General features: G+C 50.9%; 1 protein-coding gene across 4 annotated transcripts; it reads right to left on the reverse strand.

The window, feature by feature from the left end:
* Positions 1-18,400: 18,400 nt before the first annotated feature.
* Positions 18,401-43,556, reverse strand: SNX19 (sorting nexin 19). 4 transcript variants are annotated; one of them, XM_009098752.4, is made up of 11 exons: positions 41,379-43,556; positions 40,929-41,067; positions 40,363-40,463; positions 40,095-40,214; positions 39,542-39,669; positions 38,313-38,409; positions 37,888-38,074; positions 35,668-35,797; positions 24,058-24,242; positions 23,265-23,352; positions 18,401-22,510 (listed from the first exon to the last, which is right to left on the reverse strand). In XM_009098752.4, the coding sequence occupies exons 1-11, from the start codon at positions 42,903-42,905 to the stop codon at positions 22,378-22,380; spliced, it is 2,835 nt and encodes a 944-aa protein (XP_009097000.4). In that variant the 5' UTR covers positions 42,906-43,556; the 3' UTR covers positions 18,401-22,377. The 4 variants fall into 4 exon arrangements, with proteins under 4 accessions (XP_009097000.4, XP_050839468.1, XP_050839467.1 ...); XM_050983511.1 differs by lacking the exons at positions 18,401-22,510; positions 23,265-23,352; positions 24,058-24,242 and adding an exon at positions 29,013-29,262; XM_050983510.1 differs by lacking the exons at positions 18,401-22,510; positions 23,265-23,352; positions 24,058-24,242 and adding an exon at positions 29,271-30,341.
* Between the last annotated feature and the right edge of the window lie 26,764 nt (positions 43,557-70,320).

Consider the following 70,320-nt stretch of genomic DNA (forward strand, 5'->3'; position numbering starts at 1 on the left):
TCCACAGAGGCACAGAATCCTGGTGTGAGAAACGACTGCTCACTTCCTAAAATTCCAGCAGTTTATTAAACTTGAACAAAAAAAATACAACAAAAAGACTAAATAAGAAAGAAATGACCGTGCAAGGAGCCCCCCTGACTACCAGCCACGTGCTCTTCTTTAGAATGGATGCTCCACTTTTTATATTTCTAGGCCTTCTTAAAGCCTTGTCCCTTGCCACCCAGTGGTGGAGATAATTTTTAAACTCTTGATTGGAGGTCAGGTGTTGCCATAGGAGCACGTCAAATGCCCTGAGTACCAAGGCCACAAAAACTGATATTACAGTAAAATAACTACACATCTACAGAACTTCTCTTAACACACACATAGAGTTCACCCCTTCACTGTGAGAGCCAGCCATCTCCTTACTCATTTATAACACTGGGAACTTCCCTCGGGATTTCTGGTGCCTCTGGGATGGGGATGGGCCAGGCTGAGATGGCACAGCCACCCCATCAATGTCCCACAGGTGCCCTGAGCCACCCTGGGCATCAGGACTCCCAGGAGGAATCCCCAGCCCTGCCAGCTCTGCTCAGAGCACATCTGCTGAGGCAAAGCCAAAGGTGGTGCCAGGAAATGAGGTTGGCACTAGGGCTGCAAGGACAATAAACAGAGGGGATGGAGTCCCAGGCTGTGCCTGCCATGGGGATGCCTCCTGAGCTGTCTCCATCACCATCCCCAGGGCACAGCGCAGTGTTTCTGGGCAGATTTTTGCTCCTCTGTGTGTGCCAACCCCAAACAGCCAGCTCTGAGTGCTCCACAGGGGAAAGGAAGGCTCTGCTCCTCAGGGGACTCTTGGCTTTTCAGAGCAGCAGCCACTGCAGACAGGGTCCAGCAAACCCAAGGGCTGCACCGTCCTCTCAGCTCATTTACAGCTGACAAGTTCATTACTGGAGAGTCTGGTCCAGCTGAACTCCTCCCTTCCTGTCCTGTTCCTTCCAGAGAGAGGGGCTCTCCCTCTGGAGGAGTCCCTCACCTACAGCAAAGGCTGGAGAGCCCAAGGCTTTGGCATTTGAGGTGGGAACAGGAGCCACCACAGCCTCTCCACGGCTTTTCCTCACCCAGCCTCCAGCAGGAGCCTCCTGGCAGCTCCTTGCAGCCCCAGCTCCCCATCCCAGGCTCACCCCTGGGAGAAATGCTACTCTAAAAACTTAAATACTTATACTACTTCAAAATCTTAGAATCCCTCTAAATCTATCTTAATACTACTTCTAAAAACTTGAAAGGTTTATTAAAACCTTATCAAAAATACTGCAGCAGACTGAATAGAGAAAATATTGCAGGAGCAGAGGATCTTCCCCACCATGTGCTCACCCACACCATGGAGGTTTGGCTTTTAACCCTTTAGCTCCTCCCAAAATCTTGCCCATTGACTCCTCCTTCCCTGCCCCCAGGTGGAATTAATTTCCTTAAAATCTGGATTGGGGGTCAGCTGTTGCCATAGTAACAATGTCCCAAACCCAGGGCACCCCTCACAACAACACAAGGGGGTAAAACTATAAACCTATAAAACTTCTCCTAACATATAACCATTATATATATATATATATATATAAAATATACATATTTGCCTTTTAATTGTGCCATTTGCCTTTCCATTGTGAGAGTCAGCCATGGCATTCCCCATCCATCACACCCTGCTGCCTCCAGGCTCACAGCCCAGCACATTCCTGCCCCACCACCACTCCTGGGCTGCTTTCTCTTCCATTCCTGTTTGCTCTGAGGCTCTGCTGCCTGCACAGAGGACAGGACAGATGGAGAGGCTGCAGCAGCCCAGGGTGCCCTGGGGGACAGTAATTGCAGGATGAGGTAAGGCAGGAGGAAGTGGGTGCTCCGGGCTGGAGGGAAGGACAGCTGTGGCTGTTCCCAGGATCTGGAGGAAGTTAATTGATAAATACCAGAGCTGGACCTGAAGGAAAACTGGGCATTTGCAGCCAAGAAAGCAGAGCTGCTTTAGAAGGAGCCCTGGCCTTTGTTGCACAATGTCCACGGAAAGCACTCACTGTACTCACAGAGCACCAGGAGAGCAGGGGTGAGCAAACTCACACCCCCTCACTCAGTCATGCACAGCCCAAAACACAGCTCAGCTCAGGCCTCCAGCTTCCCACCCCAAAAACACCCCCTGCAGCAGCCAGCACTGCAGCCTGTCCTGCAGCTGCCCCCAGGAGCTGAGGGTGAGAGCTGCAGGGCTGCCCAGGCTCCGAGCATCCTGTGCAGCCAGGGCCCCTAGCTCAGTGCCTGGCAGCCCTTGGAGCCTCAGGCAGGGTCAGCAGCAAGCAGGACCTCGAGCTCTGCTCACAAAACAATGTTAAACACCCAGCCAGCTGTGTGCTAAACAAAACCCACAAACCCTTCAGCTGGGAGCTTCACAACATTCAGCAACACAACCTTGTGCTTTGCTGGACACTTGCAGTTAAAACTCAGTACAAGAAAACTCCAGTTGGTTCTCACCACCCATCAGTTCAGCTAAACCCCCCCCCTTATCACACAAAGAGTGACTCAGATACAGCCAGGACATCCTCTGCTGGCCTGGGGTGGCTCAGGACGCTCTGGTACAGAAAAGACCTGGGAACAGGGAAAAAGAAATGTGCAAGCCCTCAGAAAAATCAGGGTATAACACTCCCATCCTCCTTGCTGCTCCTTAAGCCTTTCATCTCTGAGGTCACTGCAAGTTTCTTGCACAAAAAGGACATCAAACAGGCAAGAGCTGCCTCTCTGAATCCTTCCTGAGAGAGCTCAGCTCCTCCTGAGCCTGATTTATATGACCTCATGCCCTCCCACACCTGTGAGGACAGGTTAATTGGAGCCATAGGGTCAGCCCTCCTTCTCTTCTGCAGGTGGTACAGTTTACTTTGTTAGCCCTCCTCCTCCTCCTCCTCCTCCCTTCCCAAAGGGATGGCCCAAGGACTTTAAAGCCTCTCTGTGACTGATGCTGGAAGATTGGGGAAGTTAAGTTCTGTACTTTTCCACTTTACCTCAAAAGCTCAGTGAGGCTCAGAGAGAGAACTCAGGGAATGACTGAGAGGAGAACCTCTCTGAGCCACACTGGTGCACCTTAACCCAGCCCAGAGCAGCAGGTTAATGCACACAGGTGACTCTGGGCACTTGCAGCTGCAGCAGCAGACCCAGCCCTGCACACACACACAGCCACACGTGCTCAGCCCTGAGTGCAAAGGCTCTGAGCTCCCTCTGTGTTTGCCTTGGCTGCACAGCCTGAGATAGCCAGGCAGAGATAAACAGCAGACAGCTGTGGGAGCCAGAGATGTTTGGTGATGAACAGCTGTGTGAGCTCCTCAGAGAGACCCCCGACCCCTGCCAGCCCCCCAGAGCAGCCTGCTTCCTTCCAGATTCCTGCTTGTCAGGAAAAGGCTGGGACTGAGCAGGGGAGACTGGGACAGTCACAGGTGAGGAGAATCCTTTGTCCAAAGCCATCCCTTGCCCAGCACCTCATGCACAGCCCTGATTCATTGTTTCAACACTTGTGGAATTGAGGAAGGAATAGCAAAAAGCCTGATCTGCCCTGGGGTAGGAGAACCAAACCCTCCCGAACAAGGCAAGTGTTCACTTGGAGCTCCTGGCACATGGGATCTTCTGTCCCAGCAAAGGGATCCAGCAGTGACAGACCTGTCCTGGGAAAAGGGGATTTGGAATAAGAATGGGGCTGATACTTGGGGAAGATGAGAAAAAAAAAAATAGCTTTTCATACCAAGAGGGAACAGAATCATAGAATCCCAGAATGGTTTGGGTTGGAAGGGACCTTAAATCAGAGAATCACCAAATCAGGGAATCACAGAATCACAATCCCAGAATGACCAGGTTGGAAGAGACCCTAAAGATCATCGAGTCCAACCCAGCCCCAACCCCTCACCTAAACCCTGGCACCCAGTGCCACATCCAGGCTTTGTTAAATGGTGACTCCACCACCTCCCTGGGCAGAACATCCCAAAAGCTCATCCAGTTCCATTTGGCACCAAGGGCACCTTCCACTATCCCAGGCTGTCCCCAGCCCCATCCAGCCTGGCCTTGGAGAACACGTTGGCCTTGATGCCTGATGGCTGGAGCTGATCTTGTCCAAAGAGCAGCAGGAAGTTCCCAGTGTGACTTTCCCAGTCAGTTCTGTGGGATTCAGCAGGATTGCTGGATGGGAATTCATCCCCTGCAGCAGCCCAGGTGCCTCAGACACTACTCCAGAGTGTTTTGGTGGAGAAAAGGGGAGAGAAGTGGGAAGTTGCTCACAATGTGACTGTAAAAACAAAGTCTAGGGATCAGTTAATAATGTGAGGCCTGAGAAAACAAACACATCTCCCCACAAAGACCCTGCTTCAAATAAACTGGTGCTGTTGTCATTAAACCCCATCATCTGCATGTCTGTTTTCCACTGGGTCTGGTGTGAATTTAAAGGGACCACAATAGGGGAAATAGCCCCCCAAGACCATCCTTTGGGGCACTTTGGAATCCAGATGTGGCTGACAGAACACCATGGCTTGGACTCATCCCTGCATCCCGTTTGCAGTGGAGCTGAACACACAGAGCTGCAATTCCCTGAGAGTTCATGCAGAAGAGGCATCTCACTGAAGGCATCTCATCTCCAAAATGCTGAAGCCTGAAGATTCTAAGAGGCCAGAAAATGTGAAAATTTTGCTATTCAGGAATCTGAATCTCTCCTCCTTTCCTTACTCAGACCTGAAAAACCAGGTCTAGTCCTAAACCCCCTGAGCTCCGTGGGGGAGTGGAGACCTCCATGGGCTCAGGTTGCCCTTTCATGCCTGACTGGAGCTCATCAAGGCCCAGACTCCAATAATGAACAGGGAGGCTGAGAGCTCCCCCTGACAGCTTAACTGATGGCTGTAATTAGGGACTGGCCCACACAGCTTTTCATTAAAGACTTGTTAGGGCTGCTGTGGACAGAGGTGCTGCACGGCCAGGGAAAGCCACCACAGTCCCCAGGCTGCAGGGACAGGGGAGCAGGATGGCTGGGAGCAGGAAGGGAGCTCAGGAAAAGCCACCAGAGCCCCCAACCTGCAAGGACAGGGGAGCAGGATGGCTGGGAGCAGGAAGGGAGCTCTCTGTGCTCTCCTGGGTTCCCACCTGGCCATCAGTGTGTGACTGCAGTTGCATCCTGGGTGCACCCAAGCACGCCCTGATTTCACTGCACAGTTGTTATTTTTAAACCTCTGCAGTGCCCTGGTTGTTCCCCAGGTGTTGGTGACTGCACTGAGCAGGGTCTGAGCCTGAGTTTGAGGCTGTGCTTCCTCCTCCCCAGTTGTGCTGTGTGCCCCTGGGAGAGCCTGAGCCTCTCTTGCCTTAGCCCAGGGCTCCTGGTTTTGGCTGAGATTCCCTCCCCACCCTCCCTGAGTGCTGAGATGTCCCACCAGTGCTGCTGCCACAGGTGTCTGTACCACTTCCTCTCTTTTCCTTCATGGAAAAATTCAAAATATTTACTTTCAGAGCAAAACCAAAGCAGACTAAGAAATACCCTCCTTTTCTAGGGGGCAGGTAGAACAGAGTCCTCTGGGCTCCCTTCTTCCTAAGCACAGGACCTACTTCTGCATTTCAAACAAGATTTTGGGGTCTGTTTGTTTCATTCTGCAGCTTTAACTTTTCTTACTCCAGGGTAACGTGGGCTCTTCTCGTAGCTGTTTTATGGAAGAACTTGTGATTCTAAATGGCAAAGTGAAGGAAAAGGAAGTAAACTGGTTATTGTGCCAGAAGCACTCCTGGCACTCCTCCCATTTCTGTTTTCCCTTCCATTATAAAGCTGGAATAAATCAAAGTGAGCAATTCACTGGCGAGCTGATGAAAGGGGAGCAGAATCAGCACTCTGGTCCCTTGTACTGATATAAAAAAGGTGTAGTCCCATGCAGGCAACAGTTTGCCTGAATTACAAGTGGTGGGGATGGAGAATAGCCCTGGAGTGTTTATTAGCAGTCATAACCTTAATCAAATAACACTCAAGGATATGTAAAGAAATCTGTTCCACTGCAGCCTCCCAAGCCAAATAAAGGAGTAAATGGGACTTCTATCAAAAATCCCTTTTAAAACTCATGCACGCTGGGTTCTAAAAAAATATCTCCCTATTTCTTGGGGAGCAGCCAAGGCTCCAGAGGAGCTGCCCTCGATCAAACCAGCTGCCCTAGATCAAACCAGTGCCAGGCATTCAGCCTCTGCTGGAAGCAGCTCCAGCCTGGAGAGAGGTGATGCTCCAGGGGAACCTGCCTGCCTGGGACACGTGTGGGAGGAGGAGGAGGAGGATGAAGAGGATGCTCTTCCAAAGCACCAAACCACACTGGATGGGGCTCTGAACAACCTGGCCTAGTGGAAGCTGTGCCTGGCTGTGGCACAGGGATGGAAGAAGATGATTTTTAAGGTGCCTTGCAATCCAGACAGTTCTGGGGTTCCATAACCAGGCACCCCCAGTTCAGAGATCTTCACTTGGCCCAGCAGGAGCCTCACTCACTCCCTCTCCCCCATCCATGGGGCTGCTTCAATCAAGCTTTGCATTTTATGTGGAATTACTTGGGGAAAAAGAAAGGAAAGGAAAGAAAAGAAACAGACTGTGTGTAATAGAGGTGCATGTAAATAATCACTGCCCTAATCCCCTCTGACAATGAAAGATATCCAACCAGAAATTGTTCGAGCCTGTAACTCAACCTGAAATTTAAGCACAAGGAAGTCGTGTCAAAAGGGGACTTGGGTTCCCATAAAAGCCTCTCAACTTCCAGACCCTGGGCCCCTTAGCCAAAAAACAGAACAAACTTCCAGACATAACATCTGAGCAGTGCAGGCCTCTCAAAGGACTGGCTGCAGAGACAACCAGCAGGACAGCAAGGCAGAGGAGGAACCTCCAGCCCAGACCAAGTACCTGCCATGGAGCAGGGGCATGCTCTCCATCAGAGCTGCAGCAGGCACCAGGGCATTGTCCCAGGAGGGCTGGGGAAAGCCCTCTCAGGAAAGGCATTCCAGGCTGGACAAAGCCCTGGGGAAACTCGTGGCTGGAGTCTGTTCTCCTTCTCCCTTGTGCAGCAGCCTTGCAGTTGATGCATGACAGAAGAATCCCAAGTGGTGCAGGAAGAGGAGGCCCTGGCAGAGAGGGGCATTGGTGACCTGGCTGTGGTTTCAGTTCTCTGGCTCCATCACTTCCACCCCACTGAGGACTCCTGGGCTGTCAGGCCCTGCATGGAAACCCTCCTGAGGGTTGTTACCTGCAGATCACCACCTGGAGGGTCCCCCTCCCCAGATGTCGCCTGGGGAGTGGGGGGACCTCCCCTCCTCTCTGTGAGAGACACCTGAGGTGAGCACCTCCCTTGCAGCCAGTGATGCTGTCAAAGAGAAGCATCAAGAGCCAAATGTTGGGCTGCTTTTAAGAGCAGAGGGCCAGCTTTTGGTTTTTCACAAAGGGAGAGAAGCCCTAGGAGGGCACTGTCTTCTCCAGGGCCTGCAGCCAGCCTGTCCCATTCCCTGGGTTCTCACACCTGCCCCATTCCCTGTGTGCTCCCACCATTCCCTGGGTGCTCCCACCATGCCCCATTCCCTGGGTGCTCCCACCCTGCCCCATTCCCTGGGTGCTCCCACCCTGCCCCATTCCCTGTGTGCTCCCACCATTCCCTGGGTGCTCCCACCCTGCCCCATTCCCTGTGTGCTCCCACCCTGCCCCATTCCCTGGGTGCTCCCACCATTCCCTGTGTGCTCCCACCTGCCCCATTCCCTGGGTGCTCCCACCATTCCCTGTGTGCTCCCATCTGCCCCATTCCCTGGGTGCTCCCACCCTGCCTTGCCTGCCCTCCCTCAGCAGCTCCCCATGGACTGCCAGAAACCAACCCAAGTCATCTCTCCAGGTGAGTCCAGGGTGTGTCAGTGTCCCGCTCACTGCAATGTCCCATGGTCCCTCAGAAAGGTCCCTCAGGGGTGCAGGAACCTGTCATTGCTCTGGAGGAGCCCAAAGAAAGAAGAGCTGCCTCCATAGCACACCCAGAAATTCCCTTCAGAGCTGAGCCACAGGTCTAGGGGGTGGTGGGGGTATGGAAACAGCATCACTGAATAACCAGACATGTATAATAACTGAATAACCTGAATAACAAACGTGGTTTGGGTTGGAAGGGACCTCAAAGCCCATCCAGTGCCACCCCTGCCATGGCAGGGACACCTTCCACTATCCCAGGGTGCTCCAAGCCCTGTCCAGCCAGGCCTTGGACACATCTTAGGCTTCAGTGCCCAATGGCTGCAGCTGATCTTGTCCAAACCTGGCCTTGAACACCTCCAGAAGTGGGACAGCCACAACTTCTCTGGGCAGCACCTGCCTCATCGTCCTCACAACAAAGAACTTCCTCCTCATACGTGACTTTGCTAATATGTAACTTGCTCACCTTGGTTAGAAGGTTTAGAAACCTTGGTCAGAAACCTTGGTTTCTCCAATTATTTCAAGTTTTATGGATCCCCTTTATCTCCAGACCCCCACCAAGGCAGCAGCTGTGCTCCCACTGCCCCCTCAGCCCCAGCTGCTCCTGCCTCTGCCCTGCCTGCTCTGCCAGCAGCATCTCCCGATGGAAGAGGAACTTCCAAGGAAAGTGTTTGGAAAACAAGGAGCAGCCCATGTGGAGCAAAGCAGCTCAGCTGCAGGGCTGCACAGCCCCCCTGGGCTGGGAGCAGGGCGGGCTGCCCTTCACCCCTTTCTCCAGACACAGGATTCCCCCGCTGCTGGGTTCCTGTGTTGGGTTCCCCCTGCGGGCGCAGGACCCACCCTGATCCACCCGGGAGCTCCTCTCTGCTGGCTGGGAATTTCCAGCGGGGTGGGTTCTCATCGGAAAGTGCCAATGCACTGAAACCAAAGCCCCGGGTGGGAATGTTCCACTTTCAGGGAATCTTTCATGGGAAACTTCTCCTCAAGCCCAGGCTGGAGCTTTCCCTTGGGATGTGTGAGCAATGTGCGATGTGGGCTCTCCCCACCCCACATCTGTCACCTGGCGGAGCTGGTGCTCCCTGGGCATGGGGACACCCTCACCCCCTCTGTGATTTCTGCAGCCCCAGGAGCCCTTACCGTGATGCTCATGGCTGCACGGATTGATTTTACCCCAGATAAAGGCTGGAACCCCTGGGACACAGACCCTTCACCCCGAGGGCACGGCGTTATCTCAGCTTGGATGTGAAGCCACCCTCGCTGGAGCGTTTCTCCTCTAGATCGCTGCTCCTAAGAACCAGGCAGAGCAGAAAAACCAGGGGCTGCCCTGAAGGAGGGCTGGAAATGGGCTCAGATCTGGGAGAGGCTGCCCTGCAGGAGCTGGGCTGTGTCCAGCGGGGCGCTGAGGTGGCACGGGAGGGCTCCCGAGGGTCCCCTGGCCTTGGGCTGTCCCTGGTCCCTGCCATGGCCGAGCCAACAGCACCATCTGGTGACTCTGCTGGGCTGGGAAAGGGTTTGGGTGAGCCCAGGCTCCCTCTCGTGGATCTGCAGGCAGCGGGTGACCCCAGCCCAGGTGTTCCCCGCGGGTCGGACAGGGCTGGGAGGCACCGGGGCAGTGGGAGGTGTCCCTGCCCATGGCAGGGGTGGGATGAGATGGGCTTTAAGGTGCTTCCCAAATTAAACAATCCTGTCATCCCAGCATCCCTTGAATTGGAGGGTTGGGAGCAGGTGTGAGGGCAAACTGCTCCCCAGAACAAAACGTTTTGGAGAAAGCACTCCTGGGTGTCACTCTGTTTTTTTAAAATTTTCTGAGCCTTCTGATGTTCACATTCTTGTAATGAACTTTCTCACACACTTTCTGTAAAAACCATTGTTGTGCATTCTTTTATGGAAGAAAAATTTGATGGACTGTTGGTTTGTCCAGTGTCATTGGAGAGGTGGCACTGTCACCCTCCATCCACTGTCACTTTTGGAAATCCATAAATGTTAAAGTCAGAAGATAAATGTTCCATTTTTCTTCACCTTGAGAGCAGCAATGTGTGCTCGTGTTCTTCTGTGTCCTAAGTGACACCTGGGCGTGGCAGGACATGGCATGGTCACCCCCAATCCTCCCACAACACCCAGGCCCCACAGGGGACAAGGTGCAAGCAAAGGTTTATCCTTGGGGTGGGCAAGGCTGGGCTGACAGCTCAGAGTGCCCCTGTGAAGCACCACACAGGGATTTAGGAGCTCCCAGCTCCCACTACATTTGTTCCCTAAAAAAATGTGACGAGCTTGGGTCCCTCCTGAGGTGCTCAAAGCCAGGGGAGGTGTCTCCACCTGTCCCTGCAGTGCTGGGGCCTGCATCACAGCTCTTACAGGCAGCTTAACTTAAACTGACACGGTTTTTGGCAGTTTCAGGATGTTTCAGGAGGATGCTCCCTGCAAACACACTTGCAACGCTGCCAGTGCCTGCCAGGCTTCCACACCTGCAGGATCAGAGCTGGCATTGAATGGGTTTGGGACAGTGCTGGGGGGGATGATGAGTGCATGAAGCTGTTCCTCCTCTTTCCCATGTGATTTCTTCCCCTACTGCAACCATTTCTAATTTTGCCTGGTGATGAAATCGGGACCTTGAGAAGTTTTGCCCCAGCAGGACCCAGAGGGCTCAGAGATTGCAAAACCTCCCGGTGCCACCTTATCTGCCAGTGCTTGTGCTGCACTCCAGGCTAAACACAGCTGCTGCCAAGCACCGGGGATGAACTTGCTCTCAAGGACAATGCCAGCCTAAGGAGCTTTTGACAGGGTATTAGGAGCTTTAGATTGGCTTTAGTTCCGTGTTTGCCCCCCCAGAGCAGGAGTGCGAGTGCTGCTCTCACACCCGGATGTTTCAGGGTCCCTGCTGTGTGCTCCTCTCCTTCAGCCACATCTTTTCCTCTCAAGCCACAGCAAAGAAGTGCAGATTTTGCATAAACCCACAGAACCCTCACAGCTGGAAGAGACCTGCTGGATCACAGAGTCCAGCCACCAACCCAGCAACACCGTAATGACCCCAAAGCCAGGTCCCCAAGTGCCAGCTCCAGACACCACCCCCTTCCTGGGCAACCCATTCCAATGCCTGGCTGATTTCTCAGACAAACTTTTTTCAGACATCTGAACCTCCCCTGATGCAACTTTGGGCTGTTTCCTCTGCTCCTTTCACTTGAGACAGAAGAGCCTGAGCACCACCTCACCACAGCCTCCTGTCAGGGAGTTGTAGGGAGAAATGAGCTGTCCCCTGAGCCTCCTCTTCTCCAGACTGAACAAACCCAGTTTCCTCAGCTCCTGCAGAGGTTTCAGTCCTGTTCCCCTCCTTCCCTCCATTCAATCTGATTTTTTCATTCCTAATCATTGTGCTGTGGAACTGTTCTCAGCCTTCCTGCATCCTCTGCCTCCCTGTGCTCCTCTGCAGCTCCATGGAGACACTTTTCCAAGGCTGCCAGGACCTTTCCACTCTGGAGTTCAGCCTTGCCATGTCCCTTGCCACGTGCACTGACCCTCCCAGGGAATATCCTGCCTGATGGCGTGCCAGCCTTGTTGTTGTCCACTATGGATGAGATAATGTCTCTCAGATCTCGATCTCGAGGGCATCCAACCCCTTTCACTTGTGGCTGCATTCCAGTTTCAGGACAGAAATGACCAGGAGAAATATGAGAAGTTAATGACATTCTTGGCTTGGGAATCATCGGCCTGGCGTGGAAAGGAAGGGGATAAAAAGAGATCAGTGTTATTTTCAAGGCCTTGTTTTGTGATGCACTTTGCTACTCACCATTCCAAAGAGGCTTTTGGGCTCCAGGTGAACCCTGCTGGGGAGGGTGGAACAGGTTATTTTTGTTGGTGGAGCACACTGGGACAAGAACAGCCTTTAAAAAAGAATTGTGGGGCATTGTGGCTGTTCCCTGCACGCTGTTTTCCTCGAGACAGAGGAGCCAAGCAGGGACAGGAATGCATCCTGCTTTTCCAGGCAGGTGCTGGCAGGAATATTGCCAGAAAACATTGTGAGTGCCTGCCACACAGGACAGGGGGATTTTCCGATGGTGCCCATGAATCTGGGATAAACCTCTCAGAACATGCAAGGAGGTGTTTAGAGGAGTGTCGAGGGCGGCAGCCAGGAAAGCAGTTTATAGAATTCACTTGCAGGGATGAAAGGAAAAGTTTAATGGTCTTGATAGAGCACTGGAGTCCAGGGCAGCCTTGGTACAACAAAGATAGAGATGAAGTGCAGTGCTGGGAAGCACCCAGCAGCCATGCCAGCAAAGCTCCAGGGTCTGCATCGCTTTGTGACAACAGGAACGATGAGAAGCAATCTCCATCCTCTCAGAGTTAAGTGTTCCAACAGTGACTTCCTCTCCTGGCTGCACCCAGGGGGCAGGGGAGGTGATCTGGGTGAGAAATCAGTGTGCAGTTCGGTGCTGGTGTTTGCAGCACGTGCATGCTGGTGGTGAGGGAGGAATCCAAGACTTTTTGTTGGCCTAATCAGATAAAAATGGTGCTGAAATCCCCACTGGTGCAGGAGCAGGCTCCTGTCACACAGATGAATTCCTCCAGTGGCCCTGACTGTACAGGAGGCAGATAAGCACCAGAGCATCTGCTGAGGAGAGGAGATTACCCAGAGCTAATGCTCTAGAGGTGGCTGCAAACATGAGCACACTGGAGAATACTTTACAGGCAGGGCATTCAGCAGAAATTACATTTCTGCAGTAAACAAGACACAAGAGCTCTTGGCCATGGGAGGGAGGGGAGCTCAGCTCTGTTTGCTGGGCCAGGACTTGTGTCCTGCACCCTGTGCCAGCCAGGCTCAGAGAGGATGAGCCTCTGACATGATGTCACCCCAGCTCAGCTCCTGTGGTTCTTCCACCCCATCCTGTACTGAGGGAGTGCCTGAGACACCCAGACATGGCATCCCTTATCACAGAGCCACAGAAGGGTTTGGGTTGGGAGGGACATAAAAGATGATCTCGTTCCAAAATCCCTGCCATGGGCAGAGACACCTTCCACTAGCCAGGTAAGTGGAATTCTGGTCCTTCCAGTGGAAGTCCACTGGGTTTCTCCAGGGGCTCCTGGCTGCCCTTGGGGCGCTGTGCATGTCTCAGCCTCACAGCAATCAAGTGAAGCTATTAAATATCAATCACTTCCCATGAAGTTGATGTTTTTAATCCCCACGCTGCCTTCTCTTTTCACACACTGCTGACTGGGGCCTCTCCCCACTGTGAGGGCTTTTCCCCCCTTGCCTTATTTCTCCCTCCCACTCTCAGCCAGGAATTAAAAGACATAATAAAGAGCCCTTGAAGCGGATGGGGGGGTGGGAGTGGGGCATAAAAACAAAAAGCAGGTTCCTTGTTGGAGCCAGGGATTCATCTGCCTCTCCCTGTGGAGATGAAGAGGCCCTTTCACCCCAGCAACCAGAAGGTTGAAGCTGGATATGTGCTCAGCAGCAGGGCCTGGGCTGGGAGCTGCCAGCCCGGGCTGTGACGGCGGTGACATTTCTACCTCAGATTAGAGGGCACGGTGCAAAAACCCATTACAGTTGCTGGGGAGACTGTCCCTTCATCAGGCTGCACGCCTGGGAGCGAGCTGGGGGTAGCCATGGAACGGGCCCAGCGTGGCTCCCAGCCCTGTGTGCAGAGGGAGGGAGGTTAATCAGAGCTGCCCAGCCCGCCGTGCCCACCGCGCTGGCCCAGGTGGGAGCCCAGCGCCTCCAATATCCCCCCCCGGTGCCCCCGCTTTGTTCTCCGCTGCTGCCCGGCCAGTTTCATTACAAATATCCTCTTATTATGTGCTCACCGAGGGACAGGGAGGCGGGAGAGGGCCCACACAAAGAGAAAGAAAAGGCTGCTTGCTAGAAAAGCAGTAATTACAGGGCTGGGGGCTCCTGGAGGAGGATTCAGACGGATTCGACATGGCAGAGGTTCACACGTCTGGAGCCTCTGGGGCAAGCTCCTGGTTTGATTTCATTATCAGCAGGCTGGGCTGCAGGGAGGCTTCTGCCCTGAAATGAGTTCCCAAAAAGGGAAAGTTGCTTTTATTTCTTTTATTATTGGCTTTGAAAGCAGTTTTGCTGCTGCCCCTGGAAGCCTCTGCACTTGCTCAGGCACGGGATGGGAGAGCACAAGTGCCACGAGCACCAGTCAGGATGGGAAAATGTCACATTTAGGTAAAGCCTTATAAAACAAGGACCTTGTTATCCTTGTAAAATCATGGCTCAGGCCTGCTACTGCAGCTAAGTAGAAGAGGACTGTGGGAAAGTGACTCAGCTGCATTAGATAGAAAACCAAATTATATAGCCATTCACATTGTGGTGTATGGTGGGTGTTGAATTATGTTTGTTCTGATTTAAAACTTTGTAACTGATCATGGGCTAACTGTGTAAAAAGGCCTGGTTTTTGCAATAAAGCTTCTCTCCTTTGCACCTGCCTGGGGACTCTGTGTCACTACAGACCCTCACCCACAGGAGAACTTCTGACAGGATCCCAGAATGGCTTGGGTAGGGAGGCCCCTCAAAGGCCCCAGTTCCAGCCCCTGCCATGGGCAGGATGGGCAGGGACACCTTCACTACCCCAGGCTGCCTCAAGCTCTGTCCAGCCTGGCCTTGAACTTCCAGGGATGGGAAGTTGTTATATATCTGGTCTGTTATTTAAACGTGGTCACCATCTATTTTAGCAAAAGCTGGTGGACTCAACCCTTCAAACATCTCCTAACCCCAGCCACGTGGAGACTCTGCTCTCACAGATAAATCAAAGCTCTGTCCTTTTATGTCATAGATGGTCACAACACAAAGCAACACTCCATTTCCAGAAGCTTCAAACCTGTTTTTATTACAGCATGCATGCTTTTCCTACATTCATACAAAACTCATCAGTTTACACTTTACTCATTGGTCAGGAAAGACAAACAAAGTGCTCATTGGAACAGACAACTGCAGGGTTCTTATTTCTCTTATTTATCCTTCTTTCTTTCTTGGTTTCTATGTCAATGACCATGGTAGGAAATTCTTTCAGGGTTAAATCCTCTTATCAAACTTCTCTCTGGCTCACAGAAGTCACTGTAAAACCTCTTTCACACTTTTACAAGGGAGGTAAAACAGCATCCAGGTATAAATGGAAGCAGGTGAAGTCTCCCAGAAGCAAACTTGACCTTTATGTACTCACTTGTCACAAGTATTGTGTGATTTTCCCCAGTTCAGGCCAGCTGGGGCAGCTCAGCTCCCAGAGCATGGCAGTGTTGGGGTGTTTGCACAACTCTGGGTCAGGTGAAACCCCATTTTACACCTGGATGGCTCTCATTAACCAGGCCCAGTCCATGCAGGAGCTCTGAGAGAACCCAACCTGTCCCCTCAGAAAGTGTTAGATACCTCTCCCCTTCCCCAATGCCTCCTCATACACTGGACACAAACCTGAAAGGGATCCTGCCTGGGACCACTCTGCACCATTTCTCTGGGAAATGCATCTCAGGAGCAGATTTTCACCTTGCCTGGTGCTTTGCCAACAGCTCTGGGACACCTGCAGGACACTCAGCAGTGGCAGGGCTGATGACGAGACAGAAATCTCAGGGAAGATGTTTCTGCCATTAGAACACACACTTTCAGACAAGTTACCTTGATCCTTTGTGGTTTTATGATGTGCACAGGACAAGGACCAGCACATCAGTCCACTCTGCAGTCCCAGAGGTGAGCACAGTCATTTATTTGATGACAAACAGTACGAGAGCTGCTGTCATGCACAGAGCCCTCAGGAGCAGCAGTCACTTCATTCCCTGGAAGCCCACAAACAGCATCTCCCTCTCTACTTGGGGGTGTCTGAGTCCATCATTCTTGGAACAAAGGCAAACTGAACTCTGGGTTTTGGGTAACCCCAATCTCCTACTAAAAAAAAATCCCAGAATGGTTTGGATTGGAAGGGACATTAAAGCTCATCTTGTCTCTGCCATGGCAGGGACACCTTCCACTGTCCCAGGCTGCTGCAAGCCCTGTGCATCCTGGCCTTGGGCACTGCCAGGGATCCAGGGGCAGCCACAGCTGCTCTGGGCACCCTGTGCCAGTGGCTCACCACCCTCACAGGGAACAATTCCCAATTCCCAATATTTAATCTAATTCTATCCTTCAGTTTAAGGAAGGATAATCATTCCCCCTTATCCTGTCCCTGCACATCCTTGTGCAAAGTCCTTCAGCCTTCCTGGAAGCTCCCTTAGGTGCTGGGAGGTGAATTCTGGAAATGAATCCCAGGTTAATGGTCTGGCTCCTCATAAAGCCAGGCTGACTCCCAAACTCAGACCCCAGCCCAGCACTTGCTTTCCAAACACACTGAATGTGCTTTGCTCCTCTCTCTTAATTCCCTTCATCTTCTCTTTCTCTCTTTATTTACTTCTTAATTTCCATGGGTCTTAATTTCCTGCACCCTGAGCCCTGCTGAGCCCAGGCAGTGCCTACGTGGGGCTGCCCTGCCCAGCCCTTCCCTGCTCAGGGAAGGGTCAGCGAGAGAGGTTGGTGTCAGGAGAAGAAAGGCAGCAGCAGGCAGACACAGAGCCCTCATCAGGGTCTGCCTGGGAGCCTCTCTGAGAAAATGTCAGCTTGGGGAGGCTGGAGCAGCTTTAATCTGCAGTACAAGGGGATTAAGAGAGTCCTTCCCACAGGACAAAAGGGAACAGAGGGAGCGGAAGGAGCGGGACAAGGGGAGAATGAAGGCTGCAAGGGAGGACGGGGGAAAGTTAAAGAGCTCAACTCTAAAGAGCATCGGGGCTTAAAGAGCTCCGGCTCGGAGGGTGAGAAATGTGAAGTGGCCTGCACAGAAAAGGGGCTCTGGCCAATGGCTTGGCTTTGCTTTTTCACACTGAGCACACACACTTCAGGCTGCTTCAGGCCAGGCAACTTGTTATGTTTGGCTTTGTTGATTTTCAGGGGCAAAGGAGTAGGAGGGGGAAGCAGGAGGTGAATGAGGCTCTGCCAGATGCGCCACTCCAGAGGAGCAGTGGGCACTCCGTGTTTCAAACAGTGCTTCAGGGGCTTTGATCCTCACCCCTGCTGTCCCCCCAGGCCTCCTTGTCCTCGAGGGCCAGGGTGGAGTGCAGGGGCCTGGGAACAGGAAGGAAGTACATGGAATTACGGGATGCTGTCCTCAAGTACTGCTTGAGCAACCCTCTCACCTGTCAGCAAGGCTGGGAGAGGAAGAGGGGGATTGAAAGGGTGAGGGAAGAAGGGGACTTTAAATATTTTCAAAAGGAAAAATAAACCCAAAAAACCAATCAGTGCATTAGTTGCAGGAGATGTGAAGGCCAAGGAGCCACCAACACAGACAAGGAGCTCTCAGGGCTGGATCTCAAACCAACGCAGGGCTGCTCTGCCTGATCAGCAGGGTTTGGACATGGCAGATGTTCTTGAAGGCAGGAGGACTGTTCCCCCACCAAGGACATATTTTAGTCTCCCAAAATCTTAGAAGAAATGACAGGAGAGGAAGGTAAGACACCCACAAGTTCTGAGTTTCTCCCACAAACACACTCAGCAGCCTCAGGAACTGGCAGGGGAGAAAAGCAGGTTTCCAGCAGGCACTGAATGAACCAGGGCTGTACCAAGTTCTCTCACCTTCCACGTTACCCACCTTGCCAGCTCCACAGCCTTACAACCAGGAAAGATGCTCCAGGAGAACACCAGGCACGGTCAAACAAATATCTAAAGCAGCTTTTCCCTATTTTAGCAGCTCAGCACAATGGTGGGGCCTGGCTGGTGCTGAGAGGGGAAAAAACCAACTCTGTAACATAATAAGCAAGTTCCAGACAGGAATTAAAGAGTATAGCATATCCAGCGGAGACAGGGGCTGCAGTGGCATTAAGGTAGGAAGAATATAATTACCTGACCTGGCCTGTGGCCAGGATAATGGTATTCATTTATTTCAACAAAGCCAGAAGTGCCAAAACCTGGATTTTCCATTGAACCCCAGCAGATGGCAAATCACAGCACCCTGATTGCATTCCTCCAACTCTGGGCTGGATGGAACAGCGCTCCTGATGAGGGGGAAAATTAACACCCACCTCACGTGGCCATGATGGGAGAGTTCACCCTCAGCTTCATTTGGGAAGCCTGGTGGCATCCCAGTGCCATTCCAGGAGCCCAAGGCAATGCCTGCATCTGGCAGCCCCCAGAACATTCCCAGTGCCCATAGCAGTGAAACCTCGCTCGGGCACAAACTCAGCTCCAGCACAGCCCCGAGTGTGATCTGGTATTAATTATCCTGTTCTGCAGAGATAAATGCTTAATCCTCTGGCTGTTGACACTGGAAATGGCCCAATCTACCCCAGGGTGGATATTATCCCAGGGAACTTGGCTTCAGCCATGATCCCACATCATGTGCTGTACAAATGTTCGCTGGCTTGCAGGGAATGGAGTTCTTAGGGTGCATGGGCTCCTCTGTGGCACAGCTAATCCACAAAAATACATGACCCAAGCATTCATTGTATCAGGTTTTTCTTATTTCCTCTTTTTTTTTTTTCCTTTGACATTAATATTACAAATTTCATGTGGAATTCCTCATTTTCAGACATTCCCTATTTCCTTACAGCTTAGCAGCTTTCCTGCTCCAGCACTGACAGCAAGGAAAGCTTCCTGAGCAGAGCTGCCAGGGATGTGGAGATGGGTCTGAGAGCCCTGCTTCTAGGGGAGCCTTTCCCTGACTGCCAGAAGAAAGGGAAATGATCCACATTGCCCCCCTGGTTTGAGACTCCTTGGAGAACCCAAACTGAGGAGTTTGTGTCAGGGAGAAAACAGCAATGCTGATGAGGTGGGAAATTGTTCTGATTCCTGGCCAAGCTTTAAGGACTTTGGTCTTTCCCATGTCTCAGCAGTCCCACCGTGTGCCAGGAGAGAAAACTTGTCCCACCCCACTGACCCCTGCCCTGCCCATGCATTTTGTGACACCTGGGAATCACATCCACCCCTTCCCACTCACACCCAGCCTCCTCCCCACTTGTTCTTCTCTACCAAAGGCAGATTTTAAACTCTGACAGAGAAGTCAGTTTGAAATAAAGTACTATTGCACACAAGTACATGGGAGAGAAGGTTTGCTCCCCATTTAACAATGAAATGGGTTTTTTTCCAGACAGCAGAATTCCACACAGACTCCAAGAGCACCACAAACAGCTGATACAAAGGGATGAGTACAGGAAGTGGGACAGGGAGTCAGTGTATGGTGGGACATTTTCCCCTAAAACCACAGTTAAAGAGTTATTTAGCTTAGAGTGGTGCCTTGGAGCTCTACAGCACTGCACTCAGTCATACACAGGAGCAATCCCTGCTTCCAGGAAGCTTCCAGCCAGCTGTGGGAAACTAAGGCAGTGGGAAGGGAAACACTTCACAAATCAGCAAGTGGTGGGCTGGAGGCAGATCACAGGGGCTGAAGGACCTGGAGAGGGAGAGCTGAGCACCCACCTGAGGCAGGTACTGCTCTTGACCTAACGTGACACAAGGCTGCAACTCTTTCTTCAGGTCAAATCTGGCTGCTCTCACCACCCACCCTCTGGAGAGGTGGCTGGAGACTTCTGCAAATTCCTTCTACAAATTCCTGTAGAAAAAAAGGAGCTTGCTGGGAATCTGACACACTGAGCAAGCTGAAGTTTTTTTGTCAACTTTGTTTGTTTTACCAGAGCAGTTTTTCTAGTCTTGGTCCAATGGAAATAAACTTTCAGCCCACCTGAATGCCGAAGTTTCTATCTGCCACCATTGTGCTCAATTTAATCCCAAAATCACAGTGAGGCAAAGAACTCACAGTAGAAAAAAAGCTGAGCTTTTTATTGGATTTGTTTTACTCCCTGACAACAGAGTAAGGGGCAGAGAGGGGGCTTTTTGCTCCTGGGCACTTCAAGGCTGCACTGAGATCTCCCAAGGAGAGAATGGTGAAGCCCAGTCAGTGAGAGCATGAGAAAAGCTCCAGCCCCTCCTATCTGGGACAAGAAAGGGGCTTCTGCAGGGTAAAACAACCATTTTGCAATTCCAGCTCCTTAGGTCTGTTCCCCACTCCCAGTCTGCCTTGAGAGGGCACATAAATAAATCTCCTTTCTGCCTCTCTGTCCCAGCTCTTTGTATCTCAGCCCAGAGGGGGACACTGCTGCTGGGACAAGCCCAAACCATTGCTGCACCAGCCCAGCAAAGCACCAGCTCCCAAACTGGCAGAAATCAGAGATTATTTCAATCTGGAGGACTGAATATTCAGTCATTGGCATAATTTCAGAGATGGGGGTTAAAAGCTGGGAGAATTTGGGCTTCCTGGCAAAGGAGAAGTGTCAGCTCGTCCTCCCAGTGCCACATGCAGTGTGTGCAGGGACTGTTTCAGACTTTGGCCCTAACCTGGAGCTGGCAGTGGATAATTTGTACTCCATGATCCTCTTCAGCAAAGCCTCTACATATTCTCCCTAATCAATGACAGAGCACAGTCCTGGAGCTCCAAAGCCCAAAATTCATTGGGAAACCGCAGCAAACAAGAACAGCAGGAACATCTGGGAAGCCACCAGGCACAGCAGGGCTCTGCTGCATCACCCCTGGCTCAGGGTGCCCTGTCTCCCTCCGGGCAGCTGGGGTGGCAAATGGAAGCAGGAGGAAAAGGAGGGAAGCAGAGCCTGGCAGTGAAAGACAAGGTGATACAGCTGCTCCAAGCTGATATTTAAGGATTTATCTGAGTCCTGCTTCCCAAACTGCTGCTTGGCCATTTGGGATTATCCCAAAGCATTCTCCACCTCATCTACTCTTAAACCACTTCACACACACCTCCCTTCTCCAAGCAGGAGGCCAATCTACCATCTCTGAAGCCTCCCTGCTGAGAAATGGCTCCAGTGGTGATGCAGATTTGATTTCTTTCATGACACTGGATTCTGCCTGATCTTGGGATGTCCTCAGAGCTCCCTGAAAATCTATGTGCTTGCAGCAAAGTGATCCCTCTGTATTTTCACACAACAGAAGCACAGAGCAGCTCACACTGTTGTGTATCCATAATTTAGCAATGGAAGAGCAGGACAGGCATGTTAGAGTCACACTGCCTTCTCCCCAAACATGCCATGGAGCATCCAGCTCCAAGAAACTGCAGGCAGTCTCTTCCAGCCTGGTATTCCCTGCTTCTGTGGGATGAAACCACCTGGCAGAGCAGCACAGACACCACAAGGGATCCTGCACGGCTCCTGTGTGGAGCCTCCTTTGATCTGCAGAGAAAACCTTCACCAGCCCAGTGCAGCTCTGCTCAGTCTGTGCTTCTCCCAGAAATGCACCAAACTGGTCACCAAACTGGGCTGTGGGTGCATGCTCTGAGTCCTCCAGTACTCCCAGGAACCTGAGTGCTGAGCAACATGAAGTGCTCACAAAGCCACTCAAGTCTTGGTCAAGCTGGAGAAGCAGCTCCAAATCCCTGTTCCATGACCTGAGCAGCTTTCCAGAGCCCTGCAGGGAGCTGTGGCAGCAGCAGGCACAGCAAAGCAAAGCCCAGGGACACAGCCATGAATAGCAGAGCTCAGGCAGTGCCCCAGGCCCTTTGCTGGGGTCTCACCCACTGCCTGTCCAGGACACACATCCAGGATTCCCCTGGGCTCAAGGTCCTCGTTCCTCTTCCAGAGCTTCCTGTGACAACCACGTTTGTGTGGGAGCTGATTTACCTGCTGTGTCCCACGTGGGTCAGCTCTTCTGGCCTGTGCCTTCCAGGTGACTGTTCCAGGGACTAAAAGGTGACTCAGAAAGCACAATATAAACGAGTCCTAAAGCCCAGCCAAGCCACCACTCCTCCCCAGCCTGAGGAGAGTCTCTTTGCCAGGATCCCAGCCTGCCTGCACCCTACTGAGAACTAGAGCAGGGGCAGGGAGAAGCAGCTGATCTTTGTCCTTGAGGGCAGCACCTTTGGCCCTGCTCTCACCTCCCAGGTATTTGGGCAGCTGGATGCTGAACTTGAGGACATCTCCACATCTCCACGCTCCATCCTTTCCCCATCTCCCTTCTGGTGACACAGCTGGTGCAGAGCAGGCACAGGGCAGGCTGCTCAGACAGCAGGGACAGCACTGCATCCCTTCACCTGTCCTGCAGCAACATCCAGCAGCAGGATCCCAGCACACCAACTCTCAGTGCCAGGTGGACCCTGAAGCCACAAAAGCAGCTCCCCTGTGTTCTCTGTAGATGTCAGAGATGTTCAGAAGGGTCTGTGGTTCCTTCTCCAGCTGGTCATGCTGGTTCATTCCAGGCTCTCCATCAGGTCAGCAATGGAACAGATGCTGCACAGCATCTCTGGCCCCTCACATTGGGTTTGATCCACCACCCAGCTGAAACAGAGAAGCCTGGAAGCAGCTTCACTTAGCACTGGCTGGAGAAATTCCTGACAGGAAGCTCCCAGGCACATTCAGTAAAAGCTGAAAATCCAACACTCCACACCTGTGGCTGCTTCTCTCCTCCACTGCTGGGACACCAGCCCTGGTTAAAGTGCTGGGACACCTTTGTCTGTGCCACTGCAGGCACATGGTGTGGCAGCTGCAGCCTCAGGCTCCTTGCTGGAGCCCTTCAGAACCAAGAACTCCAGCAGAATGTCCAGGAGGCAGAACACCAGGTGCCTGGAATGGAAAAAAGACAAAGCTTAGGCTGGGCAGGGCGTGGGAGGCAAAGCTCAGCACAAGAAAGAGTGTTCCAATGCTCCAGGGCAGAGAGGAACAATATCAGGTCCCCAGGGAAATGTTTCCAGAGGTGGTTCAGCTTTTTTTCACCTCCCCCAAATCAGTGGGTGCTGAAGTTGCTGAGCAGCACAGAAAACACAAATGCATCTTCTGGAGCAAAACATGTGTTTAACAGGATCACAGGATCACTGAAGACAGAAAAGACCCCTGAGATCATCAAGCCCCACCTTGTCAACCAGCCCAGAGCACTGAGTGCCACATCCTGTTGTTCCCTGGACACCTCAGAAGGTGGGGACTCCAACACCACCCTGGGCAGCCCTTTCAATGTTTAACAACCCCTTCAGTGAAGAAAGATCTCCTGATGTCCAGTCTGACCCTCATTTCTGTGCTGTCCATCACCAAACCCTTGTCTTCCAGACTCACAGCAATGGGAATAGACAGAAACACCCCCTACACAGATCTGCAGCTCCTCCAGAACGAAACTAAACCAGGATTTTTCCCTGACATCCACTAACTAAGCAGGCCAAATGACATAATTAACACGACTGGCTCAGTAACGTGCAGCCAGACATGCAGGTGCCCCCTGATACTGCCAGTCTGGAATAATAAGCTGGGTGTCTGGTGCCAAGCAGCACTGACAAAACCCTGGGCACAGCTCTCAGAGCCCACCAGGCTGAAGACCACAATCACATACCTGTTTATCACAGGCTGGCTGAGTGACTCCAGCACCAGGTTCCAGCTCATCTGACACTTACTGGTCCCAAGGATTTCCTGGATCACATCTGGAAATGTTGGAGACAAAGCTTTAGGCAGTGCCTATTTCCACAGGTCAGACTTCTCCTGGTGGGTGCTGAACCAAAGCTGATGATGGTGCTCTGGGGCTGGGAGAGGAGGGAGTGCCAGGAAAGCATTCCTGGCTAGAAGGGCACATCCAGCAGTGCTTTTTCATCCCCAAAGGACAGTGAGGGCCCTTTACATCAAGGAGTTAAAAGTTCAGACTGCACTCACACGGATTAGGCAGCAGCTGCTTTAATGCCAAAGGTCCCCGTGTCAAACTTCAAGAGAGGGAAATCCAGTGCAGCTGGGCTTGGGATTTCAGTCCAGTGGAAAAGCCACAGCCTTTGCATGGTGACTTTGCTCACCATGGGACCCTCTGGCAGCAGGTGGGAGCAGAGCTGTCCTGAGCCCTGCCTCGGTCAGGTGGCTCAGAACTGTGAGCACTGAATCATGGCCTGGACTCACAGCCCTTCCCTCCGAGCTGGGCTGCTTCCCAAACCCTTACACAAACTATCCAGAACTGGAAAACTCTGGGTTTTGCTTGCAGGAAACCATCAAACCTCAAGGGTCACGAAGGTTTCCCAGTGCCTTGGCACGAGCAGCCTCCATCTCTGTATTTAACCACATTTCCAGAGATTCCAGTGCACTGGAGTGTTCCCCAGCTGCTTTCCTGTCCCAGGGCAGCTGACAAGTCTCTGGGACACACTTACTGGGCAGGATCCCCATCAGGCTCTGCAGGGCCTGCTCTGCTGTTGCCTTCTTCTGCTCCTCTGTCCTGGGGGGTTTAGGCACTGCTGGTAAAACTCCTCCAGGCCAGATGGATTCCTGCAGCAACTGGAGGTACTGGACCCAGCGCTGGGTGCAGGTCAGGGAAACCATCTGCACTTCCAGCCACCTGCAGGAACAGGGAGAGGAACAAAGGTCAGGAAAACTCCAGCTTGGGACCCAGCTGGGATATTTCCACCCATCAAGAGGGTTATATCAGCTTCTTTGGGTTTGTTAACTTGCAGCTTTCATGTCTGTACACCTAAGATTGTCACAAGTCTTAATTAGCTGAGTTTGCCATGCACCGGAAGTGGGATATGTTCCCTGTGTTACTGACAAATGGGACAAGGAAAGGCCATAAATAGCCCCATCACCCTGCTAATCACAGGAACCCCAGTGAATCACTGGTGACTAGAGGAAGCCCAGCTCAGGGATATGACTGCCCTGAAGCTCCTAAGTTATCTCCAAGCACAATCTGAGACAGAGCTGGAGGAACTGGTGTTGAACTACAAACAACCCCCAGGAAGGACTGGAAGGACAGGAGCCCTGTTCTGGCAGCCTCTGCTCCTCTCATCCATTCCTCTGCTACCAAGACAGCCAAGGATGTTTTTCCTGGAGACTAAAACACACTCCAAGGACGACAAGGCATGAGTATGATGCTTCATGATGCTTCATCCCCCTCTCATCCTGCTGTCCATGCTGTCCTGGTGTCCAGTCCTGCTCCACCCTCTGATGGCCAGCACTGAAATAACAGAATCCCCAAAGGTTTGCTTCTGGGACCTTAAAGCTCATCTTATTCCACCCTGGGCAGGGATACCTTCTACTAGACCAAGCTCCATCCAACCTGGCCTTGGACACTTCCAGGGATCCAGGGGCAGCCACAGCTTCTCCAGATACCCTGTGCCAAGGTCTCCCCACTTTCACAGCCAAGAATTTTTTGTTCCCATCCAAAATCCAGCACAACTGCTGATGGTTCCTCCTGCTGGGGCAGGACTGTGCCCTTTCTCAGTAACCACCTGCAAATCCCCAAATCCCTGCTCCCCAGAAGGGCTTGGAGGGGTTTGCAGCTGCACTGGATGATGTGTCCCCACCACCCAAGGGCTGGCCAGGCACAGTTTCTAAATCAGCCATATGGATGGACCCTCTTACACAGATGTGAAATCACTTCCTAGTCACAGCACAAGCCACAGCCATCAGTCACAACTTGCACTGCCTAAAATCTTTGCCCTCAGAATGAGGAGAGGCCGTGGATGAATCCCACAGGAAGGTTTAGCAGGGCTCAGGGTGCTGCTGCACTGCTGGTGCTGTTGGCCTCACTGGCAGAAGGCTCTGGAGCAAAGCTGGGAGTGTCAGCACAGCACTGGGGTAGGGAAAAGGCTTGTGATTCTGCCAGTTCTTCAAGATTCCCAGAGGACAGGAGGCAGCCAGCAGGGCCAGGAGAGCCGTTCCTCTTGGCAGCTGGCGTTCGTGCTTGCAATTCCGTCACCACTACGCCCCGGCAGCTCCCAGTACAGCCAAGAGCCCTGCCAAGGCAAACTTTATTTAACCTGCGCTCTGCCAGACTGTCTGCATTCTTCCTGGGAGAGGCACTCGGGCCAAGGGTGTCCTTCCCCACACAGCTGGGCACTGGGGAACAGCAACAGCCAAAGGTAGGCAGGGCAAAGGAAGCAGGTTGGCATCCTGTGGGACAGGGCTGCGGAGTGAGCAGGAAATGAGGTGTAAACAGTGATTCTTGAGGGATGCTGTCCTGGCTTAGGGAAAAATTTGGGAGAAAACCTCCAAAGGGACCCCTCCAGAAAGCAAACCCACACAGCCCCTCTGCCCAACTGGTTTGGGAAGGATTCCTCAGGGAGAAGTGGAGAGAACCTGTTTGTTTAACAGGCACAGCACCCCCAGCACACAAAATGAACAATCCTGGGTGACAGCACTCTGTCACTGCTCTGACAAAGATGGCAAATTCAGAAAGTCTCTCCTGGGGTGGTCACTCTGTGATCAGTCCCTCCAGCCCTGGGGCAGCTGCTGCAGCCACAAGGTGCAAACTCTCGGTGTTCCCAGGTCCCAGTCCTGAGCAGGCTCAAGTGGTTCCAAGAAAGGGAAAGAAAAAAGTCCAGGGAAAAATTCGGACTGCTGAGCTAAACTGACTAATGAGCAGGAGCAAAAAGCAAGAGCAAAGCAGGAGCAAAGCAAAAAGCCAAAGCAGCACTATGCACAGCCCTGTCTGTGTGTCCTGCCGACTGTGGGGGAGTGAGCAAAACAAAGCTTTGCTCTTCAGAGCCAGTCCTGAAGGCACAGAACACAATATCCACCATGAACAGAACAACAACTGGGATACAAGGATCCTAACGTCACCATAGGACAGATGCACACCTAGGAAACAGCTGGAAAGCAAAGGACATTAAAAACCTGAAAAGGATCTCAGTGCAGTGGTAAGGCCTGGAGTGTGTCAGAGCAAGGGACACAGGTGTGGCAATGGGAAGCACATCCTTCATGCTCAGCACTGCCATGGACACGGGGTATGGATGCTGCTACAAGATAATGCCAGAGGTGCAAACTTCCCACCAGGCTTAGAGGACAAAATGTCACATCCTAGTCCTGTCTGGGAAAAGCCACGTTGGAAATACAATTAAAAGGGTTTTAATCTCCAGCCATCAGCAGAGTTTAACACTCTAGATCATGGTAAGCCCTCCAGCTATTCCCAAGCAAATTAAAGTGCTAAACTGTGACTCCTCTAGGGGCAAGAGTTTTCATTAACAAGGATTTTCATTAACATGGTTTTTCATTAACATGTTTTCTGACACAACCCCCTCTCCTAGCTGAGAAAACATCTGACAAGCAACAGAAGTTCAGAGACTTGGGGACAGAGCTGCAGAGTCAGCCCTGCACCAAGGGGGATCAGCCTGAACATTGACTCCAAACTCATTACAGCAACAGCCACTTCCCAGCCTTTAAAAGGTTGCAGAAAGCAAAGAACAAGCTTTTTTTTTTTTTTTTTGCCTTAGAGTTCCTGTAATAGCAAAAAATCAAGCAAATAGTGAACAGAGAGAAAGCTGAACCTACAGAGGACAGCACACGTTTCCAGACAGCGCAAGAGCAGAGAACTGACAAATGCTGGAAGGCTCCACACAAACAACCTCCTGTTCCAGCTCATGTGTGTCCCTAAAACACCAGAATTAGCAAACAAGGCCCCCAAGTAACACCTCGAAATGTGATCACACAATCTAAATGTGATCTGCACACACTGGCAGCAGGTGAGGGCTTGCAGCTCTGGATTCCCACAGTTGTGAAACACCAGGGATGGATTTTCCTCCTTGGGCTGGCAGCTTTGGGAAGCAGAGGGCAGCAGCTGGGAATGGCTCCAGGGGTCTTGCACAGCTCCACACAAAGCTCCTATTAGAGGCCAACTTGCTCCATGGTGCTCAGAGAGCTGGGGAAGGAGCACCCAAACCCACAGAGTTTACAAGGAAAAGTCAAGGAACTAAAGAGGAAATGGGATGAGAAAGAAGGAGAAACCAAAGGCAGGTGCAAATGGAACACAGACTAAAGCACCTCTGCTCTGGGCTCCCTTCTGCCAGTGGAGCCATTCCAAAGGCACTGGGAAGAGGAGAATGGGGATTGTGAAGGAGTTTTGAATTAGTTAGAGATGGGATTTCTGAATTGGTTTTGATGATGTGGTTTCTTGTCTTTACATAGGCAGGGAGGGTGAGTTTGGCTCACATCTTTACTGTATGGCTCAGAAGGTCACAAGGCCTTTAGTTACAAGACCTTTTAAGGATTTATTGACTAATAAAACACTGCCAACAAGGACATTTATGTTTTTGATTCAATCTTTAAATATTCCATCTTATGGACTCATGCTACAGTGTAAGCTTTCTCAGCTAATCCTGTTATGACACACAAACCTACAGTACTGCATTCTAAACTCCTTGTTTACCCTTGTAACTACCTTTATTTTTATATCTTAAACTCTGAAACTCTAAACTTTCTTCTACTTAATTTAATGTGTCTTTGTTTTAAACTATAAATCCACATTCTTTCTTCTATCACTTAAGTTTGGAAGCCTTTTCCAAGGTCTCAAATCAAATCTTGTGTTTAATTCTAAGCTTTGGCTTACAGACCCAAAGTTCTGAGAGTTCTTTACATTTCAGATTTTAACAGAGAAGAACTGTCAAGACTGGTCCATGTGGCTCTAAATTCACTCTGGGAGAACGTCTGAGGCTTCAGAAGAAAATCTCAGCACACAGTGACCTGTCATGAAGGGTTTTCTTCCCTCCTCTCAACCACAGGCAACCATCAACACCATTTTGGGGAATCACCTTCCATTCCAACACACACAGAGCTGCACCAGCACATGAAACTGTGAGGAGCAAAGTAATTCACAGAATATACTGAACTGCAAGGGACCCACAGGGAAAGTCAAGTCCAACTGCTGGCCCTGCACAGGACATCCCAAGAATGGCCCCTCAACTCCCACACCTGTAGTTGCAACTCAGAGAGAGTCACAGCAACTTTATTGAAAATTCCTACCTGAGTAAACCCCAGAAAATGGCAAATTGACCTTTCCATCAGGCAGACTTGCTGCACCAGGATTGGGATTAACCCCTCAGGAACTCCAAACATCTGCTGGTTCAAAGCTGACCTTCACCAGCAGGTCACAGATGATTTTTTTGGGCTATTAAAGGCCTAAGCATTTGAGATTCATCTGCCACACTGAAAGCACACACACACTGCTCCCAGGTAGAAATAAATCCACCAAGAAACATAAATAGACCTGTCTTTTTTTTTAATTTTATTTTTGGATGGCTGATGAGTTACTATTTTCATTCTGCTATTTAATGAAGAAATAGCCTTAATAAGAAAGAAAAAATAAACCCATCACAGAACCATCTCCTTACACTTCAGAAATAGATAAAGTGACCTCCTGGGCTCAGAATGCTTTGATAGTGCCCAATGCAAAGAGCCAGACTGCAAAGGCTACTGAGGCCTGGAAGAGAATCTGGAGGGGCATAACTTGCCCATGCTGTAAGGCACCTCTGTTTGAAATAGCTGCTGGTGGAGGAATGAAATGGCTGCTAAAAAAGAGCCAAATTAATGCCACGGTTCAAGCTGGAACTCCAAGGTCAGCTGAAGGGGTCCATTAGGATAAGAAGGGCCTGGGAACGAAAAACAAGGGCTGGGGGTGCAAACCTTGGCCTTCCTTGGGCTCCTGGAGACAACAAGGGCTGCTAGGAGGGAGGAAAGGCAGGCTGAGAGTCAGGAACAGGTACATGGGCTTGGTTTTACCTGGCTGGAGCCTCTCACCTAACTGGACTACCCAGAGAGCTCAGCCCAGCAAGTAAAGCCTGGACAGGCTGGATTTGCTCAGTCTGGACATCAAAGATGTATTAACAATGAACAAAGAGATGCAATACTCTGCAGACTTACACCTACCTGCCAGAAATGGGTAGAGCTCTGCTCTTTCTGTCCACCAAGGTGAGGATAAAAACTGAGATCACTTCAGCTAAGGACAGTCAAGTTAAATATGCTGACTGTAATTGGAATCTGAAGCAATAGCAATTTTGATTTCCTCAAACCCAGGGGTTTTAGCATTTAGATAAACACAAACTGAAGGCCAGGCTTGAAGATGACAAGGAGGAGAAAGTCTCCCTGCTTTAGCTGCATAAATACAAACAACTCCTACAGATATCCATGAACTAGCATGTCCAGCTCAACACTGACTGCTGCCCACCCCAGAACATGGCCCCCCTGCCCTAAGGAATACACTGGGGATATCCAGAAGCTCAAAACAGGCCTCTGGGACCAACGTAGTGAAAAGGATTGAAGCAAAAAAGCAACATCTGGAAAACATGAGGCATTCAAGCATGACTCTGAAATTAAGAAAGTCTGGTGCTTAAATCACCAGACCATCCCTGCCTTACCAGCTCTTGTTCCCCAAACTCCTCCTCAAATAATGCACAAGATTATCCTTAACTCAAGGGTTCAAGAGGAGGAACATTTCTGGGCTCTGACTGCAAACCCTTTCTGAGGAAACCTTGTAAAAATGAAGCAACAGCTGCAGTGGGCACAGCAAGAACTGAAAATCACAAATGGAGAGGTTTTGCCCTGAGGCTCAGCTTTCAGCACCTGCTACCTGAGTCTAAGTCCACCTTCTCCACACAGCAGGAACATGTGCAGCATGCTCAGCTCAGCACCTTCAAAGCAACCTCACACTTGTCCAGGCCATAGGTAAACCCTGTGCTGAGGAAGGAAACAGGAAAGAAAAGGAAAAAAAACCTCCATAAATGAAAGGACACAAAGCATCAACTCCTGCACAAATTCTCCCTGCAATGTTCCTCTCCTGCTGCCCTGTGAAGGTTCAGAGTTCTAAAGAACCTGTCCTGGACCTGGCTGGGGACATCCTGGGCAGAGGGATCTTCCTACCTGCTTGGCCCAGGCAGAAAAACCCTGGGAGATATGGGTGTGCAGGACATCTTACAGTGGGGCAGAGAGGAAGAAAAGAAATCATTCTCTTCTGCAGGCAATCATTAATCCCTGCAGGGAGGAAAGCACCCCTTGGTGCTGGGATTTCTGTGCTCTTTTATGTGTTGCTGCCTCAAAACACACCTGCTGCAAGAAGAAATCATGGAAACTCACGGGGCTCCAATGGCTTCACCCTGCAGGGAACTGACCATTGGTTTTCCCAACCTAGATCTTCCTGAGATGCCTTGGGGCTCAGGGAAGGGGGGGAAAGGTATGTGATTAAAATCATCGTCCCCAAACCCCCTTGATTTTTCACAAAGCATCCTGGCTTTTGATAACATCTCCTTCAAGTATTTATTGAGCCAGTTAAGCTCTCAGTGGTGCCCCAGGGAGAGGCCAGGCTGTCTCAGCCAGGCCCTGCTTGGAACAATTGCTTCATTAGCCCACTTCAGAATCAAAATACATAAATCCACTCTTAACCCTTCTAAAACCAGGGAAAACTAAAACCAACAGGGAGATATTACTTCCACTCAATCCTTTTCTTCTTCGCTCTATTTGAAATAGGAAGTTGTTGAACTTTTTTAAATGCAGGAAGAAAGCTGGCATGTGAAACCATTGAAACAGAATCAGAGTTAGAATAATGTTGCAATTATTATCAAAGCATGGAGTGCTGGCTTCATTCTAGTGGCTGTTTTTGGAAGAATGCTGCTTCTAGAAGAGGAAAAAAATTTTGTTTGGGACAGAGATTCAAAGCCAGATCCAAAATTTCCAGGTGCTTGGAGACAACTGAATCGAGGCCCATTTCCAAGCTGATTTTATTTACTTTACATATACACACCAAGACACACAGAGTCCTGAAATCACTTTTACTGACATACCACAGGCTGCAGTTCCTGCTGCTCCTCATGGCTACAACACAAACAGCCAAACCCAGAAATGAGCAGGAAGATGCCATGAGGTTGGTTCCCCTAACTCCCAACTCTGGTGCTGCTTTTAGCCTTGTTTTTAGGGACAGGGACTTTACTGCCACATACCTGGGCCTGCCAGCACAGCTCCTCTGTGTGCAGCTGCAGAGATCCTCATCAAACATGCCCAAATCCTCTCCCCAGGTAACAAACCAGGAGAATGAGTGGATTCAGATGCCCCAGCTGCACTGATATTGCATTTCTGCCAGCAAAACTCAGAGGCAGTGCCTGAGGCTGGAGTGGAACCTGCCAGCCAGGAAGCCAAAGGGAAGTGGGAGCACAGTCTCAGCTGTCAGACATGGCCCCTCCACGGCTCCAGGGCTGGCAGAACTCCCTGCCCATGGGCACTGTGCTCCCAGCACTGCCAGCCCAGGGGTGCCTGGCTGCTCCAGGTTTACTCGGGGACACTGAAGAGGGTCACTCTTTGCTGATGGCATTTTCCAGTCAAGAGGATCAAGGTGGCTGCCAAGGCTCTTTGTGCCAGTTCTGTTGGCACAGAGATCACAGAAAACCAAAGAGAAAATCAGAACAAAGCACCCAGGCAGCAGCTCTCTGAAGCTCCAGACGTCCTTGACTTACAAGTGCCTGTGACACTCAGCCTGACACCAGCAGAGCCCAACACCAAGGTGACAGCATGAACTTGCAAGAACCAGTTCTAAAAGGCATGATGGCCACCTGCAACCAGCCTCAGAGGATCTTTGCCTCTCCACCTACAGCTCACAGAGACTGCAATGTCACTTCCTCAAATCTTCCAGTTTGGCCAAGGGATGAGGGGACATGGACAAAGCCTGGAGGAGCACGGGAATGACCCAAAGCAAACAGCAAGCCCAGCAGTGCTGAGCTCGTGGGTAAGGCAGGGATGATTTGCATTTATTTTAACTCCTGCTCAGTGGAACATGACACCAACAAAGCTGCCTGAGTAGTTCCACATGCTCCTTTCAGGGACAGGCACTTCCGAGCCTGGCACAGACTCTGTGCCCAGCCCTGCTCAGGTTCCAGGCCACAGACAGCCGGGGTGTGCTGAGACACCTTCCCCCCACTCAGTGCTTTGTGGCCATGGCTTGCTGTTGTGCTGCATGGGAAGGAGCCAGGAAAAGCTTACAGAACAGGATCTGCCCCTCGAATCCTCCCAGGTCCATCCTTGGGGTGCTGGCACTCTGCTGGAGCTCCCCTCTGGAAAGCAGAGGTGGTGGCTGTCACCCTGGCCCCAGCACTGTCCCCAGCTCTGCAGGGCATTGGAAGACCCCAGACTTGAGGCCACCATGGGGACAACTGAGGGCAGGGTGTGGGGTCCCAGCAGGGTGTGGGGTCCCAGCACGCGTGGTTGGCGTGTTTGCCGTGTATTTTTAACACCTCATTGACTCACAAGGCTCTAAAAAGCACCCAGATTCTCCAAATGCTTCTCAGCTCTTGCACAGAACACCGGAGCCCAGAATAGCCCCACCTCCTCCCCTGTGCCAGCAGGTTCCTGCTGCAGCCTCCCAGGGGAAGAGGAGCCGATCCCCGCAGCCGCGGGAGGGAAGCGGAGCCGGACAGAGGCGGGAGGGGGCAGAGGGTTTGTTTACAGGCACGGCCCCAGCACGCAGAGAGGCTGCTGGAAGCAATCCCCGGCCCCAGGGTCATTCCCACTCCCAGCCCCTTCATCCGCCTCTCCATTCAGCTCCAAAAAAGGCTCACTCCCTGTTACATAATGGGATGGGCTCGGTGCAGACCCGGCTCGCACACGCGGCCGCCCTTTACTCAACAATCCCTTTTTCGGTCATGGAGCCTTCCTCTCCCACTGCCACCGGGCTGCCAGGCAGGGAGATGGATGGGGCCTGGCTCCAGGCAGCCCTGCTGAGGACAAGGGGGAAGGAGCAGCGTGCTGGGATGCTCCTTGCACAGAACAGGGAATGGAGCAGTCAGCAGGGCCCACCACCAGTAACAGTGTGGTCACAGCAATCATCTGCTGGCACTGCCAGCTCAAGACAGAAAGTTCTCCAAGAAGAGGGGCCCTGGCTCTTGGGAGAAGCTGGATCTCGTTCTTGGTGTGAGTTTTGTCGGTTTGTGGTAGTTTCTGCACCACTCTGCACCCAGTGTCTCCATGCCAGAGCAGAATCCTCACCTGGCAGCTGCAAGAGGGCAGCAGGAGCAGCACCTGCCCTCCAAACACAAGCTGGCAGAGGAATATCCAGCAGCAGCCCCTCCAAACACTGCCAGGACACCTCCTTTTCATCCCCTACCACCTAACCAAGCCACCAGCAGGAACAGGGCAGGATCTAATCTGAAGGGATGATGCTCACTCCTACTTTGTGACCAGCAATGGTTGAAGACACAATCAAATCCATCTGCTTGTCCCATGTTTGTCTGCCTGCTCTCAGAGGCAGGAGCATCAATTCCTTGAATAGCAGATGCTCCCAGAAGAGTTTCTGGTACTTTCCCCACCTATAAAAAGGTCCTCAGACACGATGCCAGCCAGAATGGCAGTGCCAGGTCTGGCCAAGCAGTGATCAAGTTGTAAATATTTAAATGGAGGAGAAATGTCACCAAATCCACACTGTGTCCCTGGACAAGCAGGTCTGAGACCTTCTGGTCTGTTCAGGACAGCAGTGACCACCTGGGCCAGGAATGAGCACAAGCCTCAGGGCCAGGGTGAATGGCAAACAGCAGGAAGGCTCCCCATTCCCAGTTCTCCACTGTGGAGGTAACTACAGGCAGCAGAATTGGGAGGAAAATGTTCCCTGCAGTAGCCCAGGTGCAACACCATCCTCCTGGTGACAGGTCAGTCCCCACTGCAGCTCCTTCCCCTGGGATTGTCCCAGAACAAGAGCAGAGCCAGCCTCAACATGTGGATTTCAGCACAGACACAGGGTTTGCTCAAGAGGTTGTTGCACCCTGAACTGATGGGGACACCAAAAAGTCACAGAGCTCCCCCATACCACCACCAGCCAGAGCTCTGCCTGCAGCACATGTGGGTTTGCTCTGACCTATTCAGGTGGAGCAGCTACAAACACATTCCTCCTCACTCTAATCCACCAGCACAGCTCTTCCACCTTCCAGAGCTAGGATGTGCTGTGTGTATCCCAGCTTCTCTAGTGGAAAATGCCAATGCCACGTGTGGGTGCTGCAGGCTCCCTGGGTGAAGAGGACACAGCTCATTAGGAGGTGATGATGTGCCTGTTGAAGCTCTCATACCTCTGTGCTTACACACACAGATTGGGTTGCAGCTTGTTCCCAAGAGGCCAGAGCCCATTCTGGAGAAGTGGGAGCAGCCCCCACCTCCTGCCACTGAAGGAACAGACCAGGAGTGAAGGACAGCAGCGCTGACCTCAAAGCACTTTGGCAATCTCTGCTGAGGGCAGCTCAGGTTACCAGCTCTGTTATAATGAGCTGCCCTGCACATTCTGATGCTGGCTCTGGATGCCTGCAGGAGAAGAAGGGGTGCAGGAGTGGGAAAAGCACTGCTCCAAGACTCTCCCAAGCCCTTCAGGGAAGGTTTTCCTTGTGCTCTAAAAAACACATCCTCAGCTAGTGATAGTCACCAACCTACACCAAAAAACAGGAATTCTGTTTGTGTGTCTTGGCCTTGAGCCTTACCACCCAGAGGCCCTGGCCCCAGGAAAGCTTGGCACGTCCACCCCAGCTGGAAAGGAAGCCTGTCCCTACTCCATGTGTGGGTCCCTGCCCCAGGCACAGGCAGAGCAGAGGGGTGCAGCAGTGAGAGCAGAGACCACACTCCGAGATGTCACTGACAAGTTGCTGTTCTCTGGGCCTGTTTATTCTACTTCTGCAGAAGGAACAAGCTGAAACCCTGGGCAGCACAGACCAATCCTCCCTAGAGAGCCCCAGAGCTGGGCACTGCTGCCCTTGCATGAGCCAAGACTCCCACTCCCAGGGCTGGATCAGCCTTTTCCCTGATTTCAAGGGACAGGAGGCTGCCCATTAGAGCTGCACCACTGCTCACAGAGAAAACAGCTCCTGGTGCAGATTCCTGGAGGTGTTTACTCCACATTCATGGAGCACCTGCTTTACAGAACCTTGGTGGCTGGTGCACACACAGTATTTATCTGCAGTCAGGCACAAGCTCCACTTCCAACTGTGACTCCAAAGGGAATGCCTCTCACAGAGCAGCCAGGTTGGTCACTCTGGCCTTACCTTTGAACAAGGGTCCCAAAGAGCAGGTTGAAGATCTTCTGGATGTTCTCTGTGCACAGCCAGCTCCAGTGATCCACCAGCACCAGACGAAGCACGTCCAGGGCCAGGTCAGCCAAAGCTGTCTCGGAGTCTGCCAGGAGGAAGAGGAGGGGCAGATGAAGAAATCACCTCAGGGCAAATCTGGTGAAAAGCATCATCCCAAACTCATTCATTCCTCCCCAGCCTGGCCCTTTGCCCACACACAGATGACCTGCTGCAGCCCAGCCAGACTGGGACCCTGCCCTCCCCACTCTGATCTCCACCTCATCCAGGCAGCCCCAGCCTCCTACCAAGGGCTGCACCAAAGGCTCAGTTCCTTCTCAATTAAACAGCAGGATTATCAAATTCCAGACCACACACAGGGATGGCCACATGCCCAAAAGAGGTGACAGAGCAGGTGGTGATGGCAGCCAGGAAGAGGTGCACTGCTGAGGACTATCATCTTGGTCTTGCCCATTCCTTTCCCTTCTTCCAGCAGTTTTCCAGGCACGAGGCTCTGTTGGTGGCTGCGGGCTGCCATCGTGTGGCAGATCCCAGGCTTGGCAGGGAGTGGGATGAAACACATCTGGATAAACCAGATTTACCAGCTAAAACACAAACCCACACATCTACCCAAATATCTCTGCTGTCACAGACCTGGAACACCTGAGCCTCAGGAGGATGTCAGAGCCTTCAGCAAAAAACAGTTTCTACTCACTAAGGAATTACTTTCATGCTGTTGGGCTCTGAGGTGTTGTGCTGAACAAGCTCACTGATGTGCCACAAAACTGCCCCAGACTGCCACTCCCAGGCCACCACCCCGACCTGAGGCTGCTGCCTCAGCTCTGTTGTCCAGGTGAGATCCTGTGAAGCAGCTTTTCCTGATTTGGCTCCCCTCATGCCCCATCTTCCAACCTGTCTGTCTACAGAGACAATTTACACTCACAATTTCCCACGGGAAATAAAGGGAAGAGGGATTCTGGAGCCCACACCTCTCCTTCTCTGCTCTTCCTCTTCCTAAAAGCTGGACTAACTAATTCCAGGATTTCACTCAGAAAAGACAGGGCACTTGGCACCTCTTGCTCTGGGCCATGCATGAGTTACTGCCCACTTGCTTTGTCCCCAGAGACTTCCCAGTGCAGTCTGGAGCAGGCTGGAGCTTCCCCAGGACCTCACCCAGGGAGCATCCTCAGCAAGCTGTTTATTCCCACAGCATCCAAACCCTCTTCCTCAGAGAGCTGCTGGCCAACCACTTCCCAGAAGTCACTCCATGAGCAGATAGGGACATGGGTTTGCCTTTTTATCCAGACATTTGTTTTCCTCACCCCGCCAGCCCAGCCTGAAGCATCCCAGACCTGCAAGCGTTTGAGACCACTGACATTCCATTTCCCTCAGAGTTCAGCTAACTTGGCCTGCTCTGTGCAGAACCCTGGCCTCCAACTCCAGTCCTGCTTCCCCAGAACCACGGGCATGTGTTTCAAGATTACAGGCAAAGCTGGTAGCACAGGCTGGGTTTCAGAGCACCAGGCCTATCCTGTCACAAACACGTGCTTTCAGTCAGAGCTTGCCAAACTTGAACCACTGGAGAGAAGTTTTTTGGGAAGTTCCAGCTGATACAGCTCAGCTATTCCAAGAAAAAAGATTGGGGAACATATTTTTGCATGTGTTCAGGATAATCTTGTAACTGTTCTGGGACAGCCCTGTGCTTCAGAGGAGGGTTCTAGAAACAGAAAGGGAACATCCTTCCTTGAACTGAGATGACATTTGTGCTACTCCCATCAAATCTATCTAAACTTAATCTCAAAAGGTCCTTTTATAGTGTATGGACACGTCAAGGCTAACTGGAAACTACCAGGAAACTGTAATTTGGCCCATTTTTACTAAGAGCTTGTAAGAGATTTTAGAACACTGCCAGTATAAGCAGCGTGTCCTTAAGAAACCCCTTTGTGCAGTGACTGTGCTGAGCACACCAGGGTGAAGATCTGCAGTGACACAACTGAGCCAAAACCCAGTTTGCTCTGGGCATTGTTGCTGGTGGGAACAATCACCAAACAGCACTGGAAAACCTAATTTGCTTTCCCTTCAAGATGTAACAGGAGGAGAGCAGGTCCTGAAGACTTTTCAAGCTGAACCTGCAGATGTTGGAGCTGCTGTGGTACCGAGGGGGAGAAATTCAAGCACTGAGAGAGGGGCTGAGCTCACCTGAGTCAGTGTCTGGTTGTCCTCCCTGCTCTGCTGTGCTCAGCCCATCCATTTCTTCCTGCAGAGAGATCTCCTTGGCTTCTCTGCCCCCCTGGCCTTCAGGAGCTTTGCTGGGGACTGCTTCCAGCAGCTTCTCCTGCTTCTGGATGAAGGATTCCATAGCAGCCAGTGACAGGGTGCCAGAGACCTACAAAAGCATGTTAGTGCCACAGAGCCTGGGGTCTGCAGTGCCCAGACTGCCTCCTACCTCCTGGTTTGCACCCAGGTGTAGCCAACAGCACAGCCAGGGCTGCTTATTGTCCTTCTGCCAAGAGCTGGCATGTGGCAACAAGGCTGCAGCAGCCACAGCCCTGGTGGATGCTGATTATTCCCAAACAGGGCAGTGGCTGGGGTTGTGAAAGGATTACAAGAGGGTCTGAACTTACAGCATTGCCCTCCCTGATGGAGTACACGATCCTGTCATGAGCTTCACTCACACTCAGCACTGGAGTGATTTTACTGGATGAGAACCTCAGCCTGGACCTGGAAAGCAGAGCCATGGCACAGTCAGTTTTCTGTGAGTCACGAATTTTCCAGCCTCAGCCAAGCCCCATGTCCTGTTACTGTTGTCCACATGCAAGCTAAGAAATCTGATTAGACCTGAAATGGTTCAAAATAAGCATCTGCTTCCAGGATAACTAAGAGCTGGGAGTGATACCACACACCAAAAGCTGTAAAGCACTTTTCCTCAGGTACACCTGAGCTGAGCCAAGGTTTTCCAGCATTCCACAAGGAGCTGTTACACGGAAGCTGATAGGGAGATGTAGGCAGAGGTCAGCAAGGTGTGAGCACTGCAGCACACACAGGGAAGTGTTCAGAAAAGCCTCTGAGCTGAAATACACTCAGCAGGATTGTGAAATCCAGTTATAAACACTGACAAAAAGAAGGATATGAAAGGACATTGGGATTTTGGGACAAATTGTAAAATAGCCTGTTTATCATTAAGGAATGTCCTTTTCAGCCAAAATGGTTCCAAACTTGTACTTTTTGAGTTTGTCTTTCTATCCAAAGCAGCTTTTTCCAGCAAAACATCACTTTTTGGAAAGAAAAAGCCATACTTGTGCAAAAATCTTCCCTTCCTTGGTGAGGGAAGAACCACTGATGAGACAATCACAATGAGACTGGGCACTGTCAGCAGCACCAACATTTGGTGAGGAATATACATGAAACAATCTTAAATGTTACTCATAAATAGCTATTTAAATGTTTTCTGGGCAAGGCTACTGTTGGAACACATGGGAGAGGCAGGAGAGGACTTTCAGGTAGATAATTTTCAGCTGTATTTTGCAATCACTCCCTGCACATATTTAAGGTTCAAAAGCAATTCCTCAGGACCATTAGTATCTCTGCTGGCAAATGGCAGCACCTCAGAGCTCCTTTAGGAAGAAACCTACCTTCTGTGGAAGCCTGAGCATTCCTGGGAAACCCTTTAGATAAACTGGAACTCAATAGTTGTGTTCAGCACGGGAATGAGGAATTCAGCTAGAGTATGGCAGAATTTACTACCAACACAGAATTTACTACCCTACACAGAAAGCCCCAAGTCAGTTCTTCCCCACCAGGGGCTCAGCTTGTGCATTAATTCCTTGCTCTGAAAAGCTGAGGGAGCCCTTACTTGCTTTTCTTCCCATCTGTCTGGGATTTCCCATCCACTTCCGACTCGCTCAGATCCTCCGTGGGGCTCTGGGGCTCTGACCTGGGGAACGCTGTCTTCAGGGTGTCCACGATGGCATTGACAACAATCTGCAAAGCCAGACTTTAATTACTGCCTTTAATTACTGCATTGATCCTTGTTACTTACATACATCAGGAGTCTGGAGACTAGCACTGGATGTTCTATTAAATAGGTTCTCTAAAACAAACTCTGATCCTTTATGGGTTCTGGGCAAAGCTGAGCCCAGCTCCAAAGAAAGGGTTTTGGCTCCTAGGAGACACTGAAGCCTAGGGAGCATCTCTGGGAGATCAGCTGGAAAGGGCTCAGGTGAGCAGCTCCCCACTTAGGAAACATCTCTGGGAACAGCTGGAAAGGGCTCAGGTGAGCAGCTCCACACTTAGGAAACATCTCTGGGAACAGCTGGAAAGGGCTCAGGTGAGCAGCTCCACACTTAGGAAACATCTCTGGGAACAGCTGGAAAGGGCTCAGGTGAGCAGCTCCCCACTTTTCCCACCTTGTCTATCCTGGAGACAACAAAGGGCTTCTTGACAAAGGCAATCCTGGCGTCGGTGTTGAGGGCCAGGAATTCCTGCACCTCCTCACTGTTCGCAATCTCAGGGACTGCACACAATTGCTGCAAGGACAGATGGAGATTCAGATCATTTCAGAGTCAAGCTCCCAGCCTGATCGTGTAATGTGGAAGAGACATGGTGTGCTCCATTGTCTGCACAAAGCTGTCCTGAGCTCTGCTTTTAGCTCACAGGGGCACACAAACATCTCACCTTCAGGAAAGATTCCAGCAGACTTTTCCTGGCTTCCACTTTGTCGCTGTCCATGTTTCCAAATGGCAGATCAGGGAACAGTTTCTTTGGTCCTTTGATGTCTACAAAGGAAACAAACCCACAGGCAAGCTTGAGAAAACTGCAAAATCACAGTAACCTTAAATGAAAAGACTTTTAGATCTTAACATTGAAAAATTTTCAAGATCAAAAATTAAAATTTTAAAATCTAAATACAGATTTTAGTCTTTATTAAAACCTTAATGCTCTAATGCTCACACACTGCCTGGCACAGACACCAGTGTTTCTATGCACTGTTATGGTGCAAAACTGCAAAGCCAGCTGTCATGGAATGGGAAGAGGACTGGTTTGAAATGCTGGAATTTGCTTCTGGAAGAGATAAATGACTCCTCCAGCCAGCTCTGCACAGAACACAGGAGGATGTGGGCAGGAGACACAGCCCAGCATCCAGAGCTGCACAAGCAGGGCAGGAAACCCTGGGAGCAGAGGAACAGGGAATGAGAAAAGAAGGAGAAGGATTTTCTTGGAGGGCTGCTGCAGGCACTGACTTTTCAGGAACTTGCGGAGCTCCGGCTTCTCCTCCAGCCGGGTCTGGAGGTTGAGGAACTCGCGGTAGCGGCGGTTCACGGTGTGATAAGCCACCTGCTGCAGGCTGCCCGCCGCCTCGCCCTCCAGGGCTGTCTCATACTGAGGAGGAAGGCAAAGGCATCATCCTCACACATCCTAAAACAGCCCTGCTCCCCCCTCAGTCCCCACCCAGCAATTCCTCATGCCAACCCTTCCCTGAAGAGGAAGGAACCACTCATGATGGAACAAAAGCAGGAAAAGATTCAACCAGCCCCACAGGAATCCCAAACAGCCAGAGTGCCCAGTATTTCCCCCCTACCAGACAAAGTTTATTGCAGAGACCCACCCAGAGCAAGTCCTCAGCTGCAAACAGCAGCCCAGGCGGTGGCAGCAGGGATGTGGGGAGGGGGTGGTGCCTGGGGAGCCCTTACCTTGACAGTGTACAGGGTGTAGGGGTGGAAGCCAGTCCCGCTGTGCTCCCGGGCAGTGATGGTCCCCGTGATCCGCAGGTTCTGGATGACCACCGGCCCCTCGGGGCTGCTCAGGGGCTCGAAGCTGAAGGTGCTCATGGAAGCTGTTGGGGAGGATGACAGCAGGGGCAGGCTCTGCCCGGGCTCTGGGGGAAATGGTACTGGGCCCTCTGCTGCCCCCAGATCTCTCCCCAGGCTGGAGGGTCTTTGTGAGGAGAACCTCCTGGGGACAGCTGGGCTTTCCTCCTCCTTCTCAACCGCTGGCTCAATCTGGATGTCAGGGCAGGAGCTCAAAGCAGAGGTAGGAAGCAGGCCAGCATCCGAGCTGGGGCCAGGGCCATGGTCCAGGTCCCCTGTGCCATCCTCCGAGGCAGGTGCTCCCTCTGGCACAGAAGGGTCCTGGGGGGGCTCATCAAGGAGCTCTCCAGCAGGGGAAGGAGCCAGCAGCTCCACATCCTGCCCCACGTCTGGTGCGGGGGATTCCAGCTCCAAACCCTCACAGGGGAAGAGAGATCCAAGGGCTTGGGAGCGCAGGAAGGGTTCCTCTGCAGGATGGCTTCCTCTGCTCGCCTCCTCTCCCTCCTCTCCAGCAGCTCCTGCCTCTCTCCTGAGCACCTCGGCAGCCCTAGGGGTCGGGGGGAGTCTGGTGGGAGCTGTGTCCATCTGTGCTGGGAAAGGCAAGGAATCCGGCACTGGGGGTGCAGGGTGGGGCTTCCCACCACGGGGCTTCTTGGAAAACGCCCCAATGAGCAGCAGGTTGATCCAGTCGGGATCAGACATCTTCCTGATGGCCGGCAGCAGCACGTTGCAGGCCACCAGCTCCACCACCACAAAACGTCCTGTCCGTGTCTCCAGGTGCGGCCACGGCACCAGCGCCCGCAGCAGCGCGTCCACGGCGGCGCGGGCACAGTCCACCTCGGCCGCGGGGCTCAGCAGAGCGGGGTGCGGCCCTGCCAGCCGGCTGTACTCCCTCCACAGCGTCCGGCCGCCCTTGGGGTCAGCCCTCAGGGCATCCCGAGCCCGCAGGAAGCTCTGGAGGTGCTGCCCGCAGAGCAGGAGCAGGCGGCGGGCCAGGGCTCGCCGGTCCACCCGCCTCATCCGCCGCCGCAGCTCCGCGGCCAGCCCCAGCATGGCCTTCTCCACCTCGACCTCGAAGGCCGGCTCTCTGCTCACCGTGCGGTACCACGAGGCCACGAAGTCCCGCACCACCTTGCGAACGGTGCTGGCGATCTCCTTCTCCAGCCGGCCCTCGTCCGCAGGGCTGCCGGCCGGGGCTCGCAGGGAGCTGACGAAGCGCTCCAGCCGCAGCCGGCGGCCGCGGGGCAGCAGGGCCGGGGGGCCCAGCCAGCCCCCCAGCACGGCCAGCGCCCCGCACAGCAGCCCCAGCGCCCGCAGGTCCAGCAGCAGCTGCAGCGCCAGCAGCCAGCCCAGGGCCACCAGCAGGGCCAGCAGCGGCCGGCGGGACCCCGAGGGGCCGTGGGCCGGCATGGCGGGGCGGGCAGGGGCTGTCACGGCCGGGAGGGTGGGCAGGGCTGCACGGCTCGAACCTCACCGGGCTCGGCAGGGCCCGGCCTGGGCTGCTCCAGCGGGGTCGGGGGCTCAACCACCCCGAAACCTCAGCGGGCACTGGCGCTCAAAGCCCAGCGGGTGCGGAGCCCTCCCTGGGCTGGCTCAGAAGGCCCAGACCGGCACCCTCAGCGAGCGGACAGCGGGGCTCGCACTGCCCGGCAGACCGCCACCCCTGACTGGGTTCCGGGGCGCTGCCTCCCGGTGCCCCACACCGGGCTCCTCATCAGGCACTGAGACCGAGTAGAGCTCCCCAGACCGGGCCCTCGCCGAGCCCCTTACCGGGCACCGGGGAGAGGCACGGATCCCGCCAAGCCCAGTCCCTCTGGGGCTCACAGAGCCCAGCACACCGGGACCCGTGATCGGCTATCCACAGCGACGCCACCGAACGGACCCTTCACCGCGCATGGGGACAGGTCCCTCAGCGCGTACTTCAAGCCCTACCGCCCAGACCCCTTCCCCAGCACCGGCATCCAGTCCGCAGGTGCCGGGAGAGCGGGACCGAACGCGGCACAGCGGGAGCCCCGGGCCCCACTCACCGCCCGGGTCCTCCGCCGGCACCACCCGCCGCTTCCGCCCGCGCTTCCGCTTCTGGTGCGGCCTCCGACGGCGCCCCCCAGCGGGCCGGAGGTCTCACAGGAGTGTCCCATTTAACGCTCTAAACTGAAATAGAATAAGAATAAGAATAAGAATAAGAATAAGAATAAGAATAAGAATAAGAATAAGAATAAGAATAAGAATAAGAATAAGATGCAGTTGGAGAGCTGGGAAAAGGGAAGGATGAGTTGTCCTTGCACTTTCCAGGTTTATGTGCCCCACCTTGAGGATTCCTGGTGTCCCATGATTTGAACATGTATAATCACTGCATCCAAGCTTGTCAACTGCCCCATGGCTCGGGATCCTTGGTCCACAGAGGGAACACACTTCATCAAATCCTATATCCCATGTCCCTGAAACCTTCCACACAGGGATCCCACTCCATCAAATTCTATATCCCATGTCCCTGAAACCATTCATGGAGGAATCCCACTTCTTATCCTATATCCCATGTCCCTCAAACCCTCCCCAGGCTCTGTGCCCTTCTGGGATTCAACTTGTGTTGATTAACCTACTCCAGACTCATAAATCGAAGGGAGTGGATTTGGGGAAGGACTTTCCTGCCTCCAGTAAAACTTGCCTTTAAATTATTTAACAAGCTGCTTAAGAAACTCAGCCATTTTTCAAGGAATTTGTCAGGGCTCCACTGGCCATGTTCCATGTGGGGATCCCACTCCATCAAATCCTATCCCATGTCCCTTAAACTTTCCACACAGGGATCACACTTCTTCTTATCCTAAATCCCATGTCCCTCAAACCCTCCCCAGGCTCTGTGCCCTTCTGGGATTCAACTTGTGTTGATTAACCTACTCCAGACTCATAAATCGAAGGGAGTGGATTTGGGGAAGGACTTTCCTGCCTCCAGTAAAACTTGACTTTAAATTATTTAACGAGCTGCTTAAGCAACTCAGCCATTTTGCATGGAATTTGTCAGGGCTCCACCGGCTCAACCCAGCGCCATGTGACAGCAATACTTTTATTATGAGCAGCGTATTAATCTTGGAATAGTGCTATTTGTTTTCCTCTCTTGCTTTTATGGTGCTTAAAAGCATGGATCTTCTGCTGAAAATCAATAACTAAAGCTATGAATAATAAAAAACACTGCAGTGAATGGCTCGTAGAGATCCTAGGGATGGAAGTAGCAGCAGTAATGACTCTGTTTGCTATCCATTAAGTATGTGAACTCAGAAGAATTATGCAGATTATAATAGCTGTATCAACATAAGTATGTTTTGCTGATAGACTTTGCTGATTGGATCCACGGGATATAAGCCTGCTAATCCCTTGTGCAGAGGACCTGATTATGTTAGAGTGCTCTGCAGATTTGCAGATAGGAAGTTAAGGAACAATTAAAAAAAAAAAAAAGTTGGCTGTTGCGTGGGGTTTCTCAAAAACACTTTGTTTGGGTTTATTTGTCAGGCAAACATGGGTTTTTCCATGGCTTTGGTGGAAGCCAAGAGCCCAGCTGTGAGCTCAGGTGTCAATGTAGATGTTTTATGTACAAGAAGTGTGAGTTGCTCTGTGCTGAGCACTAAATGTCCCAGCAATGTTGCACAGAGAGGCTCGAGCAGGGATTTGGGGCTGGCAGGGGACCTCAGGTGCCCACGTGGTGGTGCTCAGCCAGGTGACCACCCCTGACTGCACGTGGATGTTGGATCTGCCATGGACCCCTCCTCCCTTCAGCTTTTCCGTGATGTGGCTGAAGTGCAGTTCATAATGGAACTGCAACAGGGAAGGGAAAAAAACCAACAAAAATCCCACCCTGTAATTAAAATAATCAGCTTGCTGCGCACTTGGCACAAGGTTAAACGTCACTGCAGTTCCGTGGGTGAAATTCTGCATGGAGGATCTGCCTATTAATATCACCTTGTTAATGCAGTGTGTCACCTCAGGAGGTGACAGTGCCTTCTCAGGAGGTGACCACGCGCTCTCGTAAATGACAACCTGCTCCACAAATCCTGCTTCCTTCTTCTTTTCACAGTGCTCCAGCTCCCTTCGAGCTGGGCAAGCTGAGGCTGTGCCCCAGGGAAGTGATGGATCCTCCTTGCCTGGCTGGGCTTTTGCTGGGGAGGTGCCACAATGACTCGGTTTGGAAAGCCAGGTGTCTGCTGAGGAAGGCAGAGCCTCCCCTGAAATGCAAAGTGCAACCCCCTCACTCTGAATTTCTGTAAATTTGAAATTAAGGGAAGAAATATGGGAGCAGGAATAACAGTTCACTGGCATTCAATAGCTCATTATCAGCAGATTTCCCCTCCCTGCCTAGTGGGGGTGGAAGAGATAAGGAAAACTGTCCCCTGAACAGAAGACAACTGCCCTACAGATGGCAAATAGATACAATCAGCTTGGCAGCCCAGGAGTGCTGTGTCCAGGTGTGGCCCCTCACTGTTATGGAAGAAGATAAAAGGATAAAATAAACACTGCAGTAACTAAACCAACCCTGGCAGAGCCAGAGCACAGCCTGACACCCTGTGGGTCAGGGGGCTGGCAGCAGTGCCACTGGAATTGTGGCTCAGCCCTCCTGCAGTGCCAGGGCTGGTTCTGCTGGAGCAGGGATCCTGGAGAAGGGTGCACTCTGCCTCTGGAGATCCAGGGGCAGAGGCAGCTGCTGCTCCTCTGGGAAATCCAGTGCAGAAGCCGTGCTGGTGTCCCAGAATCTCAGATTCTATCCAGGTAGGAATGCTTGGCTCCTCCTCCTGGGCTCACATCTCCCATGGGATGCTGCAGTTCTTATCAGCCATGCAGGGACATCCAATGGCCTCTGATCAGCAGGGGTCTGCCTGGAGGGAGGAGGGGGTGTGGAAGAGATAAGGAAAAACTGCCCCCTGAACAGAAGACAACTGCCATACAGATGGCAAATAGATACAATTTCCTTGGCAATCCAGGACACTCAAGTGCTGTGTCCAGGTGTGGCCCCTCACTGGAAGAGAGACACTGAGGGGTGGGAGTGTGGCCAGGGGTGGGGAAAGGTTGGGAGAATCAGTTCTGTGAGGAGAGGCTGTGGGGCTCAGCCTGCAGAAGATGGGGCTCAGGGGGCACCTCCTCACTCTCTACAACTCCCTGAGGAGGGGCAGCCAGGTGGGGGTCGGGCTCTGCTCCCAGGGAGCAGGGGCAGCACAAGGGGAAACGCCTCAAGCTGCTGCAGGAGAAGTTTAGGTTGGATGTTAGGAGGAATTTCTCCATGGAAAGGGTGGTTGGCCATTGGCAGGGGCTGCCCAGGGGGGTTTGGAGTCCCCATCCCTGGAGATGTCCAAGGAAGGTCTGGAGGTGGCACTCAGAGCTCTGGGCTGGGGACAAGGGGGGGATTGGGCACGGCTGGGACTCGATCTTGGAGGGCTTTTCCAACCTCAGGGATTCTGTGGAGATGCCTTGCTTTGCAGCAGCTGAGCCATTCCTGTTCCCTGCAGGACACACAGCCACGTGTAAGGTGTGCAGATCCTCCATCCCTGCACTCCTTGGCCCTTCCTTCCCTGGGACTCTGACCCTGAGCTCCTGGTGCCTGGCAGACACCTTGGCTCCCCTGTGCCTTTTGCATCAGTGTGTGGAGACACCTTGGCAGCTGCGGGAGGGAGTGGAAGGGACTCAGCAGAAGAAGATCCTCCAGTCAGCAGAGGGGAATACAAAACAGAAATGTGCTTTTTTTTTTTTATTTGAGTCATAAAAGCACCTTTCCACCAGAATACATTCTCCAGCATCTCTGCTCCATGCTGAGGGAGGGGGAGCAGCATCACAGCTTGTCAGAGTTTTGGGGATTGCAGTGGGAACTTCTGCTCAGTGAGCTGGATGGGTCTGTGACAGTGTTTGCTCCAAAACTCCTTTGTTTTTTGGGAGAAATCAGCCCTGGGATGAACGGCTTCAGCTGTCTTGCCCTGTGGGGCAGGTTTGCAGGTGGCAGTGCTACCTGGAGTGGACCTTTCATCCTTGGTCCCTACTCAGCTTGAATTTTGCCTCAACTATGGCCCAAGAAAGGAAATGTCTAGCTTTATGGTGCTTCAGGATCCACAGGACAATCATTTATAGCTTGAATTCCATCTGGGAAGTGAATGCACTTAGTTCTGGTGGGGGAACCCCAAGAAGGGAGCTGTGTCTGTGTTACAACATCAACCACAGGGTTGCCCTCAACTTTTCCATTCACCAAGAGTGGAAGAGCAACGCAATGGATTGGGTTAGATGAGGAATTTATAATCAATACTGGTAATTCAGTGGCTGGGCAACCCATTTTGCTTCATGCCACGGAGGTGTTGCCTCATGCAGCAGCCTGCCCTACCCCAGCTAGCATCTCATTAGCAAATAAAATTGTTATTTTCGGGCTAATGCTGTGAGTTAATGTGATGTGAGCATCGCCAAACCCCAAACGTGCCGCACGCAGAGCGGGGCGAGCTGCAGTGATGAATGTCATGCAAAACTCAGAGGCACTAATTGAAGGTGGTTTCAACAGAATATTCAATTAATGCTCTCTGCGTCGCAGACAGTCTGGAAAAGGAGCTGTTTTCTCCCGGGGATCTGTGTTACTGTGCAACAAACAGATGAAAATGAACCGTTTTACGGCCTTCTAATTGAAAGTCGATGCACTGGTTTTATTAAAATTTTCATGGTGGGGGGGGAGCTGGATGCCCCAAGGGCCCAGTAAGGGATGAATAAGCTCCCTCTCCTCTGCTGCCTCGCATCCAGCCTTGGGCAGAAGCGAGTGGAAATGAATTCCTGAGAAATCCCTGGTGGGGTCTGCGGCCTCGGCATCTCTTGTGCACGTGGATCCATCTTCTGTGTCCTCTGCAGGATCCTGGGAACACTGCTTTGTGGGGACTGGTGGGTAAGCAGAAGGAAATGGCTTTCCCCATCATTTTTTGAGGTAAAAAACTTGGTTTCTTCCAGCCTTGAGTCTTTTTCCCTCTTTCTTGGTGCCGTGGTGCCACATATTCAGGAGTTGAAGCTTATTTGGGAGTATGGAGCTTCTCTGCTCTTCCCTGTCACCTCTCCAGGGCAGACTGTCCCTTAGTGTGGGGAATGAAATAATTAAATGGAGAATAAAATAATTAAAGGAACATTTTTCTGGGTTTTTTTCCCCCCTCTTGTCACCCTGCTCCTCTGCCTTTTCCAGCCAGTGTTTGGCTGCCTGGGTGGCTGCAACTCTTCCCAGCCTGCCTGAGGAACCATGGATGTTCTTGAGGACATGACTAGGAGTGATTTTTTCCTCCCTCTATCATTTTAGCAGCTCCTCTTTTGCCTGATCTATCAATTTCCAAAGGTTATTGGCGGGGATTTGTGATATATTTTAAGCAAAATGCCTGGACCTGGGTGGTTGCAACTTCTGGGTGCTGGGAGGCAGCAAAAGGAAGATGTTTTCCATGCAGCTTCTGAAAATCCGTGTGCTTGATGAATGGAAACTGTTATCTGAGCCATTCCATGGGGCTTCATCTGACTATTAATTTATATTCTCACCCCCAATGATGATTTAGCTATTTTAAAGCCTTATTTATGACGAGTTCCTATCCCCATTTTGTCACGGTGATGTTGTTGTGACAATGGGAATTTACAGTTCTTCCTGACAAGAGCCTGCAAGCCAACAGGCTGGGTATTTCTTGTATTCCTACAGGCCTAATTTGTAACATAAAGCACTTAATAATCGTTATTAATGAACCTGCTGTGGTCGGTCTATAGACCCAGCTGGAAATCACATCTGCCATCGGATTTGCAACAAACTCTTGGAGTTGAGGGAGGTGTGAGCAGCCAATGTGGTGCCCGAGGATCAGCAGGAGCTGTGCTTGGCCTTTGTTTTTTTGGGGAGAATCCTGGAAATGTAAAAATCTGAACGGCTGCTGCATGAGGTAAGGAGGATCATAATCACGAGGATTAAAACCCCAACTGCTGTCTTCTTAGGGACAGGGTTGCTGGGACAATTAAATCCGTGCTGATAAACAATTGCTGGGGACTTTAGTAAACATCCTCAGGGATTTTCAGACCCATTCCTCATTTGAACAGAAAGCAGGCAAGATTTTTACAGCCAGTTAGGGATTTCTGACCAGTTCCAGGCTTGGAAATCCAACCTGGGATGGAAAGATAACAGATGCTTCTCGTTTATCCCCATCTCTCCCACTCGGCTGTGTGTGACCTTGAGAAAGGTGTTAAATCTTCATTCCTGGCTGGAATAAGGTGATGCTGTGTTCCTTTGGGTTATGGCCAAAACAGTGTAAAGGTACTGGTACTATCTTTGATTAAACCTTGCAAATCTCATTCCTGGTAGTCCCTCCTGCTTCAGGATGTTGGCTGACTTGGGATAACGGGCTCGGCTCTGAGTGGAAGCATCTTCATTACAAACAGCAAATTAAAACGTTGTTTGGAAGCACACAGACGCTTTCGAGCCATGATGTCAGTAATTGGATGACTTCAGAGGGTTTAATCATCTGAGCACCCCCCAGCTAAGCCCTCCTTTCCCAACCCACATCCCCGTGCCTTGACCACGGTGCTGGAAACGAGGTAATCCTTTGAAGTATCACGAGCAGATCTTGGTGAGGAGGATATTTTGCATAATTGGTTTCTGACAAGGCCTAAAATACTATTTAGAGTTACACGGCTGAGCGTTAATTTATGCCTGCTCTCCTCAGCGTAGCTTCCTTACACGAAATGTTATTTATGATGCTGGCTCAGATCTATTGTGTGTTGGTGAGAGTGCTGGGATAATGGAGATGTATCGCTCGTTGTGGCAAGGAGCTATAAAAGAAATGGGAAGATGCTTCTCTGCAGTTATGGACTTAATTTTTTAATGTGAGCTATGGTAGCGACTGAGAGTGATGTGATCTGGTAGTCAATGGGAAGCAGGATGGCAGAGGGATTTTATTCTTCTTTTTTTGGGGAGGAATAACTTTCTTCTCTGAGATGTTCCCGAGCCCCCTCACTTCTGCCAGTATTTGAAGTGATTTGAAATCAAAATAGCAGGTATTGACACGTCGCTGCTTTGTTTCTCTTTAATTAAATGTGAGAATTATACTTAAGCTTAAATCATACGGAAATTTAGTCCTGTATATTTAATATGATACAACAGCCTAGAAAAGGTGAATAAATGGTGTTTTGCTGTCATCAATTTGACGCCTCTTGACTACTTCAAGCACTTCCACTTGATGGAAAGGGTGACTCTATCCTCATCCAATTTTGAAATACATTTGAAACACATTTTTATGCCCTTCCACTAGTGAAGTTCTGTCTTCAGCTGTGAGTTTTGGTGGCTTTGATTTGAATAGGAGCGAAAAGCTGCGCTTCCTCACTCCTTTAAAACATTACAGGCAGGAACATATCTTGGGTTTGCATTACCTTATTTATGTCTTTGTTGCAAACGCACAACAGGGAAACAATTGAGGGAAAACAAGACTGAGGTTAAAGTTGTTTTGAAACAATGCAAATACTGGATTTGAGGAGTATCAAAGCAGGATGATTCAAAGTTGTCAGATGTGATTTTTTTCTCCCTCTTCTGTGAAATGAAATTTCTGCAGAAAAAGACCTGACTCCGCAAAGTGCTTCTCTTCCAACAAATCTCATTTCTCTGATGGAAAGTGGTTCCATCCCAGCTGTTTCCAGTCGAACTCGCAACTTACCCTTTACTGGGCCAGATTTATTCCTTTGCTCAACATGTTTCCTTGTATTTGAGACATCCCCAAAGCTCTGGGAAAGGAATCAAAACAGCTCCGGGTACTTCAAAGGGTGGAAGTCGCTCTAGCACGCCGTGTTAGATGTCCTGCCACAACTAATCCTGTGTGTGATGTGACCCCTTTCCAGGTGTCCCTGCCTCTCTCAAAGACCTTGAAAAGAGCCCTGATAGACTGAACTCAACTCCTGCTTAAATCACCTGCCTATGCTGCTGTCCCTGTGAAAATGCAGGGGATGGGGGATATGAAAGGCAGATGAAACGAGAAACGAGGGGCAAGCAGGAAACATGCATGGGCAGGGAAGGTGTGAGTGAGAGGGAGGGAGTAAAGGCTTCACTGCAAAAGGGAAAAGCCAAAATGAAACAATCAGGCTGGACACAAAGCCAACAATTTGCCCAGAGTCCTGCTGCAGTAAATCATAGCTGAGCTCCTTCTGTTGTCGCGTGCTGATGTGAGCAGAGGGAGCTCGGGATGGGGAGCAAAGGAAAGCGTGGAGGGGGAGGGTGTGTGGGCTGGGTGTGTGTCCAACACATCTCTCCAGCCTGGAGAAGATACTGAGGTCAGACCCCATCCAGGTCTGCAGCTTTCTCCTGAGGGGCAGCTGTGATCTCTGCTCCCCGGGGCAGGGACAGGACCAGAGGGAGAGGCTGGAGCTGTGCCTGGGAAAGTTTTGTTGGATGTCAGGAAAAGGTTCTTTCCCCCAGAGGTGCTGGCACTGCCCAGGCTGCCCAGGGAATGGGCACAGCCCCGAGGCTGCCAGAGCTCCAGGAGGGTTTGGACAGCGCTGCCAGGGATGCCCAGGGTGGGATTGCTGGGGGGTCTGGGCAGGGCCAGGGGCTGGACTCAGTCCTTGCAGGTCCCTTCCCATTCAGGATATTCTATAATTCTGTGGAAATGATGGCTCATCCTGGCTGGGTTCATAAAAGGCAGATGATCAGCTTCAAGGTACAGCCTGGAGAATGCAGTGAAACTGCTCATTCTTGGCTTCCCATGGGCTCTCCTGCAAAGCCATTAATTCCTGAGGGAGTAAAACCCCACCTGGGTTTCAGTTCATTGAGGCTTAGAGTAACACCCATCAGAAATGGAAGGAATCTATTGTTTAGTCTTGAAATCTCATCCCTAAATGATGCAGCAGATCCTTGTTAATATTCTCTTGGAAGGCTGTTTGTGATGATTCTTCACTTTTCACATTGCATTTAAAAATTTTTCTTTAAGGGCTATCACTTAAAATATTCTTTGCATTATGGTTGTTAAAAAAAAACCCACCACAACTTAAAATCCCCAAGGTCAAAGCAGTCTGTTCTTTATATGGCTCACAATAAATTACTTGAAGTCTATTCATAGCATAGGGAAGACCTTTTTATGTAGAAAGGATCATTATAGAGTTGCCAGGTCGTTAATTACATTGGGTTCTTCTACTTGCTATGTGAGTCATTTCCTTGAAGCAGTGAAGATCCTGGTGAGAGATAATGCAGTAAAAGTGCATTAAAATGCTTCAAATGTCCTTTTGCTCATATCTGTACATCAGTCAGGACGACAACTGATTCCAAAAGGGCACTGCCAATTTAAATCAATAATTTTTTACTGGTGTGGCTGTGACCCGTAGAGATATTGGGAGTCGAGGCAGGGGGCTGGTAGCTCACTCTTTGTTGATGCTCAAAGTATTAAAGTTTAATAGACTCTCCAGTCCTGCCCTGGCTGTCTGTCACTTGGTGCAAGCCCAGAGCTGCTGCCAATGGAGAAATGCAGGTGCAAGAGCAGAATCTGACCCTCAGTGCCTTGTTTACCAGCCCAACCACCTGCTTGAGGAGATAAAGCACCTGCTATCTCTGCAGCTTTAAATGTGACATTCAGCCAGTGAGATGCCTGCTCCCCTCATCACCTGAGATGCTTGTTGATTTTTCTTAAATGTCAGAAGAGTTTTCAAACACAATTTGAATGTGGCTGCCAGGCTTGGGTGGCAGTGCTGTCACCTCCTGCATGCTCTCCCACAAGGTCCTCTCAGTGTGTGGGTGTTGATTAAAATGTTGGGGTGAGGGGAAATTAGCCCCTTTTTTACCTACAGGAAGAAAGTGTTTGCTGTGATTTACCTCCCTTACCCTGTCCCTTTCCATAGGCAGTGGGGTGGGGCTGAGCTGTTCCCACCCTGTTTTCCTTCAATCCTATCATGGTCAGAGATGGGACCAGTAAATAAGTGTAGTCTGGCTTTCCCTGAGATGTTTTTTTTTATTTTTAATGAAATGTTTTGCAAGGGAAAACTCAGTCTTTTTTCTCCAAGTTTTCCTTCTCCAGTGCATACCCCTGAGCCTCTTCCACTTGCCTTGGAGGTGATGGCATCACTTGGTGGTGATGGCATCAGGAGGAAGATGAGGTTTCATCTTTCAGTCTTGCTTCCCAGAAGGATCCCTCATGTTTATGGGGGGAAAGAGCTGAGGGAAAGCCCCTGGAAGGTGTCAGCTCTGGCTCTGCCTGCTCTCTGTTCAGCTGAGCTGTCCCTTTAAGCCTGTGCAGGAGCACAGACTGTCAGACACTAATTCTGCTTGGAATAAAAAGCAAGTTCCAGCTTGTCCAAGCACATCCAAGGGTCAGACCATGTGAGGTGGATCCATTCTGGGTTTGGTTCCCACCATTTTTTGGCTGAGTAAGGTGGTTCCAGGTAAAGCCAGGCAGGATTCCTGCTGCCTCCATTGGCTCTGAGCAAGGTGGGTTGTGGCTGGGAAGACCATCCAAGGTCTCCAAGCCGCAGTGGCTTGTCAGGCCCTCAGCAGGTCTTTGAATCTGGAGGGGATCATCCTCTGCATTGGAAGGACCATTGCCACCATCACTGGGGCTCTGTAGGCCAGTTGACACTTTGGATTATTGAGGTCTCCAGCACATGGAGCTGATCAGCTGCTCTAAATCAGCTTTGTCAGCTGGAGATCACCCCAAAGCTGGAAAATGGCATTTTTTCAAAAGCTGTGGAGACAGAAGTGTTCAAGGCAGGCTGGACAGGGCTTGGAGCAATTTGTTCTAGAGGGAGGTGGCACAGCCATGGCAAGGGGTTGCAATGAGATGTTTTTGGGGGTCACTCCCAAACCAGACCCTTCTGGGCTTCTATGACGTGGGTTGTGAGGAAGAGGAGGAAGAAGTGTCCAGCCACAGAACCCTGGGCACTGCTTTCTGCAGGCTGAGCAGCATTTTCAGCCCTCAGAGAGCCTGGCAGGAGATTTGCTCTCCCCTTTTGAAGGGGCCAGGGTGGCCATGGGGCAGGACAAATGTGCTGTGTCTAATCACGAGCTCAAAGCCTTCGCTATCAAACCTTCAGCCTTTCACAGCCTAATTACAACTTGCCTGGTGCATTGGTTACGAGGAGCAATGAAGATATAATCACTGCTGCTATTTGTCCTTTCCTGGCTGCAGCTGTTAAAACAATTCCTCCTTCAGAGCCCAGGCAATTTCATGGCTTTAATGTGTCCCCACTGCTCCCCAGTGCTGGGTGTGAGGAGCCATGCACCAGAATCTCCATGAAAGCAGCCCATTTCCTGCGTGAAGCGCGTGAAATTGGGGAAGATAATATTTCCAGAGCTGCTGGTACCCTGATTGCATGTTTGTTTGAAATGACAGTTTATGTTGTCTCTCTCTTTCATTAGGGAGGTTCAGCGATCGCGATGTTATTAACTAACAACAGCACTCACTGCATATAAACATGATTCTGCAGAGACACTCCAAGGAGCACTTGAAGGCAGAGGGGAGGGAGATGGAGAAGGGAGAGAGATGTGATGTTTCTTTTTTTTTTTTTCTTTCCAGAGGAGGGAAGGTTTGGAAGAGATTTTTAACTTGATTAGAAGCTGTCTAAATAAGAGTTTTATTTTGTGCTGAAAGCCCTGACAGCAAAGGGGAAGAGTAGCACTGACTCGAGGGTGGGATGTCTGGCATTCCTGCAGTGCTGGGCTCTTCCAGGGCTTCAGACTGAACACTGGGAAGCTCCTTTCTGTGCAGCCCAGTGTCTTAAAGATGGGTCTTGTTGGGAAAATTAATCCAAAAACACCAGAGGTGATGTCCAAAAAGGAGACAGAGGAGTCCTTTATTCCAATCAAGGGAGAGGCCATGGGGCATTTCCCTGGGGTCTCTCACATTTTTGGTGGATGCAGCCTCCTTTTTATCCCAATTTCCAGCCACATTTTCCTTCTCTCCCCATTTCTGAGGTACTGGAGAGGTTCAGACTCCCCAGAACACCTGATCCCAGAGATTCCCCTCTAATGTACAACCCTCCCTTTTAATTTTTAATTCTTATGGAATGTAGGGGTTTTTCTTCACCATTGTTTCTTTCATCTTTCAATATCTAATTTCATCTATCAGCAAACCTACAGTTTATTTGTAAAAGCAAATCTCTTTTTCCATTCATGAATCAGTGGAATCCTTCCCATTGTTTCTTCTCTCTCCCAGTGCCGGTTTTATCTCCCAGCAGCCCCACAGCTGCTTTGGAAAGACAAATCTGTTGTTCCTCTCAGTCTGAAACAGAACTTTCCCCCTCCAAATACTTGATCTTGCATCCTTAGCTGCTCCTACCACACATCAATCCGTACACTAAAATTACACCAGCAGTCATGTCATGTAACAATGACACGTTAACCACCTGCATTACAGCAAATTGTATAAAAACAGGAATTTCTCCAAACTTGGATGTGCTGGAAAATTCAGTGGTTTGTATCAATGCAGGGTGACCCCAAGGTAGGGAATAATGTAGTTCAGAAGGCTGAACAAATGCTTTATTAAGATAGGTTTTATTACGCTAATACTGTATTAAAACTATGCTAAAGAAATACTGCACTAAAGAGATACTGTACTAAAGAGACACTAAAGAAAAACCTGTGGCTCTTTCCAGACAGTCACGGCACAGCTGTGACCCAACTGGTCAATCAGTCCAAGCAACCATCACCAGTGTCCAATTAACAAATCACTCCTGGTAAACAATCTCCATAACACATTCCACATGTGCCAAACAACAGGCACAGCAAGGAGAGATAAGAATTGTTTTCCTTCTTCTTCCTCTGAGCTTTCTCACTTCTTTCTCCAGGAAAAATGCAGGAGAAGAGAGGTAGGAAAAATCCTGGAGAGAGAATTATGTCTCTCTCTGTTCAGAGAGTGTGACTACCACAGGTTTGCTCTTGAAAGACCTTCTAAAACTTTTTGGGGAAAAAAAAAATTAATCTGCCTCTAGACCCTCCAACTAAGTGGATGGTCCACTTTATCATGATTTTTTTCACAACAGAAAGTAGCAAAACCCGTACTATGTGGCACTTTCCTGCCTTTTTTCCCCCATCAGTTTAGACAGGACCAGGTGACATTCTCCATCAGGGTGGGAGATGAGGGTCTTGTGTTGCCTGAGCAGGTCCTTTCCAGCTTTGAGCTGCGCCCCAGGTTCTGTGCTGCAGCTGAATCCACCTCCCAGGGTCTGCAGCATCTCCTGGAGCGGCTCCTTCCTCCTCTCCCAGCTCCAGCTCAGCGTCAGGCAAATGCTGTCACTTAATTACCAGCCCGTGACTCCATCCCAGCAGTCCCTGTCCAAAGGCTCATCGCAGTCCTGACAGCTCCTGTGACAACTCCTGTGACAAGGCTGCTCTGCCAGGGGAGCCAGGGCTGCAGGATTGTCTTTCCTTGATGCAATTTAGAGCTGGGGATCCGTGTGGGCTAATGAAACTGTTGCTGGGGGGAGGCAAAGGAAGCACACAGCCTTTCAGATTTTGTAAGGATGTTGTTGGGTGATGAGTTGCTGGAGTTTTCATGGGCAGAGGCTTCTGCAGCTAAAATATCCCACTCAAAATTCCAGCAGCACCTCAGAGCATCCCTGCTCAAGGCTTGCTGTGCAACTCAGGGTGACTGGACTGTAAAAATAGCATTTCCCCAGGGTCTCCTGGGCTCCATGTGGAAAACCAGCAGTGTGGGGGCTGAGAGTGAGGGTGAAGCAGCTCAGCTGTGGTGTTTGTCCTTGGAAATAGCAGAAAGGCAGCCCTGGATGTGGGGCCAAGTAGTGGGGTCTGTGGCTGTTCCATCCCTTGCTGGGATTGCTGGGAGAAGAGGAGCTGGTTGTCCTGTCAGGACTGGGGCTCACTGCCCCTAAATCTGCTCTGTCTGTGCGATGGAGGAAGAAGATAAATTGGTTTAGTGTGTGCACCAGCACCCACCCTGCATGGTGGATGTGCTGCTGATTTCCCATGCTGCTGGTGCTGCCTCTTATTAAACATAAATAGCTGTGAAATGGACTTCGGGAGAGGCAGGGGAGGCAGATCTATCCTGAGGTATGAACTTGCTTAAAATGAAGCCAGGCAAGTTGTTTATAGCCAAGAGTGCCCATTATAGGATCCTGTTTGCAGCCAGTTAACTCTCTGCCAAGCAGTAATTGTTCAGGCTAAAAATTTCCATGCTGTAAGTCTGCCTGGGGCTATGTGAAATTGGGGGAGAGGGGGTGGGTTTTGTCTGGTTTAAGGAAAAAAAAAAAAAAAAGTAACTCAGTGAAGCTGAAGAGATCCAGTCTCTCCATGAGATGGAGGCAGAGACTTGGAGTTTGGCAGGGGGATGCAGAGGCTGTGCAGGATTGAGCAGGGAGAGAAGTGATGGGTCTAGAGAGAGATAAGTGTCTATTTTCATTTCTACCCCCTCGTAAACAGCAGCCTTTGTGTCTGTAATCGCTGTTGTTGTGTTCAGCCCTGGGTGGGCCGGTTGGTTAATGTGGATCTCCTGGCTAGACAGAGAAAAGGTTCAGAGAGATTGTTAAAGGGGTTTGATGAAAGGTATAACAATTTAGGGAATGGCAGAAGGCTCCTTTCAAGCCTTAATTTGGCCATTTGCATGGGTTTGTTCACTGTGATTGCTGGAAATGATGTAATTGGGTGTTATTTTCTCCATGGGAGAGCTTTGTCTCCTGCCAGGAAGTGTGAGCTCCAGTGCAAACACAGCTCCTGGGTTCTGCTGTGTGTCCATCCTGCCTGCAGGAAAAACCAGGGATAACAAAAGGACAGGAGAAGCTGGAGATGTCCTTGGATGCTGGTTTCCGTGCTGAGGGAATTCTGAGCTGTCTGTGTGAGACGGCTCCTGCTCCATATCCCTTTTCTCCCTTGAGTTTGAGTTCTTACAGATTTTTCCCACACTTGTGCCTCTCACAGCAATCTGGTGCAACAAGTTTGAGCTAATTAATGAATTACTGTGCGTGTGCACAGAGAAAACGCTTCAGTTTTGAACTGGAACCCTGCAAAACCCCAGTACATCAACTCCAGAGCTGCTCATCACCCGTGATGCTGCTGGAGGAAGAGGGAGCTGCATCCTTTCCCTCTCCCAGGGAGGAATGCTGGGCTGGGGTGGTACCCAAGCCCCCTCTGAGGGGTGGGCAGGCACTCCGGGTCCCTCCCTGCATGTGCCAGCAGATTAGAAAGCAGAAGAATGGCAAGAGAAAATGAAAATGGGAAGGAGCTTGACAGCCCATGGAGAGGTATTTCAGCTGCAACACAAAACATTTGGTGGTAATTATAGAATAACCTTCATTTAAATGCAAATAAGCCTGTAATTAAGATAAGGGCTCTGTCATTTGCCAGCATTCCTCCTTCCTTCCCGTGCCAGCCATGGCTTTGGAGACGTTCCCCACCTGGCTCTGGTGCTGCCTGCTTGTCCAGGGGCTCCTGTGGTGAGGGTGAGTGATAAAGGGCTCCGGTTCTGCTGCCCTTGGAGCCATCCCAGCTGAGTCTGTGATGGGGCTGTGTCTTGCTTGGACCCTGTGGCTGGCAGTTTCTGCTAAACCCTCACTCCAAACTCATCCCTCTGAGGCTTCAAAGCTGGATTTGGGCTGTGTGTCCTGGTTTAGGGCAAATTTGGGAGAAAACCTCCAAAGGGACCCCTCCAGAAAGCAAACCCACACAGCCCCTACCCACAACTGGTTTGGGAAGGATTCCTTGGAGAGAAGTGGAGAGAACCTGTTTGTTTAACAGGCACAGCACCCCCAGCACACAAAATGAACAATACTGGGTGACAGCACTCTGTCACTGCTCTGACAAAGATGGCAAATTCAGAAAGTCTCTCCTGGGGTGGTCACTCTGTGATCAGTCCCTCCAGCCCTGGGGCAGCTGCTGCAGCCACAAGGTGCAAACTCTCGGTGTTCCCAGGTTCCAGTCCTGAGCAGGCTCAAGTGGTTCCAAGAAAGGGAAAGAAAAACAGTCCAGGGAAATTTTGGACTGCTGAGCTAAACTGACTAATGAGCAGGAGCAAAAAGCAAGAGCAGAGCAAAAAGCAAAAGCTGCACCATGCACTGCCCCATCTGTGTGTCCTGCCAGCTGTGGGGGAGCAGGCTGATAGCAAAACCAAAATAAGGCTGTGCTCCTCAGAGCCAGTCCTGAAGGCACAGAACACAATATCCACCATAAACAGAACACACAAATGGGGATACAAGGATCACCCTGGGACACTGTGCTTGGATGCTGTTGAGGATCTCCACAGGCCATGCTAAGGCTGCAGTGTCCTGCTTGTGAAAAGCACCAATCACTTGTTTAATTTTAATTATCACTTTTAATTTTAAAAAGTTTAATTGTAATAAAATGGTTCTAAAAATAGTAATACAGTTAGAGTAATAAAAATTTGGACAATTTGGATTAAGACAATACAAGACAATAAGAACAAAGAGTTACGGATGTCCAGGTACCTTTTCTGGGCAAAATAAGCCCGAAAAAGGACCCACGTTAACAGAGGATTAACCCTTAAAAACAACAGCCTGTTGCATATTCATACAGCTCATCCATGGTGCATCAATTCCATTCAAACACAGGATTCTGTCTGGGCAGTGTCAGCTTCTGCCTCTGAATCCTGAGGAGTCTTTGGGGCTGAGCCAGGCAGGAAGAAGTTCATTTCTGATAATGGGGCAATAAATTCATTTTCTCTGAAAGATTGAGGGGTCCTATGGCTGCTATCTGGTGTGAGTACCTCATTCCTCTCTTTAAAAAAAAAAAATCTTACATAGCACAGTTTCTATTTTAACATTGTGTTATAACCTAAAACTATATTTTAACACACTACTTAAGAAAATTAATACAACATCACTTTCTAACATAACACATGTAATATTCATTTTAATATTTGCAAAAGACCAGTCATAAAATACGCATTTTTCACATGCTACACCTGGGTAGAGCTTGGGGGCTCAGTCTGAGCCCAGCTCATTCCAGGTCAGGGTGGCCCACAGCTCCCACTGGAGTGAGGTGTCAGCAGTGCTGGGGAGGGCTCTCAGCCCTCCTCGAAGGGAGGACTGCTCTTCACTGGGAGAGATGTGAACCACCGAGAGCCAGGTGAAGGCAAGCTGGCACCTGAGCTGGAATGAGCTACACATGGTGTAACAATGGAGTAACAACACTCACTGTTCTTTTTGGAAATGTGAGAAATGCTACTCACTTCCAAAAATTTAAGAGGTTTATTAAAACCTTATAAAAATACAACAGGTTAGACTGAACAGAGAAAATATTATGGTGCTGGGAACAGAAGATTTTTTTTCCCCCACCATGTGCTCACCCACACAATGGAGGTTTGGCCTTTTAAACCCTCCAAAGTTCTGTCCATCCACTCCTCCTTCCCTGCCCGGGGTGGAGATCACTGCCTTAAATCCTGATTGGGGGTCAGCTGTTGCCATGGTAACAATTCCACCCTCCCAAATGTCCCAAACCCAGGGCACCCCGATAACAACACAAGGGGGTAAAACATAACTATAAACCTATAAAACCTCTCCTAACGTATATACATTTAATATATATGTCATAGATGGATAAGGAGATGATTGGCTCTCACAAGTAAAGGATAACTCTTGTGTGAATATTAAGAAAAGCTTTAGTGCTGTACAGTGATGTTATTGTGGTTTAGATCTCCTCTGTTCTCCCCACAGTTCCCTTTCCCCCCTCCATTGTTGCCATCAGACAGCCTGGGCTGTCCAGGACAGGTACAGAGAAGCTGCACAGGTGTCCCTTACCTGGGGCAGGTGGGAATGGAAAAGCTCAGGGGGTGCTCAGGGGGTGCAGCATGGCAACCCCTGCCCTCCAAGGCAGTGACAGGAAAGCAGTTTGCACTGGTACATGGCAAAGAAGAGCTGGCTGACAGACCTTGGGAGGGGCCAGGGCTGGCTGATGCCCCCCAGGGGTATCAAAGCCTGAGCTCCCATCCTGCAGGTGAACTGGCCACGTGCTGTGCAGGAGGGGCAGTTCCAGCACTGCAGCTCCTTCCTTGTGCAGCCCTTTGTTGTATTTTGTTAAGGTTTAATAAACCTCTTCAAATGTTCAAAGTGAGCAGTTCTCTCACACATATATATATATATATAATTTACATATTTACCTTTTAGTTGTGAGAGTCAGCCATGGCATTCCTCATCTATCACAGAAACATCAGTGTCACAGAGCTGACAGAGCTCAGGTGATGCTTTGGAAACGCCAGGTGGGAGAGGCAGCACCCAGCTCCTGTCCCAGCACCCTGCCCTTCCTCTGGGAGTGCTGGGACAGGAGCTGGGCTTGCACAGGCTCTGCTCCATGGGGAGGGAAACGCGAGCGCAGGAAAAGCCACTGCTGGAAAGGTTAACCAGCAACCTTTGCTTAAACTGTCTCAATCTGTATGAAATGTTATCTCTCTGCCTGACTAAAGATATGTGAGCCGAGGGAGCGGAGATGCTCCCAGATTGTATTTATCTGGCCCTTTGAAAGGGCGTTGGAGGAATTAACTCGGCGCTCAGGAGAACTTTAATGTTCCGATAAGTGGCTGGGGCTGCGTCTCCACCTGCCGCGTGTGAAACCTGCACTGGAGCAGCTCCAGCCTGCTTAGGAGGAGGAAAACTCTTCATCCCAGCTGTAAAAAAGCTGCCAAGCCCCCCAGGACCCTGGTGGCGCTTCCTCGCCCCCTCCCATCCCGCTGAGAGCCAGCAGTGCTGTCTGGACCCATCCCTGGGGGGCTGCTGGGGCTGAACCGGCTCCTCCACGTCCATCTGCACTGCAGATTCCTGAGGAAATGGTGCCTGCCATACTCACTTTAATCACTTATTCCCTTTTTCCTGTCCCTCTTCCTTCTAGTCCCTTTCTCAAATCCTTCTTGGGAGGCTGCAGGTGTCAGAGGGGAGGAAAGGTGGGCTCAGACCTCGTTGGGTTGGAAGTGGAGGTGACTCCAGGCTGCTCCAGCACTCTGGGGTGCATTTTTGGGACAGTTTGGGACGTGGAGCTGAGGGTTTTCCATTCCAAATTTCCAACATTTCCATTCCATTTCCCAAAGCAGTTGGAATAGGGGGTGGTGTGGATTTTCTCTGGGTTTCTCCTGGGTAGAACAGGTGACCTTGTGTGATACTAAAGAGATCACCTTTCCCTCAAATACTGGCAGCAGGATTTGGTTGCTGAGCTGAGCAGGGCAGCTTGGAGAAGCTGGACTGAAGGTTTTCCTTGCTGGAGAAGACCAGGAATTTACAGCCTGCTGGCCCAGGTGATTTCTGTGCTTCCAGAAAGTTCCAGCTGGAGAGTGTGAGGGAGTGTGAAGATAAAATTACACAGCAAGATACAGCAGCAAGCCCTCGGGCTGCTCAGGAAAGACTCCAAAGGAGCAGAGTAAAAAAAGAAAAAAATAAGGAAAGGGCAATTTGCTGGTAAAATGGTTGAGTATAGAAAGAATATGTCAATACAACTCTGCTTTTAATATTTGATACTGGCCTATGAATAATTCCCCTCCATGCAGAGCCAGCTCAGTGACCTATGAAGTGATGCTGGGGGAGCCTGGACACGGGAAAAATGCTTGATAAGGACAAAGGAGGGAAAGAAGCCCTGCGGGGAAAATCTTCCACTGCCCACGAGATGGCAGACAGTGCCCATGCAGCACCTGAGCACCTCCGGGCTGGGCTGGGCTGGGGGTAAAACCACGCCTTGGTCTGAGCTGCCAGGCTGGCCTAAACCTCCGCGTTTGGGGCTCTTGGAGCACGTCCAAAGCCAGGAGTTGCTGTGGGAGAAGCTGAAGAGTCATGGGATGGTTGGCGTGGGGAGGGACATTTAAAGCTCCCCTGGTTGTCCCCCACCTCCCACCACGGGCAGGGACACCTTCCAGCAGACCAGGCTGCTCCAAGCCCTGTCCAGCCTGGCCTTGGACACTCCCAGGGGTGGAAGGAGACAGAGAGGGACCTTCCTTCCATCCCTTTATTTTCTGTGAGGTGAAGCTAATGCCCCTTCCCTCTGGCAGCCAGGGTGCTGGGCCCGCTCAGGAATGCTGGGATGGCAATGCCAGTGTCCCCTCCCCATCCCCTGTCTGCCGGGGGGTTCCCTCCCCAGCTCCTGATTGCTGCCCCGGGCTGGTGGCAGCTCCTGGTGCTCTATTGATCGCTGCCCCCTGTAACTCTTCATTTCCTTTGTCTCCTCCCAGTCCAAGCAGCTGTTGGGTTCTCTCCTCCCTCCTCCCTGCCTCTTTGAAACCAATTTGAGATTTGCTGTGTGTAAATCTGTTTTTAGTTTGAAAAGAGAGGAATCCAGCCCTTCACCTGCCTGCAGAGGGGATGTGAGGGGCTCACCTGGCACAGGAGGGGACAGTGGGGTTTGCAGTGCTCCCTGATGGTGCATTTGGGATGCAATCCCATCTCCATCCCCCATCCCAAAAGCAGCAGAGGAGGCCCCCAGAGCACAGCAGAGGGCAGCAGGGCCCTGCTCAGCCAGCTCCTCCTGTTCCCCACGCCTTGTCCCAGGTGCTACAATAGCTCATGAGCTACAAGCAGCCCCAATTACAGTATTGATCTCCCACACGCTGGGAGCTGCTGGTGGGTCCCTCCCCAGTGGCCTGGGAAACAGAGCCCTCCATCAGCAGGCACTCCATGGATGTCACAGAGCCACATCCTCCTCATCCAGAGCACTGAAGGAAAGGATCAGCCATTCTGGGGGGGGGGGGGAGGAAAAATTTGTGCCACCCCTGGCACACCCACTGGGCATTTTTTTAATTTTTTTTTTTTTTTTTTTTTTTTTTTTGTGGTCCTAAAGCTGGATTTCTTCAGCACAAATATCCTGGGGAGGCTGCAGGTGGCAGGCAGGTGATCATGTCCTGTTTGTGCTGTGGGCTGGTGACTTGCTGACTGTGCTTTATGGGGCTTCTTCCCATCAAAAGTGAGTTCCACCCACCTGAGGGGGGGAAGATTCACTGAATTATTTTGTTTGGTTTAAGATATTGGGTAGAACCACTAACCCAGCACTGCCAAGGCCACCACTAACCCACATTCCCAAGTGCCACTTCCATGTGGCTTTTTGGATCCCTCCAGGAACAGGGACTCCCCCCAGCCTGTGCCAGAAGTCACCAGCCCTTTGGGACATCCCTGCTCCAGTTCAGGAGGAAAGTGGGATGTGATCCATGCTGCAAATTGAGGGATCTGTCTTTTGGGGTCGTTTTTTTTTTTTTGCATTCCATCACATACCTGAAAACCAAATTTTTTGCTCTACCCTCACGGGATTTCATCCCCTTCAATCTCATGTTTGGTTCTGGTGAGGAGAAAGTTGGTTTGGTTTGGTCTGTGCCAGCCTTTGTGGCTTCCATGGCTGAGCCAAAATAATCCATCACTTGCAGAGCTCTGGCTGCAGGTCCTTGAGGACAGGGAGCAGAATATCCTTCCTGGAATGTGGCAGGTTCAGGTGGACGTGTGATGGAAAACAGCAGGTCATGAGTGGGTGAGATCTGCATTTTTCCTGGCTGGTAATGCAGTGTGAGGCAGGGAATGTTTCCCTCAGCAGAAGCCAGCAGTGTGTGGGGCATGCTAATTTGCCAAACCTCTGACTGGAACCCTCCGTGCTCCTGGGAGCTGGAGCACAGCTCAGGAGGGTGCTGCTGTCTCTGCAGGTTCAGGACAAGAGATTTGATATTTTCCCCCTCATTTTGCCCATCTGGTCACCCTGTAGTGCTGATGTGGTGAAAATGAGCAGAGGGCAGTGTTTGCTTTAGAGCTGATCCCCTGTGCTGTGGGAAAGCTGCTCCCTGCTCTGTGCCCGTGCAGGGGACACTGAGCTGGGCGATGGAGGGTTCCAAACTCTGCTAGAGCTGCTCACATGGCATTCCCTGTCCATCCCAGCCAGGGAAAACCCTGTCTGTTAGGAAATGGAGTCCACAGCAGGGTTTTCACTGTCTCTAACCCAAATATTGTGGAAGGACCCAGGGTCATCCATCTCTCCTTGGGGTGAGGAGCAGGATCTTGTTCCTTGGCAGTGCAGGGTGACCAGATGGGCAAAATGTGTGTGTGGGGGAATCTCTTGTCCTGAACCTGCAGAGACAGCAGCACCCTCCTGAGCTGTGATCCAGCTCCCAAGGGCATGGAGGGTTCCAGTCAGAGGTTTGGCAAATTAATTTGACCTGGTACCTGCTGCTGAGACAGCCTCACATCCCTGAGCTGTGCAAATCCATAGTCTGAGTGTGGGAAGGGAAGGGAAGGGAAGGGAAGGGAAGGGAAGGGAAGGGAAGGGAAGGGAAGGGAAGGGAAGGGAAGGGAAGGGAAGGGAAGGGAAGGGAAGGGAAGGGAAGGGAAGCCCTTGGTTTGGCCTCCTAGCTGTGCTTTTACATCAGCTGAAAAAAGCAACCCCAAGCTTGGCTGTGCAGTCCTGCTGGAGCATCCATCCTCACCTGGGACAAGTGGGATTGCCTTTAGCCCAACTCCTGGGGTCTGTCTGGCTTAAATTATTCCTCAGCAGCTGTGGGGAGCAGTGTCCCAGCAGGGCTGAGCTGCAGAGGGGGGTATTGTACATTAATGTCTGCTCAGTGAGAGTCCTGCTCGTGCCCCTTGGGCTGGGAATGTGGCATTCCCCAGCCCACCCTGGCCTTCTGAGGCTGCCCTGGCTCTGCAGGCTCCCTGAGCAGCCTCAATCCCATCAAGCCAGCAGGGCAGCTCTTGCATTGTGGGGGGATTGACCAGGAAGCTTGGCAAGAAAGGAGGATTTAAAACTCTATTTGTATTCGTCCACTGTTGCAATTTGCAGCCAAATTGTGAGAGTTGGACGCCGAAAGAAATCTGTGGTTGCCATAACAACCAACAAACTATAATTAGTCAAAGAGTTGAGGAGAGGGGTCCAAAGAATGGATGGAAAAAGGAGCTGCTCTTTGAGGGATGCTGATAGAGATCAGAAAGCCTGGTCACGAGTGTGTTACAGGAGAACTAATCTCTCTAGAAGCTGTTCTGACTTCAGGCCCCCAGTAGAGTTGTTTGAAGTCCTATAAACTCTGGGTTTTCTGATGTTTCCACTTCTGGAGGATTAGAAACACCCCGTGTGTTGAGGCTGTTGCTCTTGGAGCGTGACTGGGTTGTGCTGGTGGAGCTGTGTACGCTGATGAAAGGAGCTGCAGAGTTTTTCCTTGACCTGGAGAGGTTGGGGTGTGAGGTGAGCAGAGCTCAGGGAACCAGGCTGAGCTGCAGGAAGGGCTCCTTCAGCTTGGCAGAGGGATGAGGAGGGAGGTTTTGGCACTGCTGAGTGACCAAAATGTGAGTTCTTGATGGGTGATGGGGCTTTTAAATCCCTCCAGGAATGGGGACTCCCCACTTCCCTGGGCAGAACTCACCAGCCCTTTGGGAGATCCCTGCTCCAGTTCAGGAGGAAAATGGGGTGTGATCCATGGTCCAAGCTGGGGGATCCATCTTTGGGGAACCTTTTGCTGGGTTCAGTATCCCAGTTTGACTGGGGGACAGATGGGGGTGTGGTGGACGGGGATTCCTGGGCTCTGCTCTGCCTCATCCTGCCCTTGGCTTTCCTCAAAACACATTTTCCCTTTTTGTTTTGTCCATCTGGATTTTACTGTTCTTAGAACTGAAATCTGCCAGTGAAGTTGCCTGAAGAGGTGAATTTTAACAGAAGAAAATCCAGTGGCTGTTTAAATCAGGATTAGTAGAAAAGTCCTTTCATGGACCTGGGACCAAAATCTCATTTTACTTTTATTTTTGGTCATAGTTGTATCCTGACGTGGCACAGACCACTCTGCTGATCCCTGTCCCATTTCTGCAGAGGGAATGATGGCAACAAACCACAGGTAACGTGGGGAGAGATAATTCCATTGTGTCCCTGAGCAGTGCTGCTCCAGCTCCTGCCCTCTTACCCCTTCTCATGCTCATTTCTGAGGATGCTGCTCCCGTGTGCACAGGGGCAAAGAGCAAGGCAGGCAGCATCCACATGGGAAAAGTCATGCCAGCATGGAAAAAAAAATGCATGGAACACCTCACAGACAATATAGAACAAAAAAATAATAAAAAAAACCCCTTATAATATGTCTGGAATACAATAGAAGCAAAATCTCCTGGCAGCAAACATTCATACACTTGACTGCCAAGAAAAAAGGACTTTACAGAAGACGAGACATGAAAGGGATCCCTGCACAAAAACTAAAAGTCAGAACACAATGGTGTGTATTTCAGGCATATGAAAAGGAAGTGCGACAGTAATACTGAGGAGACAAGATACTCTCACAGAACCAGGAGGTGAGGAGGGAACAAACTCAATCAACAGTGACACAGGAGGCCTGGAGAAGGCAGCTCTTTGAATGGATCAGAGTCCCTAAAATAAAAAAAAAGGCAGCAATCCTGCTTGTTTATTTGACTTTATTTTCCTTTTCCTCAGGAATTAATCTTTCTCCACTTTTCTCAGCTGGTGCAGGAACAAATGAGGGCATGAATAATAAACACATTGCTGAGGCCAAAGGGACACGAGGGGCTGTGTGCATGGTGTGGATAAAATACTGTGTGATAAAATAGAGGGTGCTGCTGGATTTTATCTGTGCAGGGTGTGCAGAGCTGCAGGCTGGGGAGGTGAGGGGTGGGAATGTTTCTTGTGGAGACTGGGAACAGGTGGAGTATTGTATTTGGGTTGGTCCCAGGTGAAGGCAGGAATGATGGATCTGACTCCGTGTTCTCAGAAGGCTCATTTATTATTTTATGATACTATAATATATTAAAGAATACTAAACTATACTGTACTAAAGAGTACAGAAAGGATCCTTACAGAATGTTAAAAAGATAATAAAGAAAACTCCTGACTCTCTCCAGAGTCCTGACACAGCTTGGCCCCAGTTGGCCAAAGAGTGAAAACAACTCACATGAACCAATGGAACAATCACCTGTGGGTGAACAATCCCCAAACACATCCCACATGAGCACAGCACAGGAGAAGCAAATCAGGTAATTATTATTTTCCTTTTTCTCTAAGGCTTCTCAGCTTCCCAGGAGAAAAACCCTGGGCAAAGGGATTTTTCCAGAGAATGTGAAAGCACAGCGAAGGAGTGGAGCAAGGAGGGGCTGGGTGCAGGGCTGTGCAGGAGCTATCCCTGTCAAAAATCTCAGGATCCCAGAATGGTTTGGGTTGGAAAGGCCCTACAAGCTCATCTCCCCCATGCTCTGAGGTCATCCCACACCTCCCACTGTCCCAGCCCTGTCCAGCCTGGCCTGGAACACTCCTGGGGATGGGGAAGCCACAGCTTCTCTGAACAGTGAAAAATTGGGTTTTTTTCTGTCAGTGAAGATTCACAGCAGCTCTTAGAGCAGTCCCAAGGATTTGGGACTCTCTCCAGCTCCCAACAACTTTGTCACCCCAAACTGCTGCTCAGAGGGGCTACAACCCTCTTGTGGGTGTGACAGTCTGGTCAGAGAGAGAAGCCAGATAGACTTCCCCAGGAATTGTTCCAGGGAGTTTGGAGAAGGCTCAGAGAAAGGATTAGAACAATCCAGCTGGTGTTTTGAGCAGTTGTTTTCTCACAAGATGTTTACCAAGGGCTGTCTCCTTAATTAGCCATGGTGTGAGGGGGTGATTAAAGGACCAATCAGGTCTACCTGTATCAGAACAGTATATAAAAGAATTAATTTCTAATAAATTTGCTATTAGCCTACTGAAGAGACCCAGAGTCTGTGAGCTGCTCATTCACCTGCAGTGGTGTCTGCAGGAGCCTTTCCAGAGGCAGAAGGTGCTGGGGCTGCTCCTGCTGGGGCTGGGGGTGCTGCGAGGGAGGGAGGCTGAGAGAGGAATCCCTGAGCTGCCTCCTCGCTGCCATCCCTGTGACAAGGAGGGAATTCCCAGCTGGGCACCTTGTACATCTCTCCTCTGTCAAACCTATGTGAGAATTTCAGCCTTAGAAGGTTTTTTTGGTGTATTTAACAAAAGAGATTATTTCTGTTCCACTGGAGTGACTGGGGCTGGCGCTTCAGGGGGAGGATACCATCACTGAGTAAAGCTGCAGGAGCTGCCAGGGCCTCAGCTCTCCTGGTCACATGAGTTGGTGCCAAAGCAGTACAAGAGCTGACTTTTTAAAAAAATTAAATATTCAAATAGAGTCGAAGGGCTTAAACCTGGAGTTTTGCTGTCCTTGAAAGGTACAAGAGCTCGGAGGCAGAGAGCAGGGCTTTCCACGGGTTTGATAGCTCTACATGAGAACTAAATTCCTCTTTAATGGGTTGTTCTCTCTTCCCAAGATCAGAGAACTCTCCTTTCCCCTCGCTCATCCCTGGCACGGCCCTGCTGACTGCAGTTCAAGCACATACATTATTTTTAATGATGTCCTGTAACAAGAAGCCTCCTGCAATCATCCCATTTAGATCTGGAACCTCTAAAGGATGGCTTGCAAAATCTGAAGGGCTGAAGCACCCAGGGAAGCAATAAAAAACTCCTGCCAGGCATTTCCATGCTATGGCTGTGCTGCTTCTGAAGCCCTGATGCCACAGTTGAAGGCTGGAAGGGGGAAACAATTTGATTATCTGTGATTTCTCCAACTTGGCATCGTTTTGGGGCCCAGAGGGCAGCCAGGAAGGTTTTTGGTCTGGTGCTGTTTGCCCTTAAACAGATGTTGGTCTCCATTCTTGGAGGCTGGCTGGTCTCAGGAACCAAATCCTTGGCTCAGGGTGGTCTTTTATTCCTGCTTTTTGCCTGTTTTGTGAGGAGTGAAAAAAAATAAACCCCAAACTGGTGCCACTATAGTCAAATTTATCCCTGAGGACAGAGAGGGGGTAGGTAAGGATGAAAGCATCCCATTCCCAACATGCAGAGATAAAACCCAGAGAAGCTCTGGCTGCTCCATCCCAGGAGTGTGCAAGGCCCTTTTGGGAGGGATTGGGGCAGCCTGGTCTAGTGGAAGGTGTCCCTGCCCATTTT

This window comes from Serinus canaria, chromosome 24, assembly GCF_022539315.1.
Source record: "Serinus canaria isolate serCan28SL12 chromosome 24, serCan2020, whole genome shotgun sequence".
Classification (NCBI taxonomy): Eukaryota; Metazoa; Chordata; class Aves; order Passeriformes; family Fringillidae; genus Serinus; species Serinus canaria.

Coding starts and splice junctions, on each gene's coding strand:
- SNX19 (XM_009098752.4), bottom strand. CDS start 42,905: ATGCCGGCCCACGGCCCCTCGGGGTCCCGCCGGCCGCTGCTGGCCCTG. Junction 39,670..40,094: donor TTGTCTCCAGGATAGACAAG/GTGGGAAAAGTG, acceptor CTGGCTTTGCAG/ATTGTTGTCAATGCCATCGT. Junction 38,075..38,312: donor CCATCAGGGAGGGCAATGCT/GTAAGTTCAGAC, acceptor ATGCTTTTGTAG/GTCTCTGGCACCCTGTCACT.